The sequence below is a fragment of the Moschus berezovskii genome, chromosome X (assembly GCF_049115385.1).
Source record: "Moschus berezovskii isolate FMDL1 chromosome X, NW_MosBer_1.0, whole genome shotgun sequence".
In the NCBI taxonomy this organism is placed as follows: Eukaryota; Metazoa; Chordata; class Mammalia; order Artiodactyla; family Moschidae; genus Moschus; species Moschus berezovskii.
In genome coordinates this window covers 32,369,987-32,442,075 of record NC_142488.1, presented here as the reverse complement: position 1 = coordinate 32,442,075, position 72,089 = coordinate 32,369,987, and the positions used below count along the sequence as shown (strand labels likewise).

Sequence of the window (72,089 nt, the reverse complement as noted above, 5' to 3'; positions counted from 1 at the left end):
TTCAATCCCTGGGTCAGGAAGATCCCCTGGAGGAGGGCATGGCAATCCACTCCAGTATTCTTGCCTAGAGAGTCCCATGGACTGAGGAGCCTGGCAGGTTGCAGTCCATAGGGTTGCACAGAGTCGGACATGACTGAAGCGACTAAGCAGCAGCAGCAGCAGCTGGTGGTAGTGCTCCTCCTTGGCTTCCCTGATGACTCAGATGGTAAAGAATCTACCTGCAATGCAGGAGACCCAGGTTTGATCCCTGGAGAAGGAAATGGCAACCTACTCCAGCATTCTTGCCTGGAGAATTCCATGGGTAGAGGAGACTGGTGGGCTATAGTCCATGGGGTTGCAAAGAGTCGGACGTGACTGAGAGACTAACATACACATACATAGTGCTCTTCCTGGACGAGGCTCTCTGTCTAAATTATTTCAGTAAGTTAAAGAGGGGTAAAAAGAAAGACATCTTAGTCTTTGGTTTCTTAAAATCAATCAGCCTAAATTAATTCTCTTGCTAAAGAGTCATATCTTGGGATGGCAAATTTTGCTCCCCTGCAAAACACTGTTTATATTTTTATTTCAAGTATGTAATCAAATATTCAAGATATATGTATTACATTTATGTATATCTCTTACTTCTATTATGTACAAACTGAATACTATAGGAAGTAGTGCGTATGTGTCTTGGTGCCATCATAACTATTGTGGGAAAACATGTACACATATGCACATGCACATAGGAAAGCCAGCAAATGACTATCTGCGTACATGGGAAGGGCCATGCTATCATGATAGTCTTTAAAGTTATTCAGCAGCTAATATTTATGAGCATACTCTAGCAGCAAAATATACTTCATTTTTTTTTCTCTATGCGGCAGAGTAAATTTTCTTTTAGAATTAGAATAACTTTCTGGCACCTAAGAAATGACATTATAATGAGCAGTTGCCCTATTCCTTCATTTATTGCATATTTATTGTTAATTTTCAGTGCTACTCTTTGATTTATTTATGTCCTTCCTCCTTCAATAAAGGATTTGACATAAATGTACATTATTAAATAAACTGAGTTGTGTGCATGTTTTTAAAGGGTAATTTGAAAATTGATATTTATTTGGAAGGGTAAACAGAAGGATGGGGTAGTAAGTCAAAGCATATAAAAGAAAAGAAAATCTCAAAAATAAGTTGAAGATGAGAAAATAAATGTCTTTCTCTTAATAAAATAAGAAATAATAAAGCAGAAGAAAGTAAAAACTGCCAGTGCCCACATTTCAACTGCAGGGTGGTTCATATTACTGAATATATACTTTGAGTTCCTAAATTGGATTTTAGGTCTAATTCTGCTACCGTATTGCAGTGTGACTTTGGGAACGTCACTAAACTTCTCTTGTCCTGGTTTCTCTTTTAGATATAATGTGTTTCCATTAGCTAAGTGACTTTGAAACTGAAGAAGTTACATCCTTATCGGGGACCAGCCTCGATATGGCCCAGGGTATCCTCGGGATGAACGGCGTCGGCGTCAGAGAGAGAGAGAGAGAAAGAGAGAGAGACAGGGGCTGATGATTCCTTGGTTTACGCTGGAAACCAATAAAACCCCAGCACGGGGTTTGCTCTGTTTACGTAGGCCGCAGGCGCCCTCTCGAATCACTGGAGGCACCCCACCAGGGCACCCCCTCGAGTGGGTCTTAGAAGCCCAGGCAGATAAGTAAACTCAGAGGGCCCAGCGCTCCAAGGATCTCAACCAGAAAAAGGAGAATAGAGAAAAGGACGGAAAAAGAGAAAGAACGACACGGGGAGACCAAGCTTCAGTGAGCAAGGCCCAAAACTTTATTTGCCAGTGCTGCTTTTATACCCTAAGTTGTGCGCATAAGAAACAGAGAAAGGGAGGTATAGAGTCACGCCAAAATCACGTGGGGTCAGCAGTCTTGACCCTTATCAGGATCAGGGCTTATTTTTGTGTGTCTTGTGATAAAAGTTTTAGGTGGTTTACATCATCTTCTGGCCAGGGGGCCTGCTAACAGTTTATGGTCCTCTCTCCTAACAATAGGTTAGTTAGCTAGTACATCATCTTCTGGCCAGGGGGCCTGCTAACAGTTTATGGCCCTCTATCCTAACAATAGGTTAGTTAGCAAGTAAAAGGCTTATATTCTTTTAAGGTGACTTTCCTAGAGTCAGGTGCTAGACACATAACAAAGTTACATTCCTATAAGGCACCGGTGTAGTGAGCTACAAGAAAGGAATTTATTAACTTAAGATCTGATGTGGTTAAATCAAAGGCTACTACTTATATTCTCTATATGTGATTAATATATTTCCAAGGATACAATAGATAGAGGAAACTGCAGCAAGCATTGATTCAACAATGAAATCTTTTTTAGTACTACTCTAATGATTTTAACTTCTTCAACAGATTCCTGTATTTTAGAATATTAGGCTTTCTGTCCTTGCATGGCTGGGAGGCTATAAACAGTCACACTCATAGTTGTAAGAGCCCGGACAAACTTGTCATGCAAGTTAGAAAGCTATCAGAGGGGCTTGGATTGGAACACTCCTATTAAGCTGAGGAGAACTTTTAAACTACAGCTCTGAATTAATGTTTTCAGAGAAAGGTGGTTGGGGGGAAGCCCCCGTAAGTATTAGAGGACTTGGTAAGAGGCGTAAGATAGTAAAGCAGTCAGACTCCGGTTTTCTTTGGGGTAGATGCTCAGGTAAGTCCAGGGGGTCCCTCGAGTCCTGATTAGCCTTTGCCCGTCAGGCCTCTTCCCCAGTTGACCTTTGCCACGGGTAGGATTTCCCTCGCTGGCTCCCAGCACATCCTCTAAATGGGCAATGACACAGACCCTTGAGTCAGAAGGCCTAAATTTGGATCTCATCCTTGACATTTGGACTTCCTAGGTGGTTCAGTGGTAAAGAATCCATCTGCCAATGCAACAATCCCTGGATCAAGAAGATCCCCTGGAAGAGGAAATAGCAACCCACTCCAGTATTCTTGCCTGGGAAATCCCATGGACAGAGGAGCCTGGCGGGCTACAGTTCATGCGGTTGCAAAAGAGTTAGACACTGCTTAGCGACTAAACTACGACAACAAACTTGAAATTTGCTGGTTGTGTGACCTTGAGCTTCTGTTTCCACATTTGTAAAGTGGAGGTAGTAATAGTACTTTTCTCATGTAGTTTTGAATGAGATTAATTATGTTGAGATAGGTGCTTGGGGTTGTGTCTCAGGTAATAATGGCTGTATTAGCTACTATCATTTTTATGTGAAGTGAAAGTCACTCAGTCATGTCCGACTCTTTGAGACCCCATGGACTATACAGTCCATGGAATTCTCCAGTCCATAATACTGGAGTGGTTAGCCATTCCCTTCTCCAGGGGATCTTCCCAACCCAGGGATCATTGTTATAATTTCAGACTATATTCAGGTAAGCCAAATGGCTTCTTAGAGCTCTTTTAAGGGCTCCATTGACCAAGTGAGGAAAAAAGGTTCTGTAAGAATATGACTATACAAAATTAAAGTTTTAAAATAAAACAATATGATTATATTATCATAAAATGTATTCTAAAAATTTATGGGTTTCAGTGCTTCTCATATTTTGAGTACAAGCACCCTTTTACAGTGTCTTAAATTTTAAAAATGTCTTTCTCTACAGGAGATCAGCTATATTTTTAGCATTCATTCATTGAAATAATACAATGCTTTCAGTAAAAATGTTCAGTAAATTTGCATGTATTAGGGTAACTGATAGGAATTTATTATATTTTCTCCCAAGACAAAACATTGGTTGGAAGAACTTCAAGGATTCTGGAGAGAGTACGGTAAATTCTTTTAATATGATTAATAAGCTTCTTGGAGGGAAAGATTTGCCATCCCAAATCCTTGTTTTCCACACGATTCAGTTAAGAAAACTTGTTATAGTGAGCACGGCTATTCTTACCCAAGATGCTTAAAGTAAAATCTCTTCAGGTTTACATATTAGTTAAGATAGTAATAGATGTGTAACAGATACATACTAAATTCTCAGCAGTTTGAAATAATGAAATCTGCTCTTCATTCACGTAATAAGGGATGTGGCTAGTTCTGATCAGATAGTTTCCTGTAATTGGTGATTCAGCATTTAGCTTCCTTTAATCACATAGCTTCCTTATATTTAAAACGTGAATGCCTGGTTCACCTTTTGAATCAATATCTAGATAGCAGAAAAGGAAAGAAAGAAGGCATTAGTTCAGTTCTGTTGCTCAGTCATATCTGACTCTTTGCGACCCCATGAACTGCAGCACGCCAGGCCTCCCTGTCCATCACCAACTCCGGGAGCTTGCTCAAACTCATGTCCATTGAGTCGGTGATGCCATCCAACCATCATCCTCTGTCGTCCCCTTCTCCTCCCGCCTTCAATCTTGCCAGCATCAGGGTCTTTTCAAATGAGTCAATTCTTTGCATCAGGTGGCCAAAGTATTTGAGGTTCAGCTTCAGCATTAGTCCTTTCAATGAATATTCAGGACTGATTTCCTTTAGGATGGACTGGTTGGGTCTCCTTGCAGTCCAAGGGACTTTCAAGAGTCTTCTCCAACACCACAGTTCAAAAGCATCAGTTCTTCGGCTCTCAGCTTTCTTTATGGTCCTACTCTCACATCCATACATGACCACTGGAAAAACCATAGCTTTGACTAGACAGACTTTTGTTGGCAAAGTAATGTTTCTGCTTTTTAATATGCTGTCTAGGTTGGTCATAACTTTCCTTCCAAGGAACAAGCGTCCTTGTTTCATGGGTGCAGTCACCATCTGCAGTGATTTTGGAGCCCAAGAAAATAAAGTCTCTGTTTCCACTGTTTCCCCATCTATTTGCCATGAAGTGATGGGACCAGATGCCATGATCTTAGTTTTATGAATGTTGAGTTTTAAGCCAGCTTTTTCACTCTCCTCTTTCACTTTCGTCAAGAGGCTCTTCAGTTCCTCTTTTAGGACCACATAGAAGTAGCAAGTTATAGGACCATGTAGAAGTAGCGTACATCCTATTTTCTGATACTCCATTGACCAAAAATAAGTTATTTGACCAAACAGACCTTCTCTGTTTCATTTACGGGAAGTATAGAAATGTAATTTCACTGTGCATGCAAGAAGAAAGCAGTTGGACTTGGTAAATAGCTGGCTCATGTCTGCCAGAAGTTAAAGGTTTTATTTGGTTAATTTTCGTGGTGATATGGGAAGAATGGGAATTATGGTTTGGTGAAGTGATGAAAGTTTTCCATCCTAGATCTCCTAGGAGTGAGGATTGCACTTTGGTAAAGGGGTTGTGTGAATTCATTTAAAGAGCTGAAATTTTGGATAACTAGATCAATTTTGGTATGGAATACTCCATGGCTGAGCACGCTCTCAGTGAGGCTAGACTTGAAAAAACTTGAAAGGACCAGTCTCTGGTGATAGGGAAAACAATCATAAGGCAAAGGACCAATTTGGATCCCCAAGATGTTCACTGGAATATGCCTTCACTCTGGAAGGACTGAGGCTAAAGCTGAAACTCCAGTACTTTGGCCACCTCATGGGATGAGTTGACTCACTGGAAAAGACTCTGATGCTGGGAAAGGTTGGGGGCGGGAGGAGAAGGGGACGACCGAGAATGAGATGGCTGGATGGCATCACCGAGTCTGTGGACATGAGTTTGAGTGAACTCCGGGAGTTGGTGATGGACAGGGAGGCCTGGCGTACTGTGATTCATGGGGTCGCGGAGAGTCGGACACGACTGAGCGACTGAACTGAACTGAACTGGGCTACTAATTGCCAGTAGTAGTCACAGAGTGTTCCTGTCACATAAGAGTTTCTGTTCCATAATGGGTGACAGCTACCAATACTTACCGTTTGATAAGAATCAAAGCTCTCTGGAAACTTTTTGGCTTTATTGTGGTGTTCAGGGGAAAAAGAAAGATGTTCTTGCAATGAGATGGTATGTAAGCCATTTAGTGAGAATTTAAATAATTATGTGCTTTTTCCCCCCTGTTGTGGGCAAAGTGAAACACATCACGTACAGTTATTTTATTAATCATAATATCATGTGCAGACATTTGAGCAATATTATTGTTTATTTATATAGACATAGAATTTGTCATTATAATGATGAGAACAGATATGGGTTAACATGTACATTGCACTAGTTTCAAAGCACTTGTGATTTCTTGGGATTAGAATAAGATTGTTGGGATGGAGAAATCATATTAAATTATACCCTGACTCCTATGTGGAAGAATTTTTCTCATAAGGCAGTAAAGCTTAAAGATGTGATGAAAACAGGTGAAAAAACAGAAATGGAACATTGAAATTCAGATTGTTCTTCTAATTCTCACATATGAAAGGCTTGCTCAGATCAAGTCAAATTCCAGGAGTGTGGGGAGATGCTGAGACCGATTTGAGCAGTTTTAAGTAGTTTACTTAGGTCTTTTTGGCACAGTGTATCCCTTGTGGCACTAGTGGTAAAGAACCTGCCTGAAGGAGACATAAAAGGTGCGAGTTTGATCCCTGGGTTGGGAAAATCTCCTAGAGGAGGGCATGGCAACTCACTCCAGTATTCTTGCCTGGAGAATCCCATGGACAGAGAAGCCTGGCTGGCTACAGTCCATAGGGGTCGCAAAGAGTCAGACACAACTGAAGCAACTTGGCATGCACGCACATTTCAAGAAGAAAGTGGCAGTAGTTTTCGTATTTCTAAAAGAGTAGATACTTCCATAACTGCATCAGGTTGTTTTAGCCCTACATTTTCCAAAGTGCCAACTGCTTCTCTGGTTCCTGAGTTGGCCTAAATTCTACAGAATCTTTAAACTTATGGATAACCTAAACATGCCCTTGTGTCCTAAGACTAAGATGTCCTAAGACTAAGATTGTTTGTCTCTAAGCCACTAAACTTTTGAGAAAAAAGAGATAATATTAATAACTACACAGTATCATAAGAATAAAGCAAGAGCATTCTAAATAAATCAAAATCTAGAAACCTCCTTACTTGAGGCAGAGCTTCACAAAGTGTTGTGTGAGGAATTACTGTGTCAGAATCTCCAACAGAGTTTGTGAAATGCAGATTTGTGGTTCCTAACCTTTACCAACTAATTAAGAATCTCTGTAAACACGGCCAGGAATATGCATTTTAAGAAGCCTCCCAACTCTCAAGTCATGTGTTTCTTATACATGCTGAAATTTTCATGGTCATAGATAAGAAAACCAATGGGGACAATGTTGAAATGAGTCTTTCTCATCCAGTTGAAATACACAGTAGTATTTGTAAATGGGTTTCAACCAGAATAATAGAAAGTGTGTTGTATTAGTTAAAAACCTTTGTCCATTCATTACTTTTCTCATTTCAGTCTTAAATTACGTGCAATAGACTATTACCTTCTCTGGTATAGAGCTAGAATAAAAATTTCTCAGAAAGATAAATACTAAGGCGGGAGGAGAAGGAGACGACACAGGATGAGATGCTTGGATGGCATCACCGACTCAATGGACATGAGTTTGAGCAAACTCTGGGAGTTGGTGATGGACATGAGTTTGAATAAACATGAGTTTGATGGTCAAATTTTCATTTTAGAAGTAATATTGTTAGTACTGTTGAGGATAAATATGAAGGGCAACAGGTGAGATGGGAAGGACAGAAATGGATAGAGGGCAGCCTAGGCTAGTGACGACAAGGATCTAGATCAGGGCAAAAGAATTTGATTAAAATGAAGGACTTAAAAGATAGCTAGGCAGCAGAACTGATTAACCTTTGTAATATATTGGATAAAGAGAGAAGTGGTGAGGGAGAATATATGAGGGAAATTCAGAGGTTAGGATTACTTCTGTATTTCTGTTTTTGCTTGGTGGGCAGTGGGACCAATAAGAAGAAACATCTAATTCTGAGGTTTTATGGTGTAGCTTATGAGGGAGCATGATTGCTTATGTTTAGAATAGTATGCAAATTTCCTGAAGATTCAAACAGTCATATAGTCTTTCTAAATTTACACACAGAAACACATGAACTAATAGACCCAGATGTCTGAGTCCCCTGTAGTTGGCTCACAGTGTCAATGACTCTAGCTTCGTGAACTGTTTGTCCCTGGTTATATGCCAATTCTGGTGTGAGTAACATGGAACAGGGATCATCATCACAGTGACCTAATTATTGATCTTGATGTTTTTATGAAATGAAAAATGGGGTGTATTTGACCAGATTTAGCTGTTCTTTTATTCTGGTTGTTATAATAGAGTTTTGTAATCAAGAGTTTTCTTTTAGTGACTCAGTCCAAGGAAGCTTCTGAACAAATTCTATGACTCAAAGGGAGAATGAAAATAAGCAAGAGATTTCATTCTCCCTGAGTATGGGTATAAAGAGTTCCATGGCTTTCGAACTGTAAGAAATGATCAAGACATATGATCCAGATACCTACTGAAGTGTAACAAACTACTCCAAAACTCAGTGGTACATACAATAGAAACCATGTTGTTATAGTCAGGGCTTTGTGAGCTAAGAATAAAGATGAAGAATACTGGGCCTCACTCATGGTGGCATGACTGAGTGAGGATAGATTAGACAACTTGACTGGTGTCATATGTCTGGAGCCTTGATTCTGGTTGAGTTTTTCTTTGAGTCACATCTTTTGGTACTGATATTCCAACAAAAATGGCATCTTCATTCACTAATCTGGTGCCTGAGCTGGGCTGCATAGGTTGGAAAAGCTGGGACTGGTCCTCTTTCTGTCTGTAAACTTCTTCAGGTAGCTTAGGAGTCTTAGGAAATAGTTGGAATTCTTAGACAGTGAGTGGCTTCGCCTAGAGTAAACATTTCAACAGACTTGGTTAGAATCTGTAAGGCTTCCTATGACTTAGACTCAGAAATGCAAGAATACATTTTCTCTTGCATTCTGTTGATTGAATAAGCTACCAAATCAGTCCATATTCAAAAGGAACATCAGACTCTAGCTTTCAATGAGAGAAATAGCCAAAATTTAATGGTTATGTTTAATATACCATAGCTCATGATCAAATTCTTATAATGATGATTTTTCAATTTAAGTAGAAGTTAATCTCTTCCTCTTTTCTGAAGTATATTATTCTCTGGGTGAAAATTTAAAAAAAGGAGGACAGAATTTGAGGTTCTTTGCATTCAGCCTGATTTTCAAGATACTTGGTTAAAGATCTTTTTATTATGTAATATTGATAGCTTTCCCACACTAGAGACAGTTGATAATATTAAGAGCTATTTACTGAGCAACCATAAATACTAGACACTCTGCTTATATTTTACTTATTTGAAAGTGAAAGTTGCTCAGTTATGTCTCTTTGTGACCCCATGGACCTTAGCCAGCCAGGCTCTTCTGTCCATGGAATTCTCTAGACCAAAATACTAGAGTGGGTAGCTGTTCCCTTTTCCAGGGGATCTTTCCAATTCAGGGATCAAACCTAGGTCTCCTGCATTGCCAGAGTATTCTTTATTGTCTGAGCCACCAGGGAAGCCCCTCAAGCTCCAGGCAGGATAGGTATTAGTATTCTCATATTGCAGATAAAGACACTGAAGCTGAGGCAAATTAAGTGATTTTCTCAAAGTTACAGTAATAGAGACTATGTTTAGATTCAAACAAAGTCTATAGGGTAACTCTCACTGTTTCCAATATACTCTACTATGTTTAATGAAAAGACAGTTTTAGACATCATTACCCAAAGGTAGTAAAATCTCAACTGAGATGCTTGAATAATGTTTGATCATTTCCATATAAAACATCTTATTCTAGGAGTCATTGTGTGTGCCATTTCAGGTTTGCTTTGGAGTTAGTCTAGAATATTTTTGTTTTAAGTTAATCAAAGCTTGATATTTCATATATTTTTTTCTTTCCCACCAGAAGGATGGGTTAAAAAGTTGAAAGCATTGGTACAGAAAAATGATTATAAGTATGCGTGTCTCATGGAATCTACTGGAATTGGTTCTTTGATTCAAATCAAATTCAAATAATTGTTTTGAATCTAAACATGGAACTCTGGTTAATTGAAGTTACAACCTTTCCATTTATATAGGCTTGACACTTAGGAATTATTTTCATCTTTTCCTTATACTTACATCTAATTATGGAAATAAAAATCTATTTATTTAAGAAAGTCTCATCTCTCTTATGATTTCCTTTCTTCCTGATTCTGCTTAGATTTAGACTTCTGATGACTTCTGTTTGTACTGTGTCAGTGGATAATTTGCTTCTATGCTTTCCTCCAGTTTTGAGCCATTTTAAACTTTCTCTGAGCCATGGCCTAGTTCTGTTATTCACAAGCAAGTTAGTTCATATTTCTGCAAATTTGTTTATTTGTAAAGTCTTACCTCCTAGTATTCTTATAATAAATAAATAAAATTACATATATATAAATAGTATTTTGCTTGTTTTGCTATATGTATTTATATTATATATATATATATTTAAAGATGAATTTTATGGTTCCAAGGATGAAACTGATATGAGGTTTGTCTCTCAAAATACATGAACACAGAGAACACAAAATGAATAAGCAACAGAAAGGCTCACAATATATGAGCAAAATCAAATTAAGCAGGCCTGCGATATACAGACTCACAGGTTGTACACTATAACCTCCCCAGGGGCACCATTCATGTAAAGAATAAAGTGAAAGACAGTCCCAGAAACATGCAGTGTAGAGCCTGTACAACTGAACATGCAGGCCCTGAAAGTGAGCTTTAATGTTATCTTCCGCCTTCCTTAGACCCAGCAGGGAGAAGGCAATAATGAGCTCAGGGGAGAATAAATGGTTGCTTTATTATTTGTTCTCCAGGCCTAGTGCTTTGTATGCTCATATTGAAGGGAAGTTGGTGATTTTGTTCGGTAGTCTGTAGTCACAGGGAGCTGTGTTGCCTCTTTCACCAAGTATTTACACCACAGTGACGCATGTGGTGTGGGTAAAAATGGTTACCTCACATCTCTATCATGTGAACTCTCCCTATTATGGTGCTAACTGGGTGTTGTAATTGCTCTTATGGAGTCACTCAATGGTCAGAGTCTGGGTTGTCTATTCAAAGAAACTCATCACCTTTTCAAATTACGTTACAAAAAGGCCCCTACATTTCAAGCATATCATTTTACTTAAATTCAAACTACTGTACTATAATCAAGTTGCATCTCTTGCTTAGGTCTTAATGCCCACAATCCTCAACAAATTTAGTGGACAGTAGGTTGACCAAAGGGTGAAAGTTTTTTTTTGTTTGTTTGTTTTTTAAGTAGCATTTATATTAGGAACAAAGTTTGGATTTCCTTATGGTGGGATTTCCTGGGACTTCTTTAATATTCAGGCTAAATGCAAGTTCTCATCCACACTATTAGAATGCAACCTTTCTCTTCAAACACTTTTGACAACTTAGGCATATAGAATAAAGTAAAATGTATAGGAAGTCCTCACAAAATCAGTCTAAATTTCCCAACATTATTACCTTTTCATTTTTCAAACTTCAGTTTAAATGTTATTTCCATGCAAGCTGTTCTTGACCACTTTATTTGAAATGAAATTGTGTATGTCATGCTTTATCACAAAGCCTTAGCAGTGATCTTTATAGCCAACCTCTGTTTTCTGTCCATTCAGTTCTTTAAAGTAGGTACTAAATGAATATGCGTTACATAGTGAAATAAGTGAAGGATGGAAGAAGGGCTAGAGGGAGGAAGGGAGGGAGGAAGGACCTTTGGCAAAGACTCTCTCTGTCTTAATTCATTCTGGCCACTGTAACAAAATACCACAGAATGGGTAGCTTATAAACAACGGAAATTTGTTTTGCAGTGTTCTAGGGGCCAGGAAGTCTAAGATCAAGATAACAGCATGGTCCCATTCTGGTGAGAGCCCTCTTCCTGATTCATAGCCAGAGCCTTCTTGCTGTGTCCTCAGTGTGGAAGGGAATTAGCAAACTCTCTGGAGCCTCTTTTAAAAGGCATTAATCCCATTCATGGTGCATCCCTGGTGGTTCAACAGTAAAGAAGCTGCCTGCCAATTCAGTTTTGATCCCTGAGTTGGGAAGATCCTCTGAAGAGGAAATGGTAAACCACTCCAATATTCTTGCCTAGGAAATCCCATGGACAGAGAAGCCCGGTGGGATATACAATCCATGGGGTTGTAAAGAGTCAGACACGACTGAGCGACTAAACAACAGCAGTAAAGCAATCCCATTCATGAGAGAATTTGTGGAATCTAAAAAATACAACAAACTAGTGATTGTAACAAAAAAGAAACAGATTTACAAGTGTGGAGAACAAATTAGTGGTTACCAGTGTAGAGCGAGAAGTGGGGAGGGGCAATATTGGTGTAGGGGATTAAGAGGTAGAAACTATTTTGTATTAAATAAAATACAGAGATATATTGTATAACACAGGGAATATAACCAATATTTTATAATAACTATAAATAGAGTATAACCTTTGAAAATTGTGAATAACTATATTGTACATCAACTATACTTAATAATTACAGCAAATCTGAAAAGGTGTTAATCTCATCCATGAGGGTGCTACCTGGCCTAATCACTTTTCAAAGGCTCTACTTACTAATACTATCAATTTGAGGGGTTAAAATTTCAACATATGCATTTTAAGGGAACATAAACATTCAGACCATAGCACTTTTCTTCGACCAAACTTGCTTCATGCTCCTCTGAGTCCTCTTTCTAACTAGTCCCTCACTTTAGGCTCTGCCCTTGGCCCATTTAGACTTGTTTCAGCATAAATACTGCTGGATCAGTTTAGCAAAACTCCTCTACTCTTGATAGATGATCAAATTCTTTATCTTTCACCCTCTATATCTTATTACTCTAGCTTGTCTACAAAATTATGTCAAATTCATTTAGCTAGAATTCTGTTTACTCTCGGTATTTCTTCCTAGTCTCCTAGTAATTTTCTATCCACCAACCTCCATACTAATCCTTGCCTTTAAATCTCTACTTTTTCTATTACATTAGGAGTTGAGTCCAATCTCCTTCTCTTACTACAAAGTCCCCCTGATTTATCCTTACTATCTTTAAGCAAGTGTCATGCTTGTTTTCTTCACCACCTTCCAAGATTTCCTTTATCTTACATCTCTCTGAATATGCTGTCACTTTTCCCTTGCCTTTGTTCACATTGTAATCTGTGCTTTGCAATGCCCTGCCCTTAATGCCCTGCTGCTGCTGCTAAGTCACTTCAGTCGTGTCCGACTCTGTGTGACCCCCATAGACGGAAGCCCACCAGGCTCCCCTGTCCCTGGGATTCTCCAGGCAAGAACACTGGAGTGGGTTGCCATTTCCTTCTCCAATGCATGAAAGTGAAAAGTGAAAGTGAAGTCACTCAGTCGTGTCTGACCTTTAGCGACCCCACAGACTGCAGCCTACCAGGCTCCTCCATCCATGGGATTTTCTAGGCAATAGTACTGGAGTGGCTTGCCATTGCCTTCTCCGCCTTAATGCCCTAGTTCATATCAAACCCCTCTGCAATATCTGTATTCTTCTAGTCCTGTATTAAATACAATGCCCTTCAAGATGACCTGTAAAACTCCTGTTTGCATAACTCTTTGCTATCTTTCATCTTCCTATTTCCTCTTAGACTCTTAAATAGAACAATGTGTGTACTTGCCTTCTACTAGATTGTAAACTGTAATGATGCAAGAACTAGGCATCATTATGTGCTTCCTAATGCCTATCACCAAATGCTATGCACAGTAGAAACTCAGTGAATACCTGATTAGTAGAACTATGGTCCTACTATTTAGTGAAAAATTCAAAGGCTATTTAACTGGATTCTGATCTCCCCTACTCATGAGCAGTATGACATTGAGTTTAATCTCTCAGTTTTAGTTTCATCATTTGTAAAAGGCAATGATAACTATAAATGGGTTGCAGTAAATATTAGATGACATTCTATGTAAAATAAATAAAGTAAACCTGATATTATATGTAAAGGTGTCTTCTCCTTAAGGTCAGAAATCTCTCTGAGGTGGCTCAGTGGTAAAGAATTCTCCTATAGCCTGATCTCTGGGTTGGGAAGATCCCCTGGAGAAGGACATGGCAACCCACTGCAGTATTCTTGCCTGGGAAGTCCCATTGACAGAGGAGCCTGGTTGGCTATTGTCCATGGGGTTGCAAGGAGTTGGACATGACTGAGCAACTGAGCATGCATGCATGGCCTCTCTCAACCCCAGTAACATCAAGGTTGCACATCCTCTTCTGTGACACTTTGCAGGCTTTCAAAATGTCTACACAACAGTCTGAAGTTTTACCCAAAGTGTCACAGTTTAACAAGGAAGCAATGAACAGGTGACATTTTGTGGGGTGTAATTTCATATAGGATTGCTAAACATAGTGTTGAGTCTTATTTTCTAACTTCCTTTCATTATGAATCAAAGTAATTCTAACCATGAGTTTGTTTTCTACATCTGTGAGTTTATTTCAGTTTTGTATTTAAGTTCATTTGTATCATTTTTTTTTTAGATTCCACATATAAGCAACATCATATTATATTTGTCTTTGGCTTACTTCATTTAGCGTGATAATCTTGCTCTAGGTCCATCCATGTTACTGCAAATAGCATTATTTCATTCTTTTTAGTGCTGAGGAATATTCCATTGTATATGTGTGTATATGTATATATGCCACATCTTCTTTATCCATTCATCTGTTAGTGGACACTAGGTTGCTTCCATGTCTTGACAATCAATTGTATATAGTGCTGCAGTGAACATGGGGGTGCATGTATCTTTTCAAATTATGGTTTTCTCCTAGTGCTGTCTTGATGCTGCCATACATTCCAGCCCACCTACCTTACCTATATTTCCATATATTCTGAGTGAGTCAGTCTGCTTTTTTTTGGTTTTTGAGAAAATCTGGATGTTTCCTAGTTAATAGTTATCTCCATGTGCATATCTGAATCATTTGCATGGTTTCTTTGTAAGTGTATTATTAGAGAAGCTTAGAGTAACTTCATAACAACATAGAAAGTAACTGTATACAAACTCTGTTTTAACTGTAAACTGTCTCTCTACCACTCCTATTACTCATAGACTGAAAAGTCATCAGAAATGAGCTTGTCTTTGGGGAGTTCAGTTCAGTCGCTCAGTCGTGTCTGACTCTTTGCGACCCCGTGAATCATAGCACGCCAGGCCTCCCTGTCCATCACCAACTCCCGGAGTTCACTCAAACTCATGTCCATCGAGTCGGTGATGCCATCCAGCCATCTCATTCTCTGTCGTCCCCGTCTCCTCCCACCCCCAATCCCTCCCAGCATCAGACTCTTTTCCAGTGAGTCAACTCGTCGCATGAGGTGGCCAAAGTATTGGAGTTTCAGCTTTAGCATCAGTCCTTCCAATGAACACCGAGGATTGATCTCCTTTAGAATGGACTGGTTGGATCTCCTTGCAGTCCAAGGGACTCTCAAGAGTCTTCTCCAGCACCACAGTTCAAAAGCATCAATTCTTTGGCGATCAGCTTTCTTCACAGTCCAACTCTCACATCCATACATGACCACGGGAAAAACCATTGCCTTGACTATACGGACCTTGGTTGGCAAAGTAATGTCTCTGCTTTTTAATATGCTATCTAGGTTGGTCATAACTTTCCTTCCAAGGAGTAAGTGTCTTTTAATTTCCTGGCTGCAATCAGCATCCGCAGTGATTTTGGAGCCCCAAAAATTAAAGTCTGAGTACAAGAGTAGAAAACAGAGAAATGAAGGAAATCATGAAATGACTTCAGTTGAGCATGAAAGAGTGGGTAAATGCCCTTTGCTTGGAAAAAAGATAAATTTCTTACTAGAGGAGAAATCTCTTAAAATATTCATCTGTGCCAGTGATTAACTCTATTGCAAATTTAGTTGCATTAGGCAGAGACTTGGAGAAGGCAATGGCAAGCCACTCCAGTACTCTTGCCTAGAAAATCCCATGGATGGAGGAGCCTGGTAGGCTGCAGTCCGTGGGGCCGCTAAGGGTCGGACACGACTGAGCGACTTCACTTTCACTTTTCACTTTCACACATTGGAGAAGGAAATGGCAACCCACCCCAGTGTTCTTGCCTGGAGAATCCCAGGGACGGGGGAGCCTGGTGGGCTGCCGTCTATGGGGTCGCACAGAGTCGGACACGACTGAAGTGACGCAGCAGCAGCAGCAGGCAGAGACTGCAAGAAACAACTAGTGTATATGACTTGGTATAGTAAAAAAAAGTGTTAACAGAAAGAATATTTCATTTATCTAGTTATTGAATAGCCTGAAGATAGAGCAATTGAATACTATTTGTAATTTGTGTATGTGTGTGTGTGTGTGTGTCTGTGAGCAAAGCTGTGTTTGACACATGCATTTTTTTCTGACTTAAAAACAATATTTTGATAGATAATTGTGGTTTAAATAACTGATTGATGTCAGACAGAAAGTTCTCCTCCTATTGATTACATGTAAAAATACCCAGGAGGGGTTGGAACTGACAGTAACCATCAGAAGACTTCAAAACTCAAACGAGAATCTAGTTGACAGCAGGATCTTCAGTACAGAAAATAGTTTCAGTACTGACACTTTATTCTCAGGTTCAGTATCTATCCATCTATATACCAAATATTTGTGCAAAAGACAGTGTAGAGTGGGGGAAAGAAAGCTGAACTTGTAACTGGGACATGATTAGATTCCAGCTGAGTTCTTTCTACTGGTAATGTCTTGGAGATTTACGTCTCTGAGAAAAACATTCTTTGTTTTTAAATTATCTCTAAGGATCTTTTGGGCTCTAAATTTCTATGATACTCTGATCCTGTCTTATCTTTTTAAGGATATTATGTGTTGGAAAATATCTAGATAGATCAATATATGTATGTATGGGCGAGTGGAAAAATGACAATACATATACACACATACCCACATATATATGCACAATATATACACACATAAATATATGCATATATATATATGACCATATATGTGTGTGTGTAACACATACCGATTTTTCCATGCATGGGTGTCTATATAAGGTGACATGGTTTCTTTCATAAACATGAAACTTTTTCATTTGCAAATATGAAAATAAATATTAATTTCAAATGTGAAAAGAAATCATCTATTCTCTGTTATTTAAGGGGTAAGGCCTCTTCACAGCAAATGGATCTTGAAAGAGATTATAAGATTATGAAAGATGCATTAAAATAATCCAAAATATTCATATGCTGCTGCTGCTGCTAAGTCACTTCAGTCATGTCCGACTCTGTGTGACCCCATAGACGGCAGCCCACCAGGCTCCCCCATCCCTGGGATTCTTCAGGCAAGAACACTGGAGTGAGTTGCCATTTCCTTCTCCAATGCATGCAAGTGAAAAGTGAAAGTGAAGTCGCTCAGTTGTGTCCGACTCTTAGCGACCCCATGGACTGCGCCTATCAGGCTCCTCCGTCCATGGGATTCTCCAGGCAAGAGTACTGGAGTCCATATGCATGTGCTGTGAAAATACTACTTAGTGGATACAAATATAAAAGGTGAAAAATAAAAGTATATGAATATATCCATAAAGAATCCTAATATTGAAAATTTACTGGGCAGTGCTAAAAGTGACTATCAGGAATCTGATCTTGACCAAATAATGACTTTCACTTTTGATGTATAGAAAGGGGCTTCCGTGGTGGCTCAGATGGTAAAGAATCCACTTGCATTGCAGGAGACCTGGGTTTGATCCCTGGGTTGGGAAGATTCCCTGGAGGAGGGCATGGCAATCCAATCCAGTATTCTTGCCTGGAGAATCCCCATGGACAGAGGAGCCTGGCAGGCTACAGTCCATGGGGTCGCAAAGAGTCAGACACGACTGAGCGACTAAGCACAGTACATAAATACTATTAGCAGAAACATATTTTTTTGTCAGTAATCTTCATAAAAATAAATCTCATGTAAATGACAATTAGTTGAATCTACATTTTATTTCTTTAACCAACATGTTTGGTGGCTCAGATGGTAAAAATTGGCCTGCAATGCTGGAGGCCTGGGTCCAGTCCCTAGGTCAGGAAGATCTCCTGGAGAAGGAAATGGCAACCCACTCTGGTATTCTTGCCTGGAAAATTCCATGTATGGAGGAGCCTGTCAGGCTACATGGGGTCGCAAAGAGTCAGACACGAATGAGCAACTAAAAGTAACCATGTAATCATCAAACTTTAAAGCTGGAAAAAGCCTCATTCTTCTTCAAATGAAAAAACATTAAGTGGGTCAATGAATGAGTTTTTCAAGTTTCATGGCAAGAGAGTGACGGGTATAGGATTTTAAACCCATGCCTCTGGTGCCATTGCTCTTTCCATTGTACCATGTTTCTCCCCATCATTTCATGAATCAAAACATACATACATACACACACACACACACACTATTCACACATGTACATATAAAGACCCAGGATTTACTCTTCAACTTGCTTTCAAACATATGGAAACTTATTTCAGAGCAGATAAGCCAAACCTTATTTCTCTCACTTGGTTTCAATCATTGTTTAGTCTCTGAGTATAATTATTCAATAGGAATTTCACCTATTGGTCAACATTCAAATTTGTGATGGCCATGCTGTGGACTCCATTGTCTTGAGAGAAAAGCTTACATACTGAAGCATTTGGGTGGGTGAAAGGAACACAAGGAGAAGAAAATAGAGGAAAGGTATTTGTAAATTTGTAGTTAGTTCTTGCTTTTATACCTTCTTTTGAGTTAATCTGTCTTTTTTTATGAGAAATGAATAGAAATAAAAGCTAAAAAATGTCTCCTATTCACTTGGCAATTTCTTTTCATCCTCTTTTTCTCAGGTGACATCTCTTCCAGGAGTCCTCCCATACCCTGGAAAAGATAATTCCAATTGCTTCTCCTTTTAGTTTCTGCAGGGTTCCTTTGGTATTTGTGGGATTCCTATTTGATGTGATGGTGGAAGAGCCCATTTGAGCCACTTCCTGTTACTAAGTTGAGAGGGAATGCTGGGTTTGGGTCACATTTCTTCTTGGTAGAGGTCATATGGTGCCCTGACATGAAACTGCTCAGTCATTCTAAGGGTCCCTAGCCAGATCACCTTCTTTAGACCTTTCAGAGCTCCTATTTGGTTGTCTTATATTGTTTCCAGGATATATAGTTGGGCTTATAAAAGGGGAGCAGTGCAAGAGGAGCATAAACCATCTTATATGGATTAGAAGTCACCTCTGTGTCTTTTAAGTGCTCACCTGATTGGGACATGCTCACTCTGGATAATTTCCCAATCAACTGTTCTGTTTATCATAATCTAATAATGGGAATGATGTTCCATCATGTTTACAGGTTTCATACTCAAGGGGAGGGGCTACTACGAGGATCATTAAGTGTCATCTTAGAATTCTGTCAACCACAGAAGGTGTATGTAAATGTACTGAAGCATTAGTTAAGCACTTATCATCCTTTGGAAGACTGTAACCTGTTAGGATAGTATGAAAACCAAGTATTGTTATAATTATTCTACTCACAGTAGATGAAGTACACCTGGTATCAGAAATGTTTAATAAAAACCAGAATATTCATTCAAATTTCAGTATTAGTTAATGTCAGTTTCCGAGGTTTGACCTAAATCTTCATGTATGGCCATGCAGATATCTTTTGTGTGAAAAATATGCTGGCTGAAAGGTGAATTTAAAAACTTCATCACTACTCCCCATTTATATTTTGTAGTTACATGCAAATACTGTGGCCGCCAGCAATTCACATAGAAAATAAAGGTCAGTGATGTTTCTGAATTTCAATTTTTAGAGCAGGTTTATACTTAACACTACCTGCATTTGAACAGGTTGCATTGTACAAACTTTTGACTGTTGCTTTAGGTTGTAATATGATGTACTCTCACCTGTATCAGGATGGAAAATGTTAAGCAAAAATTTTTTTTACTGGCCAATAGGGTCTTTTCCAATAGTCGGTTCTTCCCATCAGATGGCCAAAGTATTGGAGCTTCAGCTTCAGCATCAGTCCTTCAGGTTAGATTTGGCTAATGTGAACTACTGCCAAAAGATTAGAAGTCAGGAGGAAAGAAGGTAAGGGTATTCATTTCTATGGTGCACCCTCTCCAAAACTTTGGATTGGCAGTGGCTGTCATTTTCTCAGTTTATAGCTCTTGCTGGGTGGACTTCAACTACAACTCTTAAGACATTTGGGATTGCAGGAACTACTATCTCTCTATGCCCCTTCAAACCTAGAGGTTCTAATACTGGCTTCTCAATTGCTAGCCTCTGGGTACTTCATCATCTCTTGGTTTCTCGTCATTATTTACACATTTGAGTCTCCTCACTAAATGATATTCTGTCACTCTTTTAAAGTGTGCCATCAGCTTTTGGTTGGACTCTGACTAATACATTGGTAGTGGGGAATAGGAGAAACTTTAAGGTAGTATTGGGGAGGGTGGGATAAACTGCTGGAGAAGGGATAAATGGAAGAGATTAACTGGATAAAGGTGATAAACTGGAAGAGAAGGGTTTCAAAGCTTTTTATGGCATTCTATGAATATAACATGACTTTCGTATGTGAATGACTCTAATACAGTCTTAAATTGCTTCTAAATTATTTAGCTGTGTTCCTGTTTATTTGCATGCACAACCAGGATTGAACAGGGCCAAGAGATATCTGGGATTTATATAACTAGAAGATCTATCTGGATTGATTATATCATATTAGAACATTTCTCTCATAGCATCAGGAATATCCCAACCCAGTGTACATACTAAGTTTCCATTGAAATTCAGCACACTGCTATGCTGTGTAATTCATTTTTATTGTCAAATAGAACAACAGTGTTTGACTTTTTAATATTTCCTTTTATTATTAAACAGAAATTCGGAAAAGCCCAATAATTTTTTCTGGAACAATTAATTCAGTTCAAATTGTTACATATAGATTCAGATTGTTATACTTAAACATAAATAACTCTAAAAGTGGACATGACTCAGCTGACTATTGTCCATCACTGTAACACTTTATATATCTGAGAATTCATATCTCACATAGAATTATTTGCCTCGGAGGGATACACTACTGGGCCACGACAAATGGGACAAGTTATGTGCTCAGACAGCCAGTGATCAATGCAGTGATCATGATATTCATGGGAGCAAGGTAGGATGCGTAGTGTGTTGCCTGCGGTGTACTCTGTAATACAAATGCTACAGGCTTTAAATGCTTCATTCTCTCCAAAAGATCTTAAAGCTAAGTTGTCAATCTGTGCTTTGGTAAGTCCTGTAATTTCGTATGGATCATCTTCATTTAGGAGGAAAAACTGATCCAGATCAAGGGAGGGCCAAGAGTCACTATCATCAAATATTATTGGGGTCATTCGTCTACCTTCTTGCCTGGTCTCTGATAAGCCTGTTGATAAGCTTCTTTCTTCACTGTCTTCAAACATCAGTGAGGTAATTTCTGAATGTTCATCACTTGAGCTAGAACTGGACATAGAACTAAAACTGGAGCTAGATATGTAATTGGGGATTGAACCTGAAATCAGTGTGAAATTTGAATCAGGATCATATGTAGCATTTGAAGCAGAACCAGGCCTACTCTCACTACCACCAGGTCCATGTCTTTCATTTGGTGACTCTGCCCTTTCCATGTTTTCACTCGGAGGTGAGACACTATGCTCTAAATTACTGTCACTGTCCATAAGATTACTTGAGTTACTAAATCCTGTCATTGTCTGCCCTAATGTACTCTGAGTTGGAACAGATGTTGTGTTACTTAAGCTAGTATTTAAAATTCTATGATTGTGATTTCTGATGGCATTGACATATGCACTCTCATTGGCCTTGTCAGAATGTGAAAACATAGGCTTCAGTTCTTCTTGCTCACTTTCTGAAGTAGTAGTGTTGTTTGGTGAGTCAGATGTTAACTGAGTTCTACTAACTCTGCTGTTTCTCTGAGAACATGCTCGACGATGAACTGCTTCTACTTCAAGATTGGAGGGTGTGATTGGATTTGTTTCCCTCACTTCCGAAGATTCACTACTGCACATTGTGTCTGAGTAACATTCTCCATGAACAGCATTCCTAGTTTTAGAAGTTTCAATAAGATCCCTATTTTGCAACTTATGTCCAGGCATGTTCTGTCTCAATGTTTCTTCCTGCTTAGTTCTAGAAAACCTCTCATTCTCACTTACAAGAGGTTGCTTAAAAGTCTGAGGTGGTACATCTTCATTAATTCTTAGAAAAATTTCCCACTGTGAATGTGGAGGTGACCAACTGTCAGTCCTTGCTCTGGTTCTCCGATAGACTGGGCTCATACTTTTTGCTCTTCTCTGACTTCTAGTAGGTGGGACTTCCATTAATATTTCCATTGTATCTTGTTCTGATGCAGATGGTCTTGTAAATAGTGACTCAGATTCTGGATTTTCCACTTGCTTTTGGCTGTCTTCCGTATATTCTCTTCTGGGAAGTTTTGCAGATGCTCCACATTCATTCTCTGGATTTGAGTTCTCATTATAAAGGTCAAGATTTTTTTCTAAGCCGAATCTGAGCTTGTCACTATTAGCACTAATTTTTCTCTCTTCTCTCCAAGACTGATTTTCTTTTTGTTCACTTGTCACATTTTCAGTTTGTCCGAAAGTGGTAAGACAGTCTAGTAGAGAGTCATCACTGGATACATCATCTGAAGCATCTCCTCTATCTGTTAATTAAAAAAAGGAGGGTTGAGGGGCTATAAAAGAACTCCCAAAATTGGAACTATGATAAAAGAGCACTCTGAAACTTTGTTTAAAAAGGAAATAAACACAATAACTTAAACACTCAGATGTTTTCAACTGATTTCACATTTACGGAGTCAATATTTTAAAAGCTTTATTATCTAGATTTATTAGTAAAGGCAGGGAAGTTTCAATTCCATCTGAAAAAGAGTACACTAATCCTAGATAAATTTAATGTTTTTTACAAAGGGTATCTGAAGGAAGTCTGTTTTTCAATATTTCATCATATACACAGCCCTGTATACCATTGTGGGAGGAATGTCAGGAGACAACATTTTTTCTCAGTCCACTGTCAAAGCACCAAAGCAATTAAAAAAGGTAAACACCAGTTAAGGTACACTGCTAGTATTTTAATTCAATTGATATTATTGTCTAATTCTCATTAGTCTCCAACATTACTACTCCTAGGCTCTTATATGCTTTTGATAATGTATAAGTTGTTTTAAAATATAAGATTATTGCCCAATATAAATTGGCAATATATATATATTATATATGGCACATATAAGACCATATTCAAGAACCCAAGTATTATAGTATCCTCTTCATTAGATAGTAAAATCCTGTATTTTACACTGGGAGAGAAGGCACCAGATCTGAGGTTCCAGCAGGGTTTCTCAGTCTTAGAACTATTTACCTTTTGTCACTTGGCCATTCTTATTTTGGGGAGCTACCCTGTGCATTGTGTCATATTTGGCAGCATCCCTGGCCTCTGCCCACTAGATGCTAGTAACACCCATGCGTCCCTCTGTGGCAACCAAAAATATCTCCAGCTATTGTCAAATGTCCCTTGGGGTGGGGGAGAACAAAACTGTCCCCAGTTGAGGACTACTTGATTAGAATATAAAATATTTCTTTTTGCCTTTAAAAAAAAAAAACACATCTATACAGATAGAGAGGGCTTCCTTCATAACTCAGTTGGTAAAGAATCTGCCTGCAATGCAGGAGACCCCCGTTCAGTTTGGGAAGATACGTGCTGGAAAATGGATAGGCTACCCACTCCAGTATTCTTTAGCTTCCCTTGTGGCTCAGTTGGTAAAGAATCCACCTGCAAAACGGGAGACCTGGGTTCCATCCCTGCGTTGGGAAGATCCCCTCCATTCCAGTATTCTAACCTGGAGAATTCCATGGATTGTGTAGTCCATGGGGTTGCAAAGAGTCTGACACGACTGAGTGACTTTCACTTTTATAGAGAAAATAATTCGGGACATAGGAAGAACTTTCCATTGAGGTACAAAACCAAAAGAAAAAAAAACCCAATAGTCTACTTCACACTGTTTCCCAATTAAAGCAATCCAAATGTGAATCGGGAAAAAAAATAAAAAAAACCTACTCTGGCCTTCTCACCGCAAATCAAGTAAATATCAGTTCTTTTTTTTATGGGAAGTTCCTTACCAAGTAATTTATGCCACTTCTGTATATTTACTATTTACTACTATGAATTGATTATTTAATACTATGAGTCCCCTTTTCATCACATCCTATTTCCCCCAAAGAGAAATATACCTGTATTTTCATCTGAGTTTTGTGGTGGTTTTTCTTTCATTAATTGAAGTCTCCCCAGCAACTCTTCTTCTGTACTTTCACCTGTGGGGGCGAGCAAATTGTTGTCTCTCATAAGTATGTAATCTTGTTCACTCAGATCACTTACGAATCGGTAGTAATCATCTTCTCGAGCCAATCGGTCTTTCTGACCTCTGTGTCGGACCAAAACTCTGTCTTCTTCATCGTCGGAATCTGAGCTTTCCATCTCGATGAACAAGTCGACAATTATCTGAATTTCATAGCATAGTGCTGAAACGCAAAAACCACTGTCAAGCAGTCTTCAGCTTCTGCTTCCGCCGGAAGTGACCAGAACACACTCAGTCATATAACGGTCTGCCTAGGTTTCCCGCGGCTCCGCTATTGCACCTCAGCTCTGTAGCCTCTGGTGAGGCAATAATTGAGATCCGCCTCTACCTCATAACTTGCTTAGGCTTAGCCTAGGCATCCATTGTCTCCCTTATGTGACTGAGTAGGGACTGGATTCAGGTTGGGGTTCATTTCATTCAAAAGCAGCCCATATTCCGGAGGGTTTATAATGTACCAAGCACCATCCTTCGCCGTCCACCCGCCCCCACCACCTCCCCGCCGTCCCCCCGCAGCCTATTCTCAGGCTTTCGGAAGGCGTTTTCATTCGCTGCATTTTATATGATAACCTGCTTCAAAATGCCATGCCAAAGTCAGCCTCATTAAATGTAGCATGTCTCATTTTCAGGTGCCGAGGGACCGCTGCCTTTTCTCCTCGTGAATTCCTCAGATCGTAGACTCTCACTAAGAAAGTAGTTCACAATTTTTGATGATTCACCAGGGTCCTAGTTGAATCTCTTCAGTGTGTCCTCTCCCTTTTACCTCCTAATGGTTTCATCTTGATTATACGACCCCTCAATCCTGTTGCAAACAAACAGAAAACCCCAAAACTTGGGCAGGCTTTTCTGCTCATCCAGGGAATTTCTTCTCCACGAAAGCATTCGGTTTCGTTTTTGTCTTTGTGTCTCTTGCAAAGAAACTGGTCAGACTATCACAGGAACTTTAAAAAATGGATCCGTAATATTTACTTTACCTACGGTAATGAGTACCAACTTTGCTGATTTTGTTCCATGTGTCTTAGTGCAACCTGGATGTCTTTATTTATTGGTGAAAATAAACTAACGCTTATTTGTAATGCTACCTGAAGGAGACCTCTGCGAATTTGTGGACTGGTCAATACTACCAGCCCCATGTAACACTTGTTTGAGAGTTTTTCATTCAAATTATTCATGTTAAGACAAGATTTGGCCACTGAATTTGAGATTATTTAATTTGACTTATTTAATAATTAATCCATCTAACATAAACTGGGTCAGTTATTGTCCTAGCTCTAGAGATATGTCAATTGTTGGAGCAGTTTGTACTCCCAATTGAGTGGGAAACACCATCTAGAAACTATCACAATACAGTATATTTTAGAATAGATTTATATATTCCTTATTGTGTAAGTATAGAGAATTGTGCAACAAATATTTAATGGGCATTTCACAGAGGTATTAGATTTAAATCTGAATCTTTAAATATAGTTATTAGTTTCTATAGATGGAAAATGGCAGTTATGTGTTGGAAGAGAAAGGCTCTGTCAGAAAAAATAGACTTGAAAGACCTTGGCTTATTTGGGCAATTGTGGCCACAATTTTGGGGTAGGGGTGGAAATATGGTATTAATCTCAGAAAGGATAATTGACACTAGCTATAAATAGAGTTTTGATTTTATAATGTAAGAAATAGGATACTGATTAAGCTGTTTTGAAATATTTTGAGAACAAGTAGTGAATTTTATTGTTGCTTGCTTAGTGTCCCTGTAACAACTTGTGCTAATATCATCCTGATTTTCCGGGTGGAAAAACTCATTCTACAGCATTAGTCCAGTTGGTTTAGGTTTAGCTGAATTCACTACCATGGCTAAAGGAAAGGACATATGATGAATCCATGTCCAGTCAGCATGTCTCAAATTGGTTATGGTAATTGGTCAAAGCATGAACATGTGAACAAAATTACATTTAAGAGCTAAATCTGAAATGTTAGCTAGAACTATTGAAAATGAGAAATTCTTTTCCACTGGGGTTACTAAGCTGGTAAGATACAAACCTAAAGATGCCTGTGGCTATGTTTTATCCCAAGAATGAGGAAAATTTGCATAAATAGAGGAAAAGAAAGATGCAGAAAGAAGAAGATATTTGAGAAAAGAAAATTAAGAAATACCTGAAGCTAGATGTGCCTTAGGATTTTTAGATCTTTAAAACAGTGTATTTCATTTGTAAAACTATATGCTTATGATTGGAAGGCTCACAATAGTTGTCATAGGAGAGTGATATGATTGTTGATGTTGTAGTAGTAGTTGTTAAGTTGCTCAGTCATGTCCAACTCATTGTGACCCCATGGCCTGCAGCATGCCAGGTTCCCCTGTCCTTCACCACCTACCGGAGCTTGCTCAAATTCATGTCCATAGAGTCGGTAATGTAGTTAGATGTCAAAAAGTAATTTGATAGAGGGGAGGTGGTCAGGGAATGAGTGAAATAGGTATGGGAGATTAAGTAGTACAAACTTCCAGTTGTAAAATAAAGGAGTCAAAGGGATGAAATGTACAGTGTGGAGAATATAGGCAATAGTAATGTAATATCTTTGTAGGATGACAGATGATCACTAGGCTTGTGATCATTTTATAATGTATAGAAATATCTAATCACTCTGTTGTGAACCAGAGACAAACAGTATTGTAGGCCAAGTATACTTCAAAAGACAAACAAACAAACTCATAGAAAAAGAGATAAGATTTGTTGTTACCAGAGGTTGGTGGGGGGTTTGGATGAAGGTGGTCAAAAGGTACATACTTCTAGTTACAGGATAAATAAGTATAGGAATGTAATATACATTAATCATGTTGTATATGAAAGATGTTAAGAGTAAATCCTAAGAGTTCTCATTGCAAGGAAAAAAATATTATTTCTCGTTTATTTTGTCTTTATATGAGGTGATAGATGTTTGCTAAATTTATTATGGTTATCATTTCATGATATATGCAAGTGTAGGAGAACAAAACTTGCCACCCCAAAATGTTTTTTTGGCATTTAGATTATTTCAAGCTGGGTAAAATTTAAAAATCTAGGACCAAAAGTCTCAGGAAAAAACTTTGACCTTGCTCCTAATAGCCTAAAAGTTTTAGATAAAGGTCCTGTTCCCCAATAGAGCAATCACCAGAGATATCTACAAAGAATATGGCTAGTTGTGGTGGGGAAAACACAGCAGAGCCTAGAGACCTAAGACAGTTCTGTGTCCTATTGTCTACATGGCCCATTTACCAAACATTTCCATTCTCGTCTTCATATGAATCACTTCGCTTTCCTTTGAAGTTTCAAATACTATCCATAACATCCTCTTTTGTCTTTAGTTAAAGATGGTATTTAAGGTGAGGGTTTCAGCCATATGTTCATGTTTTTAAACTTTGATTTTTTTTTTCTGGTTAATTTATCTTATGACATTTTACTTCTTAGACCAGCCGGAAGAATCTAGATGGGTAAAGGAAAATTTCTTACTGCTCAACATAATTCAAATCTTATGCTTTGTGCCTTTAACTTAGTCTTAAACGTCAATGTCAATTATATCTCCAAAACCTGGTAGAGAAAATAAATTATTTATAATTAAGTTGCCATGTAAAACTTATTTGCTTTTGTCCAGTCTATAAAATTAATACGTTCATATAATTTGAATTTAATTGGATGTAGTTTTTATGAAAAAAATAAGAAAACATATTTCTGTCATTCATTAGTTTATTAAGTATTTATTAGGCATTGAAATTGTGTAAAGTTGAAAGATATGAGCAATCATTTTCATTTGATTATGAGTAAAATGTAGTTATGACATATTGATATAATTTTAATATTGTAGATAAATTTCCTACATCTTTGTACCATGAGATCCTTTCAAGATGTCCTTATATTTGCATGCATTTCATTTATTAGACAATGTATTCTGATAGCTTGGCCCAGTAATACTCATTTAATTCTTATATGAGGAGAAAATATCCTGAGGTGAACGTTTGGTTTATATTAAGAAACAGAATGGCCCTGGTGGGAACTAAAATGTCTTTCACTGATACATTAATAAAGAGTAAGATAATGTTATGTGACCAGTTAGCTCCCTAGTGGGATTTTAAGGATGGCTAAGTCAAGAGATACCTTGCTGCTGCTGCTGCTTCTAAGTCGCTTCAGTCGTGTCTGATTCTGTGCGACCCCATAGATAGCAGCCCACCAGGCTCCCCTGTCCCTGGGATTCTCTAGGCAAGAACACTGGAGTAGGTTGCATTTCCTTCTCCAAAGAGATACCTTGAGTAACAGGCAAATTTGGCCTTGGAGTAAAAAATGAAGCAGAGGAAAGGCTAACAGAGTTTTGCCAAGAGAACGCACTGCTCATAGCAAACACCCTCTTCCAACAACACAAGTGATGACTCTACACATGGACATCACCAGATGGTCAATACCGAAAGCAGATTGATTATATTCTTTGTAACCGAAGATGGAGAAGCTCTATACAGTCAGCAAAAACAAGACCAGAGCCGACTGTGCTGAGATCATGAACTCATTGCAAAATTCAGATTTAAATTAAAGAAAGTAGGGAAAACCACTGTACCATTCAAGTATAAAAGTGAAAGTAGCTCAGTTGTGTCTGATTCTTTGCAACTCCATGGACTGTATCCCGCATGGAATTCTTCAGGCCAGAATACTGGACAGATAGCATTTCCCTTCTCCAGGGTATTTTCCCAACCCAGGGATTGAACCCAGGTCTTCCGTATTGCAGGTGGTTTCTTTACCAGTTGAGCCACAAGGGATGCCCAAGAATACTGGGGTGGATACTGAAGAAGACTATCCCTTTTCCAGCAGATCTTCCCAACCCGGGAATCGAACATGGGTCTCCTGCATTGCAGGCACATTCTTTACCAACTGAGCTATCAGGGAAGCCCAACCATTCATGTATGACCTAAATCAAACCCCTTACAATTATACAGTGGAAGTACAAATAGATTCAAGGGATTAGATCTGATAGAGTGCCTGAATAACTATGGACAAAGGTTCGTGACTTTGTACAGGAGGCAGTGATCAAGACCATTCCCAAGAAAAAGAAACGTAAAAAGGCAAAATGGTTATCTGAGGAGGCCTTACAAATAGCTGAGTTAAGAAGAGAAGCTAAACGCAAAGGAGAAAAGGAAAGAAATACCCATCTGACTGCAGAGTTCCAAAGAAGAGAAAGGAGAGATAAGAAAGCCTTCCTCAGTGATCAATGCAAGGAAATAGAGAAATACAATAGAATGGGAAAGATTAGAGATCTCTTCAAGAAAATTAGAGATACCAAGGGAACATTTCATGCAAAGATCGACACACTGAAGGACAGAAATGGTATGGACCTAAGAGAAGCAGAAGATATTAAGAAAAGGTGGGGAGAATGCACAGAAGAACTATACAAAAAAGATCTTCATGACCCAGATAAGCATGATGGTGTGATCACTGACCTAGGGCGAGACATCCTGGAATACGAAGTCAAGTGGGCCTTAGGAAGCATCACTACAGACAAAGCTAGTGGAGCTGATGGTATACCATCTGAGCTTCTTCAAATCCTAAAAGATGATGCTGTTCAAGTGCCACACTCAATATACCAGCAAATTTGAAAAAACCAGTAGTGGCCACAGATCATTTTTCATTCCAATCCCAAAGAAAGGCAATGCCAAAGAACGTCCAAACTACTGCACAATTGCACTCATATCACATGCTTGCAAAGTAATGCTCAAAATTCTCCACGTGAGGCTTCCACAGGACATGAAATGAGAACATCCAGATTTTCAAGCTGGATTTAGAAAAGGCAGAGGAACCAGAGATCAAATTGCCAATATCCATCAGGTCACTGAAAAATCAAGAGAGTTCCAGAAAAAACATCTATTTCTGCTTTATTGACTATGCCAGTGCTTTTGTCTGTGTAGAGCACAACAAACTGTGGAAAATTCTTGAAGTAATGAGAAGACCAGACCACCTGACCTGCCTCCTGAGAAAGCTGTATGTAGGAAAACAACCAACATTTAAAACTCAACGTGGAATAATGGACTGGTTCCAAACTGGGAAAGGAGTATGTCAAGTCTGTATATTGTCACCCTGCTTCTTTAACTTATACTCAGAGAATATCATGTGAAATGCCAGGCTGGATGAAGCACAAGCTGGAATCAAGATTTCTGGGAGAAATATCAATAACCTCAGATATGCAGATGCCACCACCCTTATGGCAGAAAGTGAAGAAGAACTGAGGAGCCTCTTGTTGAAAGAGAAAGAGGAGAGTGAAAAAGCTGGCTTAAAACTCAACATTAAAAAAAAATAAAGATCATGGCATCTGGTCCCATCACTTCATGGCAAAGAGATGGGGAAACAATGGAAACATTTAGAGACTATTTTCTTGGGCTCCAAAATCACTGCAGATGGTGACTACAGCCATGAAATTAAAAGACACTTGCTATTTGGAAGAAAATCTGTGACCAACCTAGACACAATATTAAGAAGCAGAGACATTACTTTGCTGACACAGGTCCATCTGTTCAAAGCTATGGTTTTTCCAGTAGTCATGTATGGATGTGAGAGTTAGACCATAAAGAAAGCTGAGCACTGAAGCATTGACACTTTTGAACAATGATTTTGAAGAAGACTCTTGAGAGTCCCTTGGATGGCAAGGAGATCAAAGAAGTCATTCCTTAAGGAAATCAGCCTAACTATTCATTGGAAGGACTGATGCTGAAGTTCCAATATTTTGGCCACCTGATTCGAAGAACTGACTCATTGGAAAAGACCCTGATGCTGGGAAAGATTGAAGGCAGGAGGAGAAGGGATGACAGAGGATGAGATGGTTGGATGGCATCATGGACTCAATGGACATAAGTCTGAGCAAGCTCCAGGAGTTGGTGATGGACATGGAAGACTGGTGTGCTGCAGTCCATGGGGTTGCAAAGAGTCAGACTCCACTGAGCGACAGAACTGAACTAAACTGAAGTTTTACAAAGTCTTCATTTGCATGAGTAGGTGTGTACTTGTGTGTGTGTGTGTGTGTGTGTGCGTGCATATTGTCTGTATGTTATATTTTAAAAGTTTTAACATGTTTGGTTAGGTTAATAATCAGTGGCTTAAGGGTGGTTTCTGGATACTAGTGAAAGTGAAAGTCACTCAGTCATGTATGACTCTTTGTCACCCTGTGGACTGAAGCCTGCCTGGCTCTTCTGTCCATGGAATTCTCCAGGCAAGAATACTGGAGTGGGTAGTTGTTCCCTTCTCCAGGGGATCTTCTTAACCCAGGGATCACACCCAGGTCTCCCGCATTGCAGGCGGATTCTTTACCATCTGAGCTACCCTTCTGACCACCTCCTTTGATTCCCCATCCCCCACTCCCCACCCTTCCTTCTCCTACCTCTGGTAACCACTAGTCAGATATCTTTTTCAATGAGCTGGATTTTCTGGTTATTATTTATTTATTTATTTAGATTCCACAATTAAGTGACATAATAAAGTATTTGACTTTGTCTGTCTTATTTTCATTTCTCACTGCCCAATTCTCTTTATCTCACAAACTGACTAAATCAGTTGTAGACAATAACTATTGTATTATAGGACTTCAAAGTTTGAGATAAAGTACATTGATACCACAGAGGAACTTTCAAAATTTCAGTGAAATAGGTCTCTGTTAGTAGTATCTAGCTGAGCTACTCACTGAAAAAAAAATTCTCAAACTATTGTTTGGAGTCTTGTTTTTAATATTTGTTCCCAAATATCACAATTGATGTTTCCAAACCTCATTTCAGTTCTGTGTATTTAAAGGCAATATACGGAGGCAATTCAATATACAGGAAAGAGGACTGGGTTGAGAATTTAGAGACCTGGGTTGAAGTCTAATCATTAATCCATTATTTACCCAAATGCTTACTCTTTCTAGACTCCAGTTTCTTGAATTCTAATGTGTGAAAATGGAATCTATTTTTCATGGTTTAATTTAGTCAGTTTCTCAGACAAAGAGAATTGGGCAGTGAGAATTGAAAATGAGACAGCGAAAGACAAATGTTGTATTATCTCACTTTATGTGGAATCTTAAAAAAGAAAAAAAGACGAGAAAGTTGAAATACCAAGCTCCTTGGAAAAGACATCAGTCTGCCAGAGGTAGGGGAAGGAGAGATAGGGAGTGGGGGATGGGGAATTGGAGTTAAGTGGTCAAAAGGTACAAACTTCCAGTTATAAGATAAGTAAGTACTAGGGTTGTAATGTACAACATGACTATAGCTACCACTGCTGTATGATATATAGGAAAGTTGTTAAGAAAGTAAATTCTAAGTATTCCCATCACTAGGAGCAACTATTTTCCTTTCTTTTCTCCTTTCTTTTGTTTTTATTGTATCTGTATGAGCAGAAGGATGTTCGCTGAACCTATTGTGATAATCATTTTCTGGGTACAGGATGGATCCCAGATAAGACACTGTGCTAGTTTTCTTTTGCTTCATAAGAAGTTAGTACAAATGTAATGGCTTAAAACAACACCGCTTTAATAGCTCACAGTTCTGTAGGTTGGGATACTGCCATGGAGTGGCTTGGTTCTCTGTTCAAGGTCTTAAAGGTCTGAAATCAGCATTTAAATACTTGTAAGGTAATTCTAACATCTAACTCATCCTGATTTGGCATCATTTGTCATTTCTTATCCAAGTTGTTATGTATCAGGTTGTTATAGTATGAATAGTGATATTTGATTGTTTTTGGACATTCTGGCTATTATGTTAGCATACTTTGGTCCCTATTTAAAGCCTTTTTGTTTTGTTTTCATTTTAGCAGGCCTTTAATTTTTATAGGTTTGGCACATAGTTCCTCGACTTTTGTGGACCACGGTTCCATGACAATCTAATTTTCAGAAGCTTTATGGTACCTTTTGTGTTGTGCAGGTGAAGCTACTTCTGGTCCCTCCTCATGCTGCTTATGGAGTCAGAAGCAGCTTCTCCAGGGTAGGCCACTTGGTGCTACTAGTGAGGGAAGGGAATCTCTGGACCACTTGGTGAAGAGTACTTCCTGTGCCAGACACTTGTGACAGGTTCTCCCTTGACTGTAGAGAATGAAGGGTACTTACCAGGTTGAAAACTTTCTGTGGAGGTACCAGCAAGTTGTCTAATGTCTCTGGATAGGAGAGAGGAGTCTCAGACCCTTCTGAGGAGGAGAGCACTTTCCAAGTGTGAGCTTTTTGTGGTGGGATCACTTTTCCTGGCTAAGCAGCCACTGGTGTGTATGGGTGGTGAAGGGGAATCTCAGGCCGAGTGGAGAGAAAATCGCTTTATCTGGGCATTTATTGTCAGCAGGGATTTCAATTGTTCCCTCTTTTAGGTTCTGTAGTGCTCATTTGGTACTTGTGGGATTCCTATTTGATGTGATGTTGGAAGAGCCCATTTGAGCCACTTCCTGTTACTAAGTTGAGAGGGAATGCTGGGTTTAGGTCACATTTCTTCTTGGTAGAGGTCATAAAGTGCCCTGACATGAAATTGCTCAGTCATTCTAAGGGTCCCTATTCAATTCACCTTCTTCTTTAGACCTTTCAGAGCTCCTATTTGGTTGTCTTATATTGTTTCCAGGATATATATTTGGGCTCATAAGAGGGAAGGAGGGCAAGAAGAGTATAAAGCATTTTATATGAATTGGGCTTCCCTGGTGGCTCAGAGGTTAAAGCTTCTGCCTCCAATGCGGGAGACCCGGGTTTAATCTCTGGGTCGGGAAGATCCCCTGGAGAAGGAAACGGTAACCCACTCCAGTATTCTTGTCTGGAGAATCCCATGGACGGAGAAGCCTGGTAGGCTACAGTCCACGGGGTCGCAAAGAGTCGGACACGACTGAGCAACGGAACGGAACAGAAGTCATCTCTGTGCCTTTTAAGTGCTCACCTGGTTGGGACATGCTCACTCTGGATAATTTCCCAATCAACTGTGCTGTTTATCATAATCTAGTAATGGGAACGATATTCCATCACATTTACAGGTCTCATACTCAAGGGGAGGGGCTACTACGAGGATCATTAGGATCTTAGAATCCTGTCAACCAAGAAGGTGTAAGTGAATGTACTGAGACGTTAATTAAGTCTTCCTTTGGAAGACTGGAACCTGTTAGGATAGTATGAAAACCAAGTACTGTTATAATGATTCTACTCGCAGTAGATGAAGTACACCTGGTATCAGAAGTGGTTAATAAAAATCAGAATATTCATTCAAATGTCAGTATCAGTTAATGTCAGTTTCCGAGGTTTGACCTAAATCTTCATGTATGGCCATGCAGATATCTTTTGTGTGAAAAATTTGCTGGCTGAAAGGTGAATTTAAAAACTTCACCACTACTCACCATTTATATTTTGTAGTTACATGCAAATACTGTGGTCACCAACAATTCACATAGAAAATAAAGGTCAGTGATGTTTCTGACTTTAATATTTAGAGCAGGTTTATACTTAACACTACCTACATTTGAACAGGTTGTACATTGTACAGAGTTTTGACTGTTGCTTTAGGTTGTAATATAATGTACTCTCACCTGTATCAGGATGGAAAATGTTAAGGGAAATTTTTTTTACTGGCCAATAGGGTCTTTTCCACTAGTCGGTTCTCCCATCACGTGGCTAAAGTATTGGAGCTTCAGCTTCAGCATCAGTCCTTCAAGTTAGATTTGGCTAATGTGAACTACTGCCAAAGGATTAGAAGTCAGGAGGAAAGAAGGTAAGGGTATTCATTTCTATGATGCACCCTCTCCAAAACTTTGGATTGGCCGTGGCTGCCATTTTCTCAGTTTATAGCTCTTGCTGGATGGACTTCAGCTACAACTCTTAAGACATTTGGGATTGCAGGAACTACTATCTCTCTATGCCCCTTCAAACCTAGAGGTTCTAATACTGGCTTCTCAGTGGCTAGCCTCAGGGTACTTCATCATCTCTTGGTTTCTCTTCATTATTTACACATTTTAGTCTCCTCATTAAATGATATTCCATCACTGTTTTAAATGTGCCATCAGGTTTTGGCTAGGACTCTAATACATTAGTAGTGGGGAATAGGAGAAACTTTAATGTAGTATTGGGGAGGGTGGGATCAACCGCTGAGAAGGGATAAATGGAAGAGAAAACCTGGACAAAGGGGGATAAACAGGAAGAGAAGGGTTTCAAAGCTTTTTATGGCATTCTATGAATATAACATGACTTTCATATGTGAATGACTCTAATACAGTCTTAAATTGCTTCTAAATTATTTAGTTGGTTTCCTGTTTCTTTGCATGCACAACCAGGATTGAACAGGGCTAAGAGGTATCTGGGATTTATATGACTAGAAGATACTACTAGGATCTATCTGGATTGATTATATCATATTAGATCATTTCTCTCATAGCATCAGGAATATCCTAACCCAGTGCACATACTATGTTTCTATTGAAATTCAGTGCACTGCTATGGTGTGTAACTCATTTTTATTGTCAGATAGGATAACACTGTTTGACCTTTTAATATTTCCTTTTATTATGAAACAGAAATTGGGGAAAGCCCAATAATTTCTTCAGGAACATGTAGTTCAGTTCAGATTGTTACATATAGATTCAGATTGTTATACTTAAACATCACTTCAGTTCAGTTCAGTCGCTCAGTCGTGTCCGACTCTCCGCGACCCCATGAATCACAGCACGCCAGGCCTCCCTGTCCATCACCAACTCCCGGAGTACACTCAAACTCATGTCCACATAGTTGGTGATGCCTTCTAGCCATCTCATTCTCTGTCGTCCCCTTCTCCTCCCGCCCCCAACCTTTCCCATCATCAGAGTCTTTTCCAGGGAGTCGACTCATCTCATGAGGTGGCCAAAGTATTGCAGTTTCAGCTTTAGCATCAGTCCTTCCAATGAACACCCAGGATTGATCTCCTTTAGAATGGACTGGTTGGATCTCCTTGCGGTACAAGGGACTCTCAAGAGTCTTCTCCAACACCACAGTTCAAAAGCATCGATTCTTTGGCGATCAGCTTTCTTCACAGTCCAACTCTCACATCCATACATGACCACGGGAAAAACCATAGCCTTGACTAGACGGACCTTGGTTGGCAAAGTAATGTCTCTGCTTTTTAATATATTATCAAGGTTGGTCATAACTTTCCTTCCAAGGAGCAAGCGTCTTTTAATTTCATGGCTGCAATCAGCATCTGCAGTGATTTTGGAGCCCCAAAAAATAAAGTCTGACACTGTTTCCACTGTTTTTCCATCTATTTCATATGAAGTGATGGGACCAGATGCCATGATCTTTGTTTTCTGAATGTTGAGCTTCAAGCCAACATTTTCACTCTCCTCTTTTACTTTCATCAAGAGGCTTTTGAGTTCCTCTTCACTTTCTGCCATAAGGGTAGTGTCATCTGCATATCTGAGATTATTGATATTTTTCCTGGCAATCTTGATTCCAGCTTGTGCTTCTTCCAGCCCAGCGTTCCTCATGATGTACTCTGCATATAAGTTAAATAAGCAAGGTGACAATATACAGCCTTGACACACTCCTTTTCCTATTTGGAACCAGTCTGTTGTTCCATGTCCAGTTCTGACTGTTGCTTCCTGACCTGCATACAGGTTTCTCAAGAGGCAGCTCAGGTGGTCTGGGATTCCCATCTCTTTCAGAATGTTCCACAGTTTCTTGTGATCCACACAGTCAAAGGCTTTGCCATAGTCAATGAAGCAGAAATAGATGTTTTTCTGGAACTCTCTTGCTTTCTCCATGATCCAGTGGATGTTGGCAATTTGATCTCTGGTGCCTCTGCCTTTTCTAAAACCTGCTTGAACATCTGGGAGTTCCCGGTTCCCATATTGCTGAAGCCTGGCTTGGAGAATTTTGAGCATGACTTTACTAGCGTGTGGCAAGAATACACAGAAGAACTGTGCAAAAAAGATCTTCATGACCAAGTTAGTCACGATAACGTGATCACTGACCTAGAGCCAGACATCTTGGAATGTGAAGTCAAGTGGGCCTTTGAAAGCATCACTACGAACAAAGCTAGTGGAGGTGATGGAATTCCAGTTGAGCTATTTCAAATCTTGAAAGATGATGCTGTGAAAGTGCTGCACTCAATATGCCAGCAGATTTGGAAAACCCAGCAGTGGCCACAGGACTGGAAGAGGGTAGTCTTCATTCCAATCCCAAAGAAAGGCAATGCCAAAGAATGCTCAAACTACCACATAATTGCACTCATCTCACACGCTAGTAAAGTCATACTTAAACATAAATAACTCTAAAAGTAGACATGACTCAGCTGACTGATGGCCATCACTGTAACACTTTATATATCTGAGAATTCATAGCTCACATAGAATTATCTTCCTTGGTGGGATCCACTACTGGCCCATGACTAATACGGCAGGTTGAATTTTCTTCCAGCCACTGATCAATGCAATTGTCATGATATTCATGGAAGCATGGTAGGATGCATAGTGTGTTGCCTGCGGTGTATTCTGTGATGCAAATTGTACACACTTTAAACCCTTCAGTCTCTTCAAAAGATCTTAAAGGCAAGTTGTCAATCTGTGTTCTCGTAAGGCCTGTAGTTTGGTGTGGATCTTCTTCATTTAATAAGAAAAACTGATCCAGATTAAAGGGAGGACTCAGAGTCACTATCATCAATTATTATTGGGGTCATTCGTCCTCCTTCTTCCCTGGTCTCTGGTAAGCCTGTTGATAAGCTTCTTTCTTCACTGTCTTCAAAGGTCAGTGAGCTAATGTCTGAATCTTCATCATTTGAGCTAAAAGTCAATATATAACTTGATGTAGAGCTAGAAATATAATAGGGGCTTGAATCTGATATCACTATTAAACTTGAATCAGGATCATATGTAGCATTTGAAGCAGAACCAGGTCTACTCTCACTACCACCAGTTCCATATCTTTCATTTGGTGACTCTGCCCTTTCCATGTTTTCACTTGGAGGTGAGACACTATGCTCTAAATTACTGTCACTGTCCATAAGATTACTTGAGTTACTAGATCCTGTCATTGTCTGCCAAAATGTAATCTGAATTGGGATGCATATTGTATCACTTAAGCTAGTATTTAAAATTCTTTGAATGGGATTTCTGATGGCATTGACATAAGTACTCTCATTGTCCTCGTCAGAATCTGAAAACATAGGCTTCAGTTCTTCTTGCTCACTTTCTGAAGTCTTCGTGTTGTAGGGTGAGTCAGATGTTAACTGAGTTCTACTAACTCTGCTGTCTCTCTGAGAACACGCTCAATGATGAACTGCTTCTACTTCAAGATTGAAGGGTGTGGTTGGATTTGTTTCCCTCACTTCCAAAGATTCACTACTGCACATTTTGTCTGAGTAACATTCTCCATGAACAGTGTTCCTAGTTTTAGAAGGTTCAATAAGACCCCTATTTTGCAACTCATGTCCAGGCATTTGCTGTCTCAATGTTTCTTCATGCCCAGATCTGGAAAATCTCTCATTTTCTCTTATGAGAGTTTGTTTAAAATTCTGAGATGGTGTATCTTCATTAATTCTTTGAACAGTTTCCCACTGTGAATGTGGAGGTGAGCAACTGTCAGTCCTTGCTCTGGTTCTCGGATAGACTGGGCTCCTACTTCTCAGTCTTCTCTTACTTGTAGTCAGTGGGACTTCCATTATTGTTTCCATTGTATCTTGTTCTGAGGCAGATGGTGTTGTAAATAGTGACTCATATTGTAGATTTTCCACTTGCCTTTGGCTGTCTTCCGTATCTTCTCTCTGGGAAGTTTTGCAGATGCTACATATTCACTCTCTGGGTTTGAGTTTTCATCATCCCATTCAAGATTTCTTTCTAAGCCAAATATGAGCTCATCACTGTTAGCACTAATTTTTCTCTCTTCTCTCCAAGACTGATTTCCTTTTTGTTCTCTTGTCTCATTTTCAGCTTGTGCGAAAGTGGTAAGCCAGTCTAGTAGAGAGTCGTCACTGGATCCATTATGTGAAGCATCTCCTCTATCTGTTAATTAAAAAAAGGAGGGGGAGGGGCTATAAAAGAACTACCAAAATTGGAACTATCATAAAACAGCACTCTGAATCTTTCTTTAAAAAGCAAACAAACATGAGAACTTAACACTCAGATGTTTTCAACTGACTTCACAAATTACAGAATTAATACTTTAAAAGCTTTATTATCTAGATTTATAAGTAAAGGCAGGGGAGTTTCAATTCCATCTGAAAAAGTGTACACTAATCCTAGATAAACAGAGGAAAACAACAGAATAGGAAAGACAAGAGATGTCTTCAAGAAAATTAGAGATACCAAGGGAACATTTCATGGAAAGATGTGCTCGATTAAGGACAGAAATGGTATGGACCTAACAAAAGCAGAAGATATTAAGAAGAGGTGGCAAAAATACACAAAGGAACTGTACAAAAAAGTTCTTCACGACCAAGAAAATCACGATGGTGTGATCACTCACCTAGAGCCAGACATCTTGGAATGTGAAGTCAAGTGGGCCTTAGAAAGCATCACTATGAACAAAGCTAGTGGAGGTGATGGAATTCAGGTTCAGCTATTTGAAATCCTGAAAGATGATGCTGTGAAAGTGCTGCACTCAATGTGCCAGCAAATTTGGAAAACTCAGCAGTGGCCACAGGACTGGAAAAGGTCAGTCTTCACTCCACTCCCAAAGAAAGACAATGCCAGAATACTCATACTACCATACAATTACACTCATCTCACACGCTAGTAAAGTCAAGCTCAAAATTCTCCAAGCCAGGCTTCAATAGTACGTGAACCGTGAAATTCCAGATGTTTAAGCTGGTTTTAATAAAGGCAGAGGAACCAGAGATCAAATTGCCAATATCCACTGGATCAGGGAAAAAGCAAGATAGTTCCATAAAAACATGTATTTCTGCTTCATTGACTATGCCAAAGCCTTTGACTGTGTAGATCACAATAAACTGTGGAAAATTCTGAAAGAGATGGGAATACCCGACCACCTGACCTGCCTCTTGAGAAACCTGTATGCACGTCAGGAAGCAAGAGTTAGAACTGGACATGGAAGAACGGACTTGTTCCAAATAAGAAAAGGAGTATGTCAAGGTTGTATACTGTCACCCTGCTTATTTAACTTATATGCAGAGTACATCATGAGGAATACAGGGCTGGAAGAAGCACAGCTGGAATCAAGATTGCCAGGAGAAATATCAATAACCTCAGATATGCAGATGACACCACCCTTATGGCAGAAAGTGAAGAGGAACTCAAAAGTCTCTTGATGAAAGTGAAAGAAGAGAATGAAAAAGTTGGCTTAAAGCTCAACATTCAGAAAACTAAGATCATGGCATCTGGTCCCATCACTTCATATGAAATAGACAGGGAAACAGTGGAAACAGTGTCAGACTTTATTTTTTTGGTCTCCAAAATCACTGCGAATGCTGATTGCAGCCATGATATTAAAAGACACTTACTCCTTGGAAGGAAAGTTATGACCAACCTAGATAGTATATTAAAAAGCAGAGACATTACTTTGCCAACCAAGTTCTGTCTAGTCAAGGCTATGGTTTTTCCCGTGGTCATGTATGGATGTGAGAGTTGGACTGTGAAGAAAGCTGATCGCTGAAGAATTGATGCTTTTGAACTGTGGTGCTGGAGAAGACTCTTGAGAGTCCCTTGGACTGCAAGGATATCCAACCAGTGCATTCTAAAGGAGATCAGTCCTGGATGATCATTGGAAGGACTGATGCTAAAGCTGAAGCTCCAATACTTTGGCCACCTCATGTGACGAGTTGACTCACTGGAAAAGACTCTGATGCTGGGCGGGATTGGGGCAGGTGCAGACGGGGACGACAGAGAATGAGATGGCTGGATGGCATCACCGACTCGATGGAGGTAGGTTTGTGTGAATTCCGGGTGTTGGTGATGGACAGGGAGGCCTGGCGTGATGTGATTCATGGGGTCACAAAGAGTCTGACATGATGGAGCGACTGAACTGAACTGAATCCTAGATAAATTTAGAGTTTTTTACAAAGGGTATCTTAAAGAAGTCTGTTTTTCAATATTTCGTCACATACACAGCTCTGTATACCACTGTGGGAGGTATGTCAAGATAACATTTTTTTCTCAGCCCACTATCAATGGACCCATGTTAATGTATAAGTTGTTTTAAAATAAAAGATTATTGCCCCAATATAAACAAAGTTTATAGGTTTAAAAGTATTTGAATGTTGAATACTGCTTAATATTAACAGGGTTTTAAATTGGCATTAAGGTGAAAGTCAGATCAAACGAATAGACTGAACCTAGCATGGCATATATAAGACCATATTCAAGAACCCAAGTGTTATAGTATCCTCTTCATTAGATAGTAAAATCCTCTATTTTACACTGGGAGAGAAGGCACCAGATCTGAGGTTCCAGCAAGGTTTCTCAGCCTTAGAACTATTTACCTTTTGTCACTTGGCCATTCTTATTTTCGGGAGCTTCCCTGTGCATTGTGTCATATTTGGCAGCATCTCTGGCCTCTGTCCACTAGATGCTAGTAACACCCATGCGTCCCTCCGTGACAACCAAAAATATCTCCAGCTATTGTCAAATGTCCCTTGGGGTGGGGCAGAGCAAAACTGTCCCCAGTTGAGAACTACTTGATTAAAATATAAAATATTTCTTTTTGCTATTTTTTTACATGTCTATATAGATATAGAGGGCTTCCCTCATAACTCAGTTGGTAAAGAATCTGCCTGCAATGCAGGAGACCCCAGTTGGATTCCTGGGTCGGGAAGATCCTCTGGAGAATGGATAGGCTACCCATTTCAGTATTCTTGGGTTTCCTTGTGGCTCAGTTGGTAAAGAATCCACCTGCAAAGTGGGAGACCTGGGTTCCATCCCTGGGTTGGGAAGATCCCCTCCATTCCAGTATTCTGACTTGGATATTTCCATGGACTGTGTAGTCCATGGGATTGCAAAGAGTCTGACACGACCGAGCGACTTTCACTTTCATAGAAAGAGAAAATAATTCGGGACATAGGAGGAACTTTCCATTGAGGTACAAAACCAAAAAACAAACAAAAACCAATAGTCTACTTCGCACTGTTTCCCAATTAAAACAACCCAATTGTGAATCAGGGAACAAAACCTACCCTGGCATTCTCACCACAAACCAAGTAAATATCAGTTCTTTTTTATGAGAAGTTCCTTACCAAATAATTTATGCCACTTCTGTATACTTTACTGTTTACTACTATTAAGTGATTATTTAATACTATGAAGTTCCTTTTTTCATCCTATCCTATTCCCCCCCAAAGAGAAATATACCTGTATTTTCATCTGAGTTTTGTGGTGGTTTTTCTTTCATTAATTGAAGCCTCCCCAACAACTCTTCTTCAGTACTTTCACCTGGGCACCGAGCAAATTGTTGTTTCTTATAAGTATGTAATCTTCTTCACTCAGATCACTTACGAATCTGTAGTAATCATCTTCTCGAGACAATCGGTCTTTCTGACCTCTATGTTGGACTGAAACTCTGTCTCTTTCATCATAGGAATCCGAGCTTTCCATCTCGATGAACAAGTGTATAATTATCTGAACTTTATAACATAGTGCTGAAACGATAAACCGCCGTCGAGCAGGCGTTAGTTTCTGCTTCTGCCCGGGAGTGACCGGAACACACTCAGTCGGACAACGGTCCGCCTAGGTTCCCCGCTGCTCTGCTGCTCAGCTATTGCTCCTCAGCTCTGTAGTCTCTGGTGAGGCCATAAAAGAGATGCGCCTCTACCTCATAACTTGCTTAGGCTTAGCCTAAGCATCCATTGTCTCCCTTATGTGACTGAGTAGGGACTGGATTCAGGTTGGGGTTCATTTCATTCAAAAGCAGCCCATATTTCGGAGGGTTTATAATGTACCAAGCACCATCCTTCGCCGTCCGCCCACCATCACCACCTCCCCCCCTGTCCCCCCACAGCCTATTCTCAGGCTTTCGGAAGGCGTTTTCATTCGCTGCATTTTATATGATAACCTGCTTCAAAATGCCATGCCAAAGTCAGCCTCATTAAATGTAGCATGTCTCATTTTCAGGTGCCGAGGGACCGCTGCCTTTTCTCCTCGTGAATTCCTCAGATCGTAGACTCTCACTAAGAAAGTACTTCACAATTTTTGATGATTCAGCAGGGTCCTAGTTGAATCTCTTCAGTGTGTCCTCTCCCTTTTACCTCCTAATGGTTTCATCTTGATTATACGACCCCTCAATCCTGTTTCAAACAAACAGAAAACCCCAAAGCTTGGGCAGGCTTTTCTGCTCATCCAGGGAATTTCTTCTCCACGAAAGCATTTGGTTTCGTTTTTGTCCTTCTCTTGCAAAGAAACTGGTCAGACTATCACAGGAACTTTAAAAAATGGATCTGTAATATTTACTTTACCTATGGTAATGAGTACCAACTTTGCTGATTTTGTTCCATGTGTCTCAGTGCAACCCGGATGTTTTTATTTATAAACTAACACTTATTTGTAATGCTACCTGAAGGAGACCTCTGCAAATTTGTGGACTCGTCAATACTACCAGCCCCACGTAACACTTGTTTGAGAATTTTTCATTCAAATTATTCATGCAAAGACAAGATTTGGCCACTGAATTTGAGATTATTTAATTTGACTTTTTAAAATTAATTCATTTAACATAAACTGGGTCAGTTATTGTCCTAGCTCTAGAGATATGTCAATTGTTATTCAGATTGTACTCCCACGTGATTCACAGCAAGTAAGGCAAAAGCAATCTAGATACTATCAAAATACAGTATATTTTAGAATAGATTTATATATGTTTTATTGTGTAAGTACTGAGAATTATGCAACAATTATTTAATGGGAGTTGGGAAATGTTTCACAGAGGTATTGTATTTAAATCTGAATCTTTAAATATAGTTATTAGTTTCTATAGATTGAAAATGGCAGTTATTTGTTGGTAGAGGAAAGCTGTGTCAGAAAAAGTAGACTTGAAAGACCTTGGCTTATTTGGGCAACTGTGGCCACAATTTTGGGATAAGGGTGGAAACATGAAATTAATCTCAGAAAAGTAACTGGCACAAACCATAAATTGAGGTTTCAGTTTTTTGAATGTAGGAAATATGATACTGATTAAGATGTTTTGGTGTAGTTTGAGAACAAGCAGTGGATTTTATTTTTGCCTGCTTAGTGTCCGGGTAACATACTTGTGCTGATGGCATCCTGATTTTCATGGTAGAAAAACTCATTGTATAGTCTTAGTCCAGTTGGTTTAGATTTAGCTGAATTCACTACCATGGCTAAAGGAAAGGACATATGATACAGACATGTCCAGTCAGCATGTCCCAAATTGGCTATGGTAATTGTTCAAAACATGAGCATGTGAGCAAAAGTGCATTTAAGAGCTAAATCTGAAATGTTAGCTAGAACTATTGAAAATGAGAGATCCTTTTCCACTGGGGTTACTAAGCTGGTGAGATACAAACCTAAACATACTTGTGGCTATGTTTTGTCCCAAAAGTGAGGAAAATTGCCATTAAGAGACAGAGGAAAACAAAGATGGAGAAAGAACAAGATATTTGAGAGAAAAAAATAATTGAGAAGTACCTGAAGCTCGATGTGCCATGCAAGTTTTAGATCTTTAAAACAATGTATTTCCTTTGGAAACTATAAGATTGTGATTGGAAGGCTCCTAATAGTTGTCATAGGAGAGTAATATGATTGGTGATGATGTAGTAGTAGTTCATGTTGTTAAGTCACTCAGTTGTGTCCAACCCTTTGTGACCCCAAGGACTGTAGCATGCCAGGCTTTCCTGTCCTTTACCACCTACCAGAGCTTGCTCAAATTCATATCCATTGAGTCGATGATATAGTTATATGTGAAAAAGTAATTTGATGGGGGGGGGGTCAGGGAATGAGTGAAATAGGTGTGGGAGATTAAGTGGAACAAACTTCTAGTTGCAAAATAAAGAGTCAAAGGGATGAAATGTGCAGTATGGAGAATATAGTCAATAGTAATATAATATTTTTGTAGGATGACAGATGGGTCACTAGGCTTGTGATCATTTTATAATGTACAGAAATATCTAATCACTCTGTTGTGCACCAGAGACAAACAGTGTTGTAGGCCAAGTATATTTCAAAGACAAATAAACAAACTCATAGAAAAAGAGATAAGATTTGTGATTACCACAGGTTGGGGGGTGGGGGTTGGACGAAGGAGGTCAAAGGGTACATGCTTCTAGTTAGAGGACAAATAAGTACAGGAATGTAATGTGCAACATGATTAATATAATAAAGACTGCTATGTTGTCTATGAAAGTTGTTAAGAATAAATCCTAAGAGTTCTCCTCACAAGGAAAAATATTATTTCTCTTTTTTTTTTCTATCTATATGAGGTGATAGATGTTTACTAAACTTATCACGGTTATCGTTTCATGATGTCTGTGAATGTAGGAGAACAGCACTTGCCACCTCAAAATGTTCTTTGGCATGTAGAGTATTTCAAGCTGGGAAAAAGTAAAAAATCTAGGCCTAAAGTCTCAGGAAGGAACATAGACCTTGCTCCTAACTGCCTAAAAATTTCAGATAAAGGGCCTATTCTCCAATAGAGCAATCACCAGAGATATCTACAAAGAATATGGCTAGTTGTGGTGGGGAAAACACAGCATGGCCTAGAGACCTAAGACCGTCTGTGTCCTGTTGACTAAATGGCCCATTTCCCAAACATTTCCTTTTCCATCTTCATATGAACCACTTTGCCCTCTTTTGACTTCTCAAATTCTATCCATGACATCCTCTTTTGTCTTTAGTTAAAGATGGTATTTAAGGTGAGGGTTTCAGCCATTTGGGTTCTTCAGATTTCCTGGGTCTTTCTCATATGTTCATGTTATTAAGCTTTGATTTTTTTTCCAGTAAATTTGTCTTATGCCAATTTAATTTTTAGACCAGCCAGATGAATCTAGACGGGTAAAGGAAAATTTCTTAGTGCCCAACGTAAGTCAAATCATTATGCTGTGTGCCTCAAACTTAGTGTTAAATGTCAATTATATCTTCAAAATTTGGTAGAAAAAGTATATAAGTTATAATTAAGTTACTTTGTAAAATTTATCGGCTTTTGTCCAGTCTATAACATTAGTATGTTCATATAATTTCAATTTAATTGGATTAAGTTTTTATGAACAATTCAGAAAACAATATTTCTGTCATTTATTTATTTAATAAGTATTTATTAGGCAGTGTGTTGGAGAAGACTCTTGAGAGTCCCTTGGACTGCAAGGAGATCCAAGCAGTCCATTCTAAAGGAGATCAACCCTGGGTGTTCATTGGAAGGACTGATGCTAAAGCTGAAGCTCCAATACTTTGGCCACCTCATGCGACGAGTTGACTCACTGGAAAAGTGTCTGATGCTGGGAGGGATTGAGGGTGGGAGGAGACCGGGACGACAGAGAATGAGATGGCTGGATGGCATCACTGATTCGATGGACATGAGTTTGAGTGAATTCCGGGAGTTGGTGATGGACAGGGAGGCCTGGCGTGCTGTGATTCATGGCGTCGCAAAGAGTCGGACACGACTGAGCGACTGAACTGAACTGAACTGAACTGAGGCAGTGTAATTGTGTAAAGTTGAAAGAAATGAGCAATCATTTTCAATTGATTATGACTGAAATGTAGTTATGATATATCGATATAATGGTAATATATGGATAAATTTCCTACATCTTTGTACCTTGAGATCCTTTAAAAATGTCCTTATATTAGCACATGTTTCATTTATTATACAATGTATTCTGATACCTTGGCCCAGTAATACTGATGTAATTCCTATATGAGGAAAAAGTCTCCTGAGATGAAATATCACTGAACATTTGGTTTATATGAAGAAACAGAATTGTCCTGGTGGGAATTCAAATGTCTTTCACTGAAACCGTAATGAAGAGTGAGATAATGTTATGCGACCAGTAAGCTTCCTAGTGGGATTTTTAGGATGCCTAAGTCAAGAGATTGGAGAAGGCAATGGGAACCCACTCCAGTACTCTTGCCTGGAAAATCCCATGGATGGAGGAGCCTGTTGGGCTGCAGTCCAAGGGGTCGCTACGTGTTGGGCATGACTGAGCGACTTCACTTTCACTTTTCCGTTTCCTGCATTGGAGAAGGAAATGGCAATCCACTCCAGTGCTGTTTCCTGGAGAATCCCAGGGACGGGGGAGCCTTGTGGACTGCTGTCTATGGGTTCGCAGAGTCGGACACCACTGAAGTGACTTAGCAGCAGCAGCAAGTCAAGAGATATCTTGAGTAATAGGCAAATTTGGCCTTGGGGTACAAAATAAAGCAGAGGAAAGGCTAACAGAGTTTTGACAAGAGAACACACTGCTCATAGCAAGCACCCTCTTCCAACAACACAAGAAATGACTCTACACATGGACGTCACCAGATGGTCAATACCAAAATCAGACTGATTATATTATTTGCAGCCAAAGATGGAGAAACTCTATACAGTCAGCAAAAACAAGACCAGGAGCTGACTGTGGCTCAGATCATGAAGTGCTCATTGCAAAATTCAGACTTAAATTGAAGAAAGTAGGGAAAGCTACTAGATTATTGAGGAATTAAAGTGAAAGTCACTCAGTTGTGTCCAACTCTTTGTGATCCCATCAGAATACTGCAGTGGATTGCCTTTCCCTTCTCCACGGGATCTTCCCAACCCAGGGATTGAATCCACATTGCAGCTGACTTCTTTACCAACTGAGCCAGAAGGGATGCCCAAGAATAATGGAGTGGGAATGGAGAAGCCTATCCCTTCTCCAGCAGATGTTCCTGACCCAGGAATCAAATCAGAGTCTCCTGCATTGCAGGTGAATTCTTCACCAACTGAGCTATGAGGGAAGCCCAACCATTCAGGTATGGCCTAAATCAAATCCATTACATTTACACAGTGGAAGTGACAAACAGTTTCAAGGGATTAGATCTGATAGAGTGCCTGAAGAAGTATGGACAGAGGTTTATGACATTGTACAGGAGGCAGTAATCAAGACCATCACCAAGGAAAAGAAATGCAAAAAGGCAAAATAGTTGTCTGAGGAGGCCTTACAAATAGCTGAGAAAAAAGAGAAGCGGAAGGCTAAGGAGAGAAGGAAACATATACCCATCTGAATGCAGAGTTCCTAAGAAAACCTTCCTCAGTGATCAGAGCAAAGAAATAGAGGAAAACAATAGAATGGGAAAGACTAGAGATCTCTTCAAGAAAATTAGAGATACCAAGGGAACATTACATGCAAAGATGGGCACAATAAAGGACAGAAATTGGATGGGCCTAATAGAAGCAAAAGATATTAGTAAAATGTGGCAAGAATACACAGAAGAACTATACAGAAAAGATCTTCATGAACCAGATGACCAGGATAGTGTGATCACTCACCTAGAGCCAGACATCCTGGATTGTGAAGTCAAGTGGGCCTTGGGAAGCAGCACTACAAACCAAGCTAGTGGAGGTGATGGAATTCCAGTTGAGCTCTTTCAAATCTTAAAAGATGATGCTGTGAAAGTGCTGCACTCAATATGCCAGCAAATCTGGAAAACTCGCCAGTGGCCACAAGCCTGGAAAAAGTAAGTTTTCTTTCCAATCCCAAAGAAAGGCAATGCCAAAGAATGTTCAAAGTACCACACAATTGTACTCATCTCACACGTTAGCAAAGTAATGCTCAAAATTCTCAAAGCCAGGCTTCAACAGTACTTGAACCGAGACCTTCCAGGTGTTCAAGCTGGATTTAGAAAAGACAGAGGAACCAGAGATCAAATTGCCAACATTTGTTGGATCATCAAAAAAGCAAGAGAGTTCCAGAAAAACATCTACTTCTGCGTCATTGACTACACTAAAGCCTTTGACTATGTAGATCACAATAAACTGTGGAAAATTCTTCAAGAGATGGATAGACCTGCTGACCTGCCTCCTGAGAAATCTGTATGCAGGTCATGAAACAACAGAATCAGACATGAAACAATGGGCTGATTCAAAATTGGGGAAGGAGTGCGTCAAGGCTGTGTATTGTCACCCTGTCTAATCATTAATCCATTATTTACCCAAATGCTTACTCTTTCTATACTCCAGTTTCTTAAATTCTAATATGTGAAAATTGAATCTATTTTTCATGGTTTAATTAAGTCAGTTTCTCAGACAAAGAGAATTGGGCAGTGAGAACTGGAAATGAGACCGCGAAAGACAAATGTTGTATTATCTCACTTTATGTGGAATCTTAAAAAAAAAAAAAGCTGAAATATCAAGCTCCTTGGAAAGTCTGCCAGAGGTAGGGGAAGGAGAGATAGGGAGTGGGGGATGGGGAATTGGAGTTAAGTGGTCAAAAGGTACAAACTTCCAGTTATAAGTAAGTACTAGGGATGTAATGTACAACATGACTATAGCTACCACTGCTGTATGATATATAGGAAAGTTGTTAAGAAAGTAAATCTAAGTATTCCCATCACTAGGAGCAACTATTTTCCTTTCTTTTCTCCTTTCTTTCGTTTTCATTGTATCTTTATGAGCAGATGGATGTTAGCTGAACCTATTGTGATAACCATTTCTTGAGATATATAAATCAAACCATCACTCTGCATGCCTTAAGCTTATACAGGGATGTATGTCAATTATTTTTCAATCAACCTGGAAAATAAAAAAAAGAAAGAAAATAATGTCTGAAACAGAGTGTCAAATTGGCAACCATAAATTAAAGACGAAAGGCTGAGTGGGGCTACAGTTAGGACCAGTAATGCTGAGATAAATTCCAAAGTCAAGCTAGGATTAACTGTCTCCCAAAATATTCATTCAAAGCCAGTAAGTTAAAATAGAGTATTGAGCCAAAGAAGACAATTCAAAAAGATTCAAAGCAGAGCCACAGTAAAGTCATACCCAGCTTGGGGATCAAAGCCATAAGGTAGTAGCAGATGTGTGTGACATGGATTTTAACTTGCTAAATTATATTTATAACTTGGATCTCTGAAAGCTGATACTCAATTGTTTTGATATCTTTGTTTATGACACATGTGAGATGTATGACCTCAATTATCTTTTCTGTTTCCTACTTTTATGAATGAGAGTATAATCACAACAAATTTTTTAAACACCAGGGAAAATGTTTGTTCAGAAAATACAGTACATACATAAACAAAAAGATATAGCATGTTATTAGCACCTAGAAAATAACAGATTCTTAGCATCTTTCATATTTAAGTTCATAACTGAAGATGGTCAGATTGACCACTTTGGGTGTGAAAGGAAAAATATAAAGACACGTTTACTTTTAAATTCACCTGCTAGTTGTGTTCACTGCATACTCCCTTATATATGCGAGGCCTGGGCCTGGGTGACTGCAAGTACGGTTGTCAGGCTTTTTAACAAACTGGATAACCATTTGTTTCTGCACAGCACAGTTTCTCCTTCACATAGGAGCAATCAGCAGAAAACGTGAAGCAGCCAGGCATTCTGTACTACAAAACACCACCTTAACAGTGAAGCATCATTGGCCAACTGTTGTACAACTGTGTCTACTGCACAAAACTACATGAAACTAGGAATATGTTTGATAAAGAATTCTTTAAAAAATTATTTTCACCTTAAATTTCTCTGTGTCGATGCAGATCCAGATTACCACTTAAATCCAAAGGTACATAACACATGTACATACACTTATAATAACTTCAAGGAGGTCTTTATTTTTAAAAGAGTGATGGCAGTGAAGAGTCAATCGCCAGACAGTCTTTGACTACTCAAAAAGAAAAGACTACACACATTTTCTTAAAGTCGAGAGGCTACAAATTAGATAACATTCTGTTTACTTTCAAAGGAAATGCAGTATATAGAGATAAATGAAACTTTACCTCAAATATCCCAACCAGTAACAAAGTTGTTCATCTCACTAACTTAAAAGATATGTGAATAAAAGAAACAAAATACTATTATGAAATGAAGTTTACCTCTTGTGGCAAAATTCGAAACAAGTAAACAGTTACACAATGTGTTAAAGAATAACCTTTTCAACAGATAGTGGCTAATTTCAAAGACTGATGAACTGAGATGTTGTCCCTCTTGCCCTGCTGTCCCCCGCATTCCCTCCGCCCCCCAGTTTTCAGGTTGTTCGTTAATTACTTATTATTCTAACATGACACGGCTCTTTCCTCTTCTGGAACCCTGGAGGGATTTTTTGATTGTCCTCAGGACCTGTACTTTCTTCCTGGTGGAAGGCTTCTGGGTCTAGACCTAGATGTGGTTGCTGAGGAAGATCTGGACTCCGAGGAGGACTTGGTCCTTCCAGGAGAACTTGATCTCGAGGATGATGGAGAACTATCACAGGAGCGAGATGGAGACTTTGAGCGGCTGAAGCGAGATCGGGCCTGAGATGGTGATCGGCTCCTGGTGCTGGACCTGCGGCCGCGAGGAAGCCTCGGGCTGTGGCTCTGGAGTTCTTGACCCTGGCGAGGAGTTTCCTGGCTGCGGCCTCGGTGGAAATCTAGGAGGCGACCGTGGCGTGCCATCTGCACCCGCAGCTCACGGCCATCCAGCATGATCCCGTCCATGGCGTCCATGGCCTCCTCGGCGTGGTGCTTGTCGTGGAAGCGGATGAAGGCAAAGCCGCGGGACTCTTGAGTGAAGCGGTCCCGGGGGATGTACACATCGCCGATAGGCCCATACTTCTCGAAGATGCGCCTCAGGGTGCGGCATGAGATGCGGTCGGTCAGGTTGTCCACCTTGAGGGAGATCAAGTCGCCCACGTTGGGAGGAGGGCGGCTGTAACTCATGACCTGTGCGAGCTAAGCGGAGAGCCCCCGCAAACTGAATTCGGAGCTAGCTGCTGTCTGCGAAGGCTGCAATGACGACGCAGGCACTGGTAAGTTTGCCTTGGCTTTGTTCAGCCTGAAGACTGCCTCTTTGCGTCAGTTGCCCTCAGCCGGTGGCTGCTTAGAGACCCCCGAACGTCGAACGTTCGGTCTGCGCAGATTGTCTCCAGAGCTGAGACTGCTGGAGGAACTGATCTGTACAAGTTTTCCTTTCTTTTAAAGTGAAAGTTCATGACTATAACATCAGTTTATGACTTTTCCGGTATATATCTAAACGCCCAGTTTGAATTATGGGCAAAAGTATATAGTATAGATGTAATTATGTGACCAAGTACATGGCAGTGCTGATTCATGTATACCAAAACCATTTGTTTACTTTGAAGACAGAAACAAAGTTTCAAAACAGATCATGAACAGATAGGTTGATTCAGTAACACTAACAGGCAGGAGAACATGAGAGCCACCTACAGGGTATGAGCTGTAATCAGAAATTCAGAACGTGATCTCTTATTCCTCTTGACAAAAATAAAAAATAAAAGTCAAAGTTATGATCCGTCCTTCCAAATTGTATAATTGAATAGAACTCAGATTACTAAAGTTTGCTGTTTTCTTATTAATTAACTAGATACACTTTTTGATGGAGTAAGTTCATTTGATATGACTTCCATTACAAAAATGCTTTACCATTAATAATTCTCTTTCATCAGATTGTTGGCAAGGCATCTTTTCTCATGAATCATGTCTATTAGGCTCTAATAAATGAGCTTGACAGTAATGGAGGTAGAAAATAGTATTTTATTAATTATTTCTCACCTTCAGTGAGCAATATGTACTCTTTACAAGTGTCAAGAAGAGGGAAATTTTCCCCTCTATCTTTCTTGATTTCTATGGGCTGGATTGATAAGAAAATTCACATAAGGCAGATTAGCAGGAGAAAAAGGAACACTTTAGTTCTTGTGCATAGAAGTCTCACAGAAATGGAACTTAAGAAGTAGCCAAAGCAGGCACCTTTTATAAGTTTTAGGTGAACAGGAAATTTATGAGGAATTGACAGGACACAGAATTTAGGCTTTGGGTGCCTAATTAGTGAGGACTTTAGAGTGTGGGCTTGGGGTAGTCAGTTAAAGAAGTAACAAGGTTTGTGTATACAGGCTTCTCAGCCCTAACTCCCCCTCTCTGGTGATAAGGGTGTCCTTCAGCCTCTAGATGCAGGGAGAGATTCATCTCCTGCTTTCAGAGAGAGAAAGAGAAAGGTCTTACGTGTCCCTTTTCTGTTTCTTAAGTAAATGTAATTTCAAATAACCGATATGCTATTGAGGCACATGGGGCCCTGGGCCCCAAGAAAAGTCACTGCATCTTCTGCACGTTATTAATTCCTATGAATGTGCTCTGGTTATCCACTACTGCCTAGCAACCTACATCAAAATTTAGGGGCTCCAATTTTTGTCATTATTTTATCTCATAATTCTAAGACACTGAAATCCAGGCAGGGGACTGTAGGACTTGTTTCTTCATTTTATCCACTGCATTAGCTAGGGTGACTGGGATGCCTCTCTTGGAACTACTGGGTGTTGGCTGGTTCCCACCCCCCACCCCCCAGCCCCTTTATCAGAGCCTCTCCGTGTAGTCTGGCAGATTTCTACTCTAGTTAGATTTCTCAGATAGTGGTCAGATTTATAGCAGAAGCATCAGTCCTCTTCAAGTCTAGGACCAGGCCATATAGTATCAGTTCTGCATCTCTTTCAGGAATCCTCCCATACCCTGGAAAAGATAGTCTGTCCTGCTCTTTACAGTCAAACACCCCTGGGCAACCGTTTTTCATATCTTTTATAGCAGAGTGTTGAATTGTGGATTTACTTGTCTGAATCTTCTTTAACTGTGAGAAAATTGAGTACGGGGGCTGAATCTTGCAACGCTGTATGTTCCAGTGCCACACACAAAGTAATCAGCTGAAATATAGCTTAAAAAGTAAGTATCTTGTATATATTGTAGGTGTTCAATACATTTGTATGTCAAATACATGAAATAATCAAAGCTAAGAAATATGATCAGAAAAAATGTTAAGGAATGTGAGTAGAGAGGTAATTTTAGGAAAGAAATCATGATTTAAGATGTTTACAGTTCCTTTGAAGTGGTATATTTTGAAGCATGCTATAGAAGCAAAGGCAGTTCAAAACTTTAAAAATTTGTGAAGTCTGTATTCATTAGTTCATCAGCTAAAATAAGCTAGTATCACTGGAGCTGCTCATATTTTAAAATTTTGTCTTAAATGTAAACTTGTTGAAATATTTTTGAAACTAATTTTTCTTTCTCTTTTCTATTCTTTTGGGATTAAACATGGTGATTTACCACTAAGAACTTCAAGATGTATTAATTTGAGAGAGAGTGTAGCTCAGACTTTGCATGGAGATGCATTTTAAAAGCACAATCACTCAAAAGTAATTTATAACGTGATTCAAATTTTAAGCATTACCCATTAAAAAAATTGAAAATAATTTCATAAAAAGTTACACATTCTGAAAGTTCCATCCCCCTGCTCAGCTGACTTGTACTTCACAATAGTGAGGAATTTCTAACATAGAAATCCTCAATTATAGTCAGGGCTTTTTGGCTTTTCTATTTTTCTTTACAAACCCTCAGTTATTTTCTGTTGAAGATAGTCTCATGTCTTTTATCCCAAGCATTTCAATTATATTTCAGAAAAGGAAGAGATAAGATAAACTGGATCAGATATAATACAAGTTTGGGGACAAGTTTAGAAAGTGGGAACATCTCTCAATTAATTCTTTATTATGTCTTATAAAATACTTTGATGATTTTATACCTTATTTTGGCCTTATCTACTGAATTATAACTTCATTGAAGACAGACTTTGGATCCTTTCGTAGCTTCCACCTTCATAGTCGTGGAGAAAATGGCCAATTCATTGGACAAAATAAAGAGTTGAGATGCTTCAAGGCCTTCCCTTCCCTGAGAACTGGATATTTGGCAAACTAAGATTAAAACTGGCCATGCATTTAGTAAATAAAGTGTTAGAACATTGCCAAGTCCATTGATTTAGTATTGTGCATGATTGCTTTCTAGGGCAGAATTGATTAGTTGCCACAGAGATCATACGACTGGCAAATCTAAACTGTTTGCTATGTGGCCCTTTAAGAAAAGTTTAACATCCCTTGCCTTAGAAATCAAAATCCAAACATTCCAGCTTGTTTCAAAAGATTTTTTGTCATCTTTGTCCAGTATCTAATCCTTCCTTACCATTTTGATGATAATCTCTACTTTGTGTGGTCTTTCTAATGAGAAGAACACAGCTCAGACCTGATTAAAGCTTCTTAGCTAAAAGATTGAATATGGAGCAAAATGCTGCAATGATTAGAGATGGTTAGAATTATTTTGCAACTGTTATATTGGTAGTATCCTGTACCTGAGCTTCTCAGGTGGTACTAGTGCTAAAGAACTCGCCTGACAATGAAGGAGAAATAAGAGACTCAGGTTCAATCCCTGGTTCAGGAAGATCACCTGGAGGAACGCATGGCAACCCACTCAAGTATTCTTGCCTGGAGAATCCCATGGACAGAGGAACCTGGCGGGCTATAGTCCATAGGGTTGCAAAGAGTCAGAGATGACTGAGTGACTTAGCATGTATGCATCCATCCTGTACCTAGTGTGTAGCATTCTGACCAAATTGTTCCTGTTAAAGGAATGCTCTCTAACTTCCTATTCTGTGATCTGGCAACAGAGTTTGTTTCTTCAACAACCCCATAGTAGTACTATGAGTGTCACCGAACCAAACTTGGGTCTACTTGCCAGTGTGCAGTAAAGTCAATCTACTGACACTTGGTTGTAATGAAAGAAAGTGCAACATTTATCGTAAGGCCCGTGAAAGGAGTCTAGGACAGCTAGTGCTCAAAAAGCATCATGTCCCTGATGGTTTTCAGCCAAGCAGTTTTATTTTTATTTTTTTTGCTTTTTTAAAAATTTATTTATTTTAATTGGAGGCTAACTACTTTACATTTTTGTATTGGTTTTGCCATACGTTGACATGAATCTGCCCCGGGTGTACATGTGTTCCCCATCTTGAACCCCCCTCCCACCTCCCTCCCCATCCCATCCCTCTGGTTCATCCCAGTATACCAGCCCCAAGCATCCTGTGTCATGCATCAAACGTGGACTGGCGATTCGTTTCACATATGATAATATACATGTTTGCATGCCATTCTCCCAAATCATCCCACCCTTGCCCTATACGAGACAGCTAAAGAGACACAGGTGTATAGAACAAAGCAGGTTTAAAGGCAAGATGAAGGAGGGAAGTTCCAGGGTATGTAATCAATTTGTGCAGGTTTCTCTGATTGGTTAATTGTGAAGCAAGGGTTAGTTGTCACAGGGGTACCATCATCAATCTTTTGGCTCCAGTATGCCTGGGGGCTATGTGCTCATGGTCATGAAGTAGCTAAAGTCTTCCGTTTGGTGGGGGTTTTAACATCTGTAAAACAGCTCAGAAAATGTGCATCAGATACTGTCATCTAGGTACTTCAGAGAGGAGCTGAAGTAGAAGATATGGGGAAGGGGTCTGTCCCAGGAAGGTCCCCTAGGGTTCTCCTCAATTACATGCACCCTGATGTTCTTCCAAAATCCTCTTGAAGTTAAGGGCAGACAGGTTTGGTTTCCACTGTTTACTACCCAAAGCATCCTAACATATATACTTGGCATAAAATACTCCATTAATGTCATACCTGCTCAGAGGCCTTGCTCAGGGCTGTACACAACTCCAGCTTGTGCCATTCACATTGACATCATCGTTATGAATGGTATCCATTGGGGTTGTGTAGTGTCTAAACTTCATAGTTGTAAAAGGCTGCACTGCTTTGTGTCGGCTCATTTTTTCAGCTTCTCTTCTTCAGTTGTCTTACCTCTGTGCTCTGCAAAAGAGTCAGCTCTAACTACTTTTGCTGTCCAGAGGATTCATGGTATTGCTTGGTCTTTTTGTGATCACTTTGTTCCCCATGCCAAATGCAGACTCTTCAGTTTGTTCATCTGACAAATTCATATTTATTCTTTAATGCTGTTCTCAGAAATCCCCTTTACTGTAAAACTTCCCTGGTCACATCTTTTTCCTGCCAGTGACCCTAGGCATTCATAGTAAATGGCTTTATCAGATGCAAAGATAATACTTTGTATACATTTCTGATATCAATGCATCATGATGGTTTTATGTTAGTCTTCCGTACTAACCTATGTGCTTTTTGAGGAAGCGTATTTGTCTAATTGTGGCCTAGTTGAGGAAAACCCTAGCACAGAGCAGATGCTTAAAGGACTGTCCCTTTGTGGACTTTTTGTGTATCCATTAATACTCGTAATTCATTGAATGTACCAAATCATTTAATATTTAGAGCTTTCAGTCTCACATTATCATATATATCCAGATGCAAAAATATTTACTTCTTTCTATTTATTGGCAATGTCAACTAAAAAAAAAGTCTCAGTGTAGTAAAGGGAAACTTCACTTGAAAGAAAAGGTCAGTGTGAGGGGGGTGTACTGCAATTGGAGGAGAACTATTGCAGTAGGGAGAATGCCGGAACCATAAGATCTGCAAGCCTCTCAAGGTTAATCAAAAGTGATTTTCCTTCTCTTGAGAGGAAGTAGCAAGGGTATTAAGGGTAGGGAGTGGGAAAATGGGATAAAAGTATAGTTTGATTAAATAGTAGATCAGAGAATACTGTACCGTAAAGTCAGCCTATTCTAGTCATAGTTCTGGAGTCAGGAGGAAGGGTGAAACTTTAACGTTTGACTAATAAGCAGTTTGTTCCAACATGAATAAACACTTCAGCTGATAATTGATGAGACAAAAAAAATGGCAATTTGGAATATCTTTGTCTGGCCCTGCCATAGGTAAGCAAGAGGAGGCATCTATGAGTCTTATTTAAGTCATATGAGAAAAGTCTTAAGTGTCCCTTTTGGATCAGCTGTTTCTTAAGTAAATGTAGTTTAATCACTATGCTATTGAGGCATATGCGGCCCTGGGCCCCAACAAAAGTCACTACATCTTCTGCACATTATTAATTCCCTGTGTGTGTTCTCTTTATCCACTACTGCATAGCAACCTACGTCATAATTTAGTGGCTAAAAATTTTATCATTATTTTATCTCGTAATTCTAAGACACTGAAATCCAGGCAGGGGACTGTAGGACTTGTTTCTTCGCTTTATCCACTGAATTAGCTAGGGTGACTGGGATGGCTCTCTTGGAACTGCTGGGTGTTGGCTGGTTCCCACCCTCCACCCCCCAGCCCCTTTATCAGAGCCTCTCCGTGTAGTCTGGCAGATTTCTACTCTAGTTAGATTTCTTAGATAATGGTCAGATTTATAAGAGACCATAGCAGAAGCATCAGTCCTCTTAAAGTCCATGAACAGTATGAAAAGGCAAAATGATAGGATACTGAAAGAGGAACCCCCAAGGTCAGTAAGTGCCCAATATGCTACTGGAGATCAGTGGAGAAATAACTCCAAAAAGAATGAAGGATGGATTGGAAAAGAATTGATGCTTTTGAACTGTGGTTCTGGAGAAGACTCTTGAGAGTCCCTTGGACTGCAAAGAGATCCAACCAGTCCATCCTAAAGGAGATGAGTCCTGGGTGTTCACTGGAAGGACTGATTCTGAAGCTGAAACTCCAATACTTTGGCCCCCTGATGCAAAGAGCAGACTCATCGGAAAAGACCCTGATGCTGTGAAAGATTGAGGGGAGGAGGAGAAGGGGATGACAGAGGATGAGATGGTTGGATGGCATCACTGACTCAATGGACATGGGTTTGGGTGGACTCCAGGAGTTGGTGATGGGCATGGAGGCCTGGCCTGTTATGGATCATGGGGTCCCAAAGAGTCGGACATTACTGAGCGACTGAACTGAACTGAACTGATACTTATATCATATGTGAAACGAATCGCCAGTCCAGGTTCGATGCATGATACAGGATGCTCGGGGCTGGTGTACTGGGATGAACCAGAGGGAAGGGGTGGGGAGGGATGGAGTGGGTGTTCAAGATGGGGAACACATGTACACCCGGGGCAGATTCATGTTAATATGTGGAAAAACCAATACAATAATGTAAAGTAATTAGCCTCCATTTAAATAAATTAAAAAAAAGGAAACAGAACAAAAAAACCTATCCATAGGCTATAAGTACTTTCAAAAATAATTTGTTGTTCAGATAAGATTGTTAGTTTGTTTTTGGAATTAGGCCAGAATAAGTAAATATTTTGAAACCTAGAAAGAAAATACAGAGAAAATTCTTAAGATAGAAATATTAATGTTTACAATCACAGTAATTGATGCTGGGTATTTAAAATGATACACTGTAATGGAAAACACAGATCAGGTGGAGCTCAGATGATTCTGGTATAAATCTTAATTTCTGATTTGTCAGGGCGGATAAAAGGAATATGATTTGGAAGACAATATATAATAATAATTATTATTATTACGTTAATAATGCTACTCAGCAACTGTGTTGAGGCAAATGAAGTGGCTATGTAGTTTGAAAGTCAGAGTGTTAAGTAAGGTTTATGATAAAAGCAGCATACGCTGGTAGAATGAGAGAGGGTAATATGAAGTCAAGTGAGAGCTATGAGGTATTGGTGGTTGTTCGAACGGGAAGCATATTGTCTCCTAAGAGCTTCAGTAGCAGGAATTAGGGATTCCATTTTCGGGAAAAATGTTAGATTATAATGTCATAATAGGCCTAGAACTAAGACATTAAGGCATTTACTTGTCTTGTTGCTGTTCAGTTGCGAAGTCCTGTCCAACTCTTTGTGACCGTCTTGGACTCATTATAATCATTTTCTGGGTACAGGATGGATCCTAGATAAGACATTGTCCTAGTTTTCTTTTGCTGCATAAGAAATTAGTACAAATGCAATGGCTTAATACAACACCCCTTTAATAGCTCACAGTTCTGTAGGTTGGGATACTGCCATGGAGTGGCTTGGTTCTCTGTTCAAGGTCTTAAAGGTCTGAAATCAGCATTTAAATACTTGTAAGATAATTCTGACATTTAACTCATCCTGATTTGGCATCATTTGTCATTTCTTATCCAAGTTGTTTTGTATCAAGGTGTTATGGTATGAGTAGTGACATTTTATTGGTTTTTGGACATTTTGGCTATAATGGTAAGATACTTTGGTCCCTATTTAAAGTTTTTTTGAGATCTAGTCTTACTGCATTGTGGTCAGAAAAGATGCTTGGAATGATTTCAAATTTTTTGAATTTACCAAGGCTAGATTTATGGCCCAGGATGTGAACTATCCTGGAGAAAGTTCTGTGTGCACTTGAGAAGAAGGTGAAATTCATTGTTTTGGGGTGAAATGTCCTATAGATATCAATTAGGTCTAACTGGTCTATTGTATCATTTAACGTTTGTGTTTCCTTGTTAATTTTCTGTTTAGTTGATCTCAATCTCTCCCTGTGAGTGGGGTTAAAGTCTCCCACTATTATTGTGTTATTGTTAATTTCCCCTTTCATACTTGTTAGCATTTGTCTTACATATTGTGGTGCTCCTATGTTGGGTGCATATATGTTTATAATTGTTATATCTTCTTCTTGGATTGATCCTTTGATCATTATGTAGTGTCCTTCTTTGTCTCTTTTCACAGCCTTTGTTTTAAAGTCTTTTGGACTCTGTGGGAGAGGGCGAGGGTGGGATGATTTGGGAGAATGGCATGCAAACATGTATATTATCATATGTGAAACGAATCACCAGTCCACGTTCGATGCATGACACAGGATGCTCGGGGCTAGTGTACTGGGATGAACCAGAGGGATGGGATGGGGAGGGAGGTGGGAGGGGGGTTCAGGCTGGGGAAGACATGTACACCCGGGGCAGATTCATGTCAATGTATGGCAAAACCAATACAACAATGTAAAGTACTTACCCTCCAATTAAAATAAATAAATTTTAAAAATACATGCAATCACTTATTATAAAAGAAATACTAACTGTTCAATGAAAAAATATAGAAGTTTTTTTTCTATTTCATTTTAGCAGGCCTTTCATTTTTATAGGTTTGGCACATAGTTCCTCGACTTTTGTGGACCATGGTTCCATGACAGTCTAACTTTCAGAAGCTTTACGGTACCTTTTGTGTTGTGCAGGTGGAGCTACTTCTGGTCCCTCCTCATGCTGCTTATGGGTCAGAAGCAGCTTCTGCAGGATAGGCCACTAGGTGCTACCGGTGAGGGAAGGGAATCCCTGGACCACTTGATGAGGAGTACTTCCTGTGCCAGACACTTGTGACAGGTTCTCCCTTGACTGTAGAGAATGAAGGGTACTTACCAGGTTGAAAACTTTCTGTGGAGGTACCAGCAAGTTGTCTAATGTCTCTGGATAGGAGAGAGGAGTCTCAGACCCTTCTGAGGAGGAGAGCACTTTCCAAGTGTGAGCTTTTTGTGGTGGGATCACTTTTCCTGGCTAAGCAGCCACTGGTGTGTATGGGTGGTGAAGGGGAATCTCAGGCCGAGTGGGGAGAAAATCACTTTATCTGGGCATTCAGGGATTTTAGTTGTTCCCTCTTTTAGGTTCTGTAGTGCTCATTTGGTACTTGTGGGATTCCTATTTGATGTGATGTTGGAAGAGCCCATTTGAGCCACTTCCTGTTACTAAGTTAGAGGGAATGCTGAGTTTAGGTCACATTTCTTCTTGGTAGAGGTCATAAGGTGCCCTGACATGAAATTGCTCAGTCATTCTAAGGGTCCCTAGCCAATTCACCTTCTTCTTTAGACCTTTCAGAGCTCCTATGTGGTTGTCTTATATTGTTTCCAGGATATATAGTTGGGCTTATAAGAGGGAAGGAGGGCAAGAAGAGTATAAAGCATTTTATATGAATTAGAAGTCATCTCTGTGCCTTTTAAGTGCTCACCTGATTGGGACATGCTCACTCTGGATAATTTCCCAATCAACTGTGCTGTTTATCATAATCTAGTAATGGGAACGATATTCCATCACATTTACAGGTCTCATACTCAAGGGGAGGGGCTACTACGAGGATCATTAGGATCTTAGAATTCTGTCAACCACAGAAGGTGTAAGTGAATGTACTGAGACGTTAATTACGTCTTCCTTTGGAAGACTGGAACCTGTTAGGATAGTATGAAAACCAAGTACTGTTATAATGATTCTACTCGCAGTAGATGAAGTACACCTGGTATCAGAAGTGGTTAATAAAAATCAGAATATTCATTCAAATTTCAGTATCAGTTAATGTCAGTTTCCGAGGTTTGACCTAAGTCTTCATGTATGGCCATGCAGATATCTTTTGTGTGAAAAATATGCTGGCTGAAAGGTGAATTTAAAAATTTCACCACTACTCACCGTTTATATTTTTTTAGCTACATGCAAATACTGTGGTCACCAGCAATTCACATAGAAAATAAAGGTCAGTGATGTTTCTGACTTTAATATTTAGAGCTGCTGCTACTGCTAAGTCACTTCAGTTGTGTCCGACTCTGTGCGACCCCATGGACGGCAGCCCACCAGGCTCCCCCGTCACTGGGATTCTCCAGGCAAGAACACTGGAGTGGGTTGCCATTTCCTTCTCCAATGTGTGAAAGTGAAAAGTGACAGTGAAGTCGCTCAGTCATGTCTGACTCGTAGCGACCCCATGGACTGCAGCCTACCAAGCTCCTCCATCCATGGGATTTTCTAGGCAAGAGTAATGGAGTGGCTTGCCATTGCCTTCTCCAAATATTTAGAGCAGGGTTATACTTAACACTGGAGAAGGCAATGGCGCCCCACTCCAGTACTCTGGCCTGGAAAATCCCATGGACGGAGGAGCCTGGTAGGCTGCAGTCCATGGGGTCGGGAAGAGTCGGACACGACTAAGCGACTTCACTTTCACTTTTCACGTTCATGCATTGGAGAAGGAAACGGCAACCCACTCCAGTGTTCTTGCCTGGAGAATCCCAGGGACGGGGGAGCCTGGTGGGCTGCCATCTATGGGGTCGCACAGAGTCAGACACGACTGAAGTGACTTAGCAGCAGCATACTTAACACTACCTGCATTTGAACAGGTTGCACATTGTACAAAGTTATGACTGTTGCTTTAGGTTGTAATATAATGTACTCTCACCTGTATCAGGATGGAAAATGTTAAGGAAAATTTTTTGAACTGGCCAATAGGATCTTTTCCAATAGTCGATTCTTCCCATCAGGTGGCTAAAGTATTGGAGCTTCAGCTTCAGCATCAGTCCTTCAGGTTAGATTTGGCTAATGTAAACTACTGCCAAAGGATTAGAAGTCAGGAGGAAAGAAGGTAAGGGTATTCATTTCTATGATGCACCCTCTCCAAAACTTTGGATTGACAGTGGCTGCCATTTTCTCAGTTTATAGCTCTTGCTGGGTGGACATCAGCTACAACTCTTAAGACATTTGGGATTGCAGGAACCACTATCTCTCTATGCCCCTTCAAACCTAGAGGTTCTAATACTGGCTTCTCAGTGGCTAGCCTCTGGGTACTTCATCATCTCTTGGTTTCTCGTCATTATTTACACATTTGAGTCTCCTCATTAAATGATAGTCCATCACTGTTTTAAATGTGCCATCAGCTTTTGGCTAGGACTCTGACTAATACATTGGTAGTGGGAAATAGGAGAAACTTTAAGGTAGTATTGGGGAGGGTGGGATAAACTGCTGGAGAAGGGATCAATGGAAGAGATAACCTGGACAAAAGGGGATAAACTGGAAGAGAAGGGTTTCAAAGCTTTTTATAGCATTCTACGAATATAACAAGACTTTTGTGTGTGAATGACTCTAATACAGTCTTAAATTGCTTCCTAATTATTTAGTTGGGGTCCTGTTTCTTTGCATGCACAACCAGGATTGAACAGGGCTAAGAGATATCTGGGATTTATATGACTAGAAGATACTACTAGGATCTATCTGGATTGATTATATCATATTAGAACATTTCTCTCATGGCATCAGGAATATCCCAACCCAGTGCACATACTACGTTTCTATTGAAATTCAGTGCACTGCTATGGTGTGTAACTCATTTTTATTGTCAGATAGGATAACACTGTTTGACCTTTTAATATTTCCTTTTATTATGAAACAGAAATTGGGGAAAGCCCAATAATTTCTTCAGGAACAAGTAATTCAGTTCAGATTGTTACATATAGATTCAGATTGTTATATTTAAACATAAATAACTCTAAAAGTGGACATGACTCAGCTGACTGATGTCCATCACTGTAACACTTCATATATCTGATAATTCATATCTTACATAGGATTATCTGCCTCGGCGGGCTCCATTACTGGCCCACGACAAATAGGGCAGGTTGTGTTTTCTTCCAGCCAATGATCAATGCAATTGTAGTGGTATTCGTGGAGGCACGGTAGGATGCGTAGCGTGTTACCTGCGGTGTATTCTGTGATGCAAATGGTACAGACTTTAAACGCTTCATTCTCTTCAAAAGATCTTAAAGGCAAGCTGTCAATCTGTGTTCTCGTAAGGCCTGTAGTTTGGTGTGGGACTTCTTCATTTAATAAGACAAACTGATCCTGATTAAGGGAGGACTCAGAGTCACTATCTTCAATTATTATTGGGGTCTCTGATAAGCCTGTTGGTAAGTTTCTTTGTTCACTGCCTTCAAAGATCACCGAGGCAACGTCTGAATCTTCATCATTTGAGCTAGAAATCACTATACAAGTGGATGTAGAGCTAGAAATATAATAGGGGCTTGAATCTGATATCACTATTAAACTTGAATCAGGATCATATGTAGCATTTGAAGCAGAACCAGGCCTACTCTCACTACCACCAGGTCCATGTCTTTCATTTGGTGACTCTGCCCTTTCCATGTTTTCACTCGGAGGTGAGACACTATGCTCTAAATTAATGTCACTGTCCATAAGATTACTTGAGTTACTAGATCCTGTCATTGTCTGCCCTAATGTACTCTGACTTGGAACAGATGTTGTATCACTAAAGCTAGTATTTAAAATTCGATGAACGGGATTTCTGATGGTATTGACATAAGCATCCTCATTGGCCTCATCAGAATGTGAAAACATAGGCTTCGGTTCTTCTTGCTCACTTTCTGAAGTGCTCGTGTTGTAGGGTGAGTCAGATATTAACTGAATTCTACTAACTCTGCTGTCTCTCTGAGAACACGCTTGATGATGAACTGCTTCTACTACAAGATTGGAGGGTGTGGTTGGATTTGTTTCCCTCACTTCCAAAGATTCACTACTGCACATTGTGTCTGAGTAACATTCTCCATGAACAGTGTTCCTAGTTTTAGAAGTTTCAATAAGACCCTTATTTTGCAACTCATGTCCAGGCATTTGCTGTCTCGATGTTTCTTCATGCCCAGATCTGGAAAATCTCTCATTTTCACTTATGAGAGTTTGCTTAAAAGTCTGAGATGGTGTATCTTCATTAATTCTTTGAACAGTTTCCCACTGTGAATGTGGAGGTGACCAACTGTCAGTCCTTGCTCTGGTTCTCGGATAGACTGGGCTCCTACTTCTTAGTCTTCTCTTACGTGTAGTTGGTGGGGCTTCCATTAATGTTTCCATTGTATCTTGTTCTGATCCTGATGGTGTTGTAAATAGTGACTCAGACTGTGGATTTTCCACTTGCCTTTGGCTGTCTTCTGTATCTTCTCTTCTGGGAAGTTTTGCAGATGCTACATAGTCCTTCTCTGGATTTGAGTTTTCATCATCACAGTCAAGATTTCTTTCTAAGTCAAATCTGAGCTCATCACTGGTAGCACTAATTTGGCTCTCTTCTCTCCGAGACTGATTTTCTTTTTGTTCACTTGTCACATTTTCAGTTTGTCCGAAAGTGGTAAGCCGGTCTCGTAGAGAGTCATCACTGGATACATCATCTGAAGCATCTCCTCTATCTGTTAATTAAAAAAAGGAGGGAGGGGCCATAAAAGAACTCCCAAAATTGGAACTATGATAAAAGAGCACTCTGAAACTTTGTTTAAAAAGCAAACAAACACAATAACTTAAACCCTCAGATGTTTTCAACTGATTTCACATTTACAGAGTTAATACTTTAAAAGCTTTATTATCTAGATTTATAAGTAAAGGCAGGGCAGTTTCAATTCAATCTGCAAAGGAGTACAGTAATCCTAGATAAATTTAGAGAGTTTTTTACAAAGGGTATCTGAAGGAAGCCTCTTTTTCAATATTTCGTCATGTACACAGCCCTGTATACCACTATGGGAGGAAGGTCAAGAGACAACATTTTTTCTCAGTCCATTGTCAAAACACCAAAGCAATTAAACAAAGTAAACACCAGTTAAGGAGGAGTACTAGTATTTTAATTCAATTGATATTATTGTCTAATTCTCCTTAGTCTCCACCATTACTACTCCTAGGCGCTCATATGCTTTTGATAATGTATAAGTTGTTTTAAAATATAAGATTATTGCCCAAATATAAAAAAAAGTTTATGTTTATAGGCTTAAAAGTATATGAATGTTGAATACTTCTTAAATATCCAAGGTTTTTAATTGGCATTAAGGTGAAAGTCCGTTCAAATGAAGAGACTGAACCTAGCATGGCACATATAAGACCATATTCAAGAACCCAAGTATTATAGTATCCTCTTCATTAGATAGTAAAATCCTCTATTTTACACTGGGAGAGAAGGCACCAGATCTGAGGTTCCACCAGGGTTTCTCAGCCTTAGAACTATTTACCTTTTGGCACTGGGCAATTCTTATTTTGGGCAGCTACCCTGTGCATTGTGTCATATTTGGCAGCATCCCTGGCCTCTGCCCACTAGATGCTAGTAACACCCATGCGTCCCTCTGTGACAAATAAAAAATATCTCCAGCTATTGTCAAATGTCCCTTGGGGTGGGCCAGAGCAAAACTGTCCCCAGTTGAGAACTACTTGATTAAAATATAAAATATTTCTTTTTGCTATTTTGTGATTTTTTACATATCTATATAGATAAAGAGGGCTTCCCTCATAACTCAGTTGGTAAAGTATCTGCCTGCAATGCAGGAGACCCCAGTTGGATTCCTGGGTCGGGAAGATCCGCTGGAGAAGGGATAGGCTACCCACTTCAGTATTCTTGGGTTTCCCTTGTGGCTCAGTTGGTAAAGAATCCACCTGCAAAGCGGGAGACCTGGGATCCATCCCTGGGTTGGGAAGATCCCCTCCATTCCAGTATTCTGACTTGGATATTTCCATGGACTGTGTAGTCCACGGGGTTGCAAAGAGTCTGACACGACCGAGCGACTTTCACTTTCATAGAGAAAATAATATGGGACTTAGCAGGAACTTTCCATTGAGGTACAAAACCGAAAAAGAAACAAAAACCAATAGTCTACTTCGCACAATTTCCCACTTAAAACCACCCAGTTGTGAATCAGGGAACAAACCTACTCGGGCATTCTCACCGCAAACCAAGTAAATGTGAGTTCTTTTTTATGAGAAGTTCCTTACCAAATAATTTATGCCACTTCTGTATACTTTACTATTTACTACTATGCAGTGATTATTTAATACTATGAAGTTCCTTTTTCATCCCATCCTGCTGCTGCTAAGTCACTTCAGTCGTGTCCGACTCTGTGTGACCCCATAGACGGAAGCCCACAAGGGTCCCCCGTCCCCGGGATTCTCCCGGCAAGAACACCGGAGTGGGTTGCCATTTCCTTCTCCAATGTGTGAAAGTGAAAAGTGACAGTGAAGTCGCTCAGTCGTGTCCGACCCATCCTATTCCCCCCCGCCAAAGAGAAATATACCTCTATTTTCATCTGAGTCTTGTGGTGGTTTTTCTTTCATTAATTGAAGTCTCCCCAGCAACTCTTCTTCTGTACTTTCACCTGTGGGGGCGAGCAAATTGTTGTCTCTCATAAGTATGTAATCTTGTTCACTCAGATCACTTACGAATCGGTAGTAATCATCTTCTCGAGCCAATCGGTCTTTCTGACCTCTGTGTTGGACTGAAATTCTGTCTCCTTCATCGTCAGAATCTGAGCTTTCCATCTCGATGAACAAGTCGACAATTCATAACATAGTGCTGAAACGCAAAACCGCCATCAAGCAGTCTCTGGCTGCTACTTCCGCCGGAAGTGACCAGAACACACTCAGATAACGGTCTGCCTAGGTTCCCCGCGGCTCCGCTATTGCACCTCAGCTCTGTAGCCTCTGGTGAGGCAATAATTGAGATCCGCCTCTACTTCATAACTTGCTTAGGCTTAGCCTAGGCATCCATTGTCTTCCTTATGTGACTGAGTAGGGACTGGATTCAGGTTGGGGTTCATTTCATTCAAAAGCAGCCCATATTCCGGAGGGTTTATAATGTACCAAGCACCATCCTTCGCCGTCCGCCCGCCCCCACCACCTCCCCGCCGTCCCCCCGCAGCCTATTCTCAGGCTTTCGGAAGGCGTTTTCATTCGCTGCATTTTATATGATAACCTGCTTCAAAATGCCATGCCAAAGTCAGCCTCATTAAATGTAGCATGTCTCATTTTCAGGTGCCGAGGGACCGCTGCCTTTTCTCCTCGTGAATTCCTCAGATCGTAGACTCTCACTAAGAAAGTAGTTCACAATTTTTGATGACCCCTCAATCCTGTTGCAAACAAACAAAAAACCCCAAAACTTGGGCAGGCTTTTCTGCTCATCCAGGGAATTTCTTCTCCACAAAAGCATTCGGTTTCGTTTTTGTCCTTGGGTCTCTTGCAAAGGAAACTGGTCAGACTATCACAGGAACTTTAAAAAATGGATCCGTAATATTTACTTTACCTACGGTAATGAGTACCAACTTTGCTGATTTTGTTCCATGTGTCTTAGTGCAACCCGGAAGTCTTTATTTATTGGGGAAAATAAACTAACGCTTATTTGTAATGCTACCTGAAGGAGACCGCTGCGAATTTGTGGACTCGTCAATACTACCAGCCCCACATAACACTTGTTTGAGAGTTTCATTCAAATTATTCATATAAAGACAAGATTTGGCCACTGAATTTGGATTATTTAATTTGACTTATTTAATAATTAATCCATCTAACATAAACTGGGTCAGTTATTGTCCTAGCTCTAGAGATATGTCAATTGTTGGATCAGTTTGTCCTCCCAAGTGATTCACACCAAGTGAGGCAAACACCATCTAGAAGCTGTCAAAATACAGTATATTTTAGAATAGATTTATTTATGTTTTATTGTGTAAGTACAGAGAATTATGCAACAATTATTTAATGGGAGTTGGGAAATGTTTCACAGAGGTATTAGATTTAAATCTGAATATTTACATATAGTTGTTAGTTTCTATAGATGGAAAATGGCAGTTATGTGTTGGTAGAGGAAAGCTCTGTCAGAAAAAGTAGACTTGAATGACCTCGAATTATTTGGCAACTGTGGCCACAGTTTTGGGCTAGGGGTGAAAACATGAAATTAATCTCAGAAAAGTAACTGGCACAAACCATAAATTGAGGTTTCAGTTTTTTGAATGTAGGAAATAGGATACTGATTAAGATGTTTTGGTGTAGTTTGAGAACAAGCAGTGGATTTTATTTTTGCCTGCTTAGTGTCCGGGGAACATACTTGTGCTGATGGCATCCTGATTTTCATGGTAGAAAAACTCATTCTACAGTCTTAGTCCAGTTGGTTTAGGTTTAGCCGAATTCACTACCATGGCTAAAGGAAAGGACATTTGATGCAGATGTGTCCAGTCATCATGTCTCAAACTGGCTATGGTAATTGTTCAAAACATAAGCATGTGAACAAAAGTGCATTTAAGATCTAAATCTGAAGTGTTATCTAGAACTGTTGAAAATGAGAGATTCTTTTCCACTGGGGTTACTAAGCTGGGGAGATACAAACCTAAAGATGCTTGTGGCTACGTTTTGTCCCAAGAGTGAGGAAAATTGACATTAAGAGACAGAGGAAAACAAAGATGGAGAAAGAAGGAGACATTTGAGAGAAAAAAAATTGAGAAGTAGCTGAAGCTAGATGTGCCATGCAAGTTTTAGACCTTTAAAACAATGTATTTCCTTTGGAATCTATAAGATTGTGATTGGAAGGCTCCTAATCGTTGTCATAGGAGAGTAATATGATTGGTGATGATGTAGTAGTAGTTGTTGTTGTTAAGTTGTTCAGTTGTGTCCAACCCTTTGTGACCCCAAGGACTGCAGCATGCCAGGCTTTCCTGTCCTTTACCATTTACCAGAGCTTGCTCAAATTCATATCCATTGAGCCGACGATATAGTTAGATGTGAAAAAATAATTTGATAGGGGGGAGGGGGGTCCGGGAATGAGTGAAATAGGTGTGGGAGATTAAGTGGAACAAACTTCCAGTTGCAAAATAAAGAGTCAAAGGGATGAAATGTGCAGTATGGAGAATATAGTCAATAGTAATATAATATTTTTGTAGGATGACAGATGGGTCACTAGGCTTGTGATCATTTTATAATGTACAGAAATATCTAATCACTCTGTTGTGCACCAGAGACAAACAGTGTTGTAGGCCAAGTAATTTCAAAAGACAAGTAAACAAACTCATAGAAAAAGAGATAAGATTTGTGGTTACCAGAGGTTGGGGGACGGGTTTGGACGAAGGAGGTCGAAGGGTACATGCTTCTAGTTAGAGGATAAATAAGTACAGGAATGAAATGTGCAACATGATTAATATAATAAAGACTGCTATGTTGTCTATGAAAGTTGTTAAGAATAAATCCTAAGAGTTCTCCTCACAAGGAAAAATATTATTTCTCTTTTATTTTCTATCTATATGAGGTGATGTTTACTAAACTTATCATGGTTATCGTTTCATGATGTATGTAAATGTCGGAGAACATCTCTTGCCCCCTCAAAATGTTCTTTGGCAGGTAGAGTATTTCAAGCTGGGAAAAATTTAAAAATATAGGCCCAAAGTCTCAGGAAGAAGCTTTGACCTTGCTCCTAACTGCCTAATAATTTCAGATAAAGGGCCTATTCTCCAATAGAGCAATCACCAGAGATATCTACAAAGAACATGGCTAGTTGTGGTGGGGAAAACACAGCATGGCCTAGAGACCCAAGACCGTTCTGTGTCCTGTTGACTACATGGCCCATTTCCCAAACATTTCCTTTTCCATCTTCATATGAACCACTTTGCTCTCCTTTGAAGTCTCAAATACTATCCATGACATCCTCTTTTGTCTTTAGTTAAAGATGGTATTTAAGGTGAGGGTTTCAGCCATTTGGGTTCTTCAGATTTCCTGGGTCTTTCTCATATGTTCATGTTATTAAGCTTTGATTTTTTTTCCAGTAAATTTGTCTCATGCCAATTTAATTCTTAGACCAGCCAGATGAATCTAGACGGGTAAAGGAAAATTTCTTAGTGCCCAACATAAGTCAAATCATTATGCTGTGTGCCTCAAACTTAGTGTTAAATGTCAATTATATCTCCAAAATCTAGTGGAAATAATAGCTAATTTATAATTATGCTACTATGTAAAAGTTATTTGGTTTTGTCCAGACTATAAGATTAGTATGTTCATATAATTTCAGTTTAATTGGATTCAGTTTTTATGAACAATTCAGAAAACAATATTTCTGTCATTCATTTGTTTAATAAGTATTTATTAGGCATCGCTGAAGCCTGGCTTGGAGAATTTTTTCCAGTGGTCATGTATGGATGTGAGAGTTGGACTGTGAAGAAAGCTGATCGCTGAAGAATTGATGCTTTTGAACTGTGGTGGTGCTGGAGAAGACTCTTGAGAGTCCCTTGGACTGCAAGGAGATCCAACCAGTGCTTTCTAAAGGAGATCAATCCTGGGTGTTCATTGGAAGGACTGATGCTAAAGCTGAAACTCCAGTACTTTGGCCACCTCATGCGATGAGTTGTCTCACTGGAAAAGACTGATGCTGGGAGGGATTGGTGGTGGGAGGAGACGGGGACGACAGTGAATGAGATGGCTGGATGGCATCACCGACTCGATGGACATGAGTTTGAGTGAACTCCGGGAGTTGGTGATGGACAGGGAGGCCTGGTGTGCTTTGATTCATGGGGTAGCAAAGAGTCA

General features: G+C 39.6%; 2 protein-coding genes and 1 pseudogene across 2 annotated transcripts; all 3 read right to left on the bottom strand.

Annotated features, from left to right (window-relative positions):
- Positions 1–20,938: 20,938 nt before the first annotated feature.
- On the bottom strand, positions 20,939–24,419 carry LOC129535044 (E3 ubiquitin-protein ligase RLIM-like). The gene is made up of 2 exons (XM_055393619.2): positions 24,176–24,419; positions 20,939–22,593 (listed from the first exon to the last, which is right to left on the bottom strand). Exons 1-2 carry the CDS (start codon positions 24,417–24,419, stop codon positions 20,939–20,941), a joined length of 1,899 nt encoding a protein of 632 aa, XP_055249594.2.
- Positions 24,420–51,377: 26,958 nt separating this feature from the next.
- LOC129535134 (serine/arginine-rich splicing factor 2 pseudogene) lies at positions 51,378–52,019 on the bottom strand (annotated as a pseudogene).
- Positions 52,020–64,334: 12,315 nt separating this feature from the next.
- LOC129535031 (E3 ubiquitin-protein ligase RLIM-like) lies at positions 64,335–68,069 on the bottom strand. Its single transcript, XM_055393591.2, has 2 exons — positions 67,826–68,069; positions 64,335–65,965 (listed from the first exon to the last, which is right to left on the bottom strand). Exons 1-2 carry the CDS (start codon positions 68,067–68,069, stop codon positions 64,335–64,337), a joined length of 1,875 nt encoding a protein of 624 aa, XP_055249566.2.
- Between the last annotated feature and the right edge of the window lie 4,020 nt (positions 68,070–72,089).

Coding starts and splice junctions, on each gene's coding strand:
- LOC129535031 (XM_055393591.2), bottom strand. CDS start 68,069: ATGGAAAGCTCAGATTCTGACGATGAAGGAGACAGAATTTCAGTCCAA. Junction 65,966..67,825: donor AGACTCAGATGAAAATAGAG/GTATATTTCTCT, acceptor TTTAATTAACAG/ATAGAGGAGATGCTTCAGAT.
- LOC129535044 (XM_055393619.2), bottom strand. CDS start 24,419: ATGGAAAGCTCAGATTCCGACGATGAAGAAGACAGAGTTTTGGTCCGA. Junction 22,594..24,175: donor AAACTCAGATGAAAATACAG/GTATATTTCTCT, acceptor TTTAATTAACAG/ATAGAGGAGATGCTTCAGAT.